Source organism: Nymphalis io, chromosome 4 (assembly GCF_905147045.1).
Source record: "Nymphalis io chromosome 4, ilAglIoxx1.1, whole genome shotgun sequence".
Classification (NCBI taxonomy): domain Eukaryota; kingdom Metazoa; phylum Arthropoda; class Insecta; order Lepidoptera; family Nymphalidae; genus Nymphalis; species Nymphalis io.
In genome coordinates this window covers 5269854-5341942 of record NC_065891.1, presented here as the reverse complement: position 1 = coordinate 5341942, position 72089 = coordinate 5269854, and the positions used below count along the sequence as shown (strand labels likewise).

At 34.5% G+C, this 72089-nt stretch overlaps 2 protein-coding genes across 4 annotated transcripts; one reads left to right on the top strand and one right to left on the bottom strand.

Moving 5' to 3' along the window:
- Positions 1-12917: 12917 nt before the first annotated feature.
- On the bottom strand, positions 12918-25433 carry LOC126781654 (uncharacterized). Of its 3 annotated transcripts, XM_050506599.1 has the most exons (16): positions 25383-25433; positions 25057-25235; positions 22974-23080; positions 22586-22730; positions 22185-22262; positions 21513-21632; positions 20763-20924; positions 19904-20056; positions 19346-19489; positions 18555-18881; positions 18010-18161; positions 17542-17738; positions 17018-17301; positions 16528-16641; positions 15705-15867; positions 12918-15443 (listed from the first exon to the last, which is right to left on the bottom strand). In XM_050506599.1, the coding sequence occupies exons 2-16, from the start codon at positions 25138-25140 to the stop codon at positions 14722-14724; spliced, it is 2952 nt and encodes a 983-aa protein (XP_050362556.1). In that variant the 5' UTR covers positions 25141-25235; positions 25383-25433; the 3' UTR covers positions 12918-14721. The 3 variants fall into 3 exon arrangements, with proteins under 3 accessions (XP_050362556.1, XP_050362558.1, XP_050362557.1); XM_050506601.1 differs by lacking the exon at positions 25383-25433 and having other exon boundaries at positions 22974-23067; positions 25057-25126; XM_050506600.1 differs by lacking the exons at positions 25057-25235; positions 25383-25433 and adding an exon at positions 23169-23292.
- Positions 25434-25726: 293 nt separating this feature from the next.
- LOC126781708 (lipoyl synthase, mitochondrial) lies at positions 25727-33037 on the top strand. The gene is made up of 8 exons (XM_050506694.1): positions 25727-25979; positions 26339-26531; positions 26821-26954; positions 27046-27202; positions 27319-27376; positions 27788-27940; positions 32045-32166; positions 32769-33037. The coding sequence occupies exons 1-8, from the start codon at positions 25938-25940 to the stop codon at positions 33002-33004; spliced, it is 1095 nt and encodes a 364-aa protein (XP_050362651.1). The 5' UTR covers positions 25727-25937; the 3' UTR covers positions 33005-33037.
- The last annotated feature ends 39052 nt before the right edge of the window (positions 33038-72089 follow it).

Genomic DNA, 72089 nt, shown 5'->3' with positions numbered 1-72089 from the left:
ATTGTCATCTTTTGTTTACACATCAAGCGTATAAAATAAAAAGAGATATTAATAAAAAAAAGGAACGGGTAGGTTGACGCTATTTCGTTATGCGACATTTTCTACCATTTCACTATATTTTATGCCGCGTAAAAGTACATTTGTTTATATAAAATATAAGTTCTTAGTATTTAAAACACATAAGTTCGTAAGTGTGTGTAAGTGTGTATTTTATATTACTGATTTGTTTTCAAGGGGAATATATCATATATTAATTTGGTTGCAAATTAATATATGATATTTATTATTTGGTTGCAACTAATGAGATCAAGAGGAGAGTGTATTAAGGTACATATACAATTATTGATATATGACTCATCGTCCAGCTTAAAAAAAGAAAAAACTACTTATTCTCTAGCGATATCCTCTTAAATCAAGAAATTACCGAATAAGAATATTATTATTAGTGGTTAAGGCGGATTTGAGAAAAGTGACTACCAAAACTTCCTTTTTAGGGTCGCAAGAAGACATTAGTTACTTTAAATGACGAAAATTATATTTCCCTCGGAAACACAAATTTCACTATTCGCGCACTCTCATAGTCCGATGTCAGCACGATAGACTTCAGGCGAAGGATCAACTGCTCAACTTGCTTTCCATTAAACCTCTTTGGCTTATTTTCAGTATAAAATTTGCTGAAAACACCCAATAACTTTTTACTCGACCTTCGACGTAATATTTATGGTACCATAGATATTAGATGGGCCGTGGACTATTTATATTTTATTTTATAAAGTGACTAGTAGCAATCATCTTAAAATTTCTTGCCAAATATATAAGGAAGAGGAAGGACCTTAAGGAGAAGGCATGGAATTTATTTTACGGTAAAATCAATAACCGACCGAGATTAATTGTACATAAAAGTTATAAAAAAATGGTGTCGTTTGTTCAACTTTTTTGAACTTTTCTATGCACGTCATATCGTCTCTTCTCATTTATGAATAATATATATTGCTAAATACGTTGTTTAAATTCGTCCATCAATTATTGAAAACTAATTCATAAAAATGTTTTACATTATAATATTGTAATTAATATTTCGATAATCCTATCGATTTATATAGTATTCGAGATTACACTACCATTAAAATATTATTAGTTGTTATATAAATTCGGTTATCAATAAAAAGGGATTCACAACATATTTCGAATAATTTGATTATTCGCTATCATAGTGTAAAAATCGACTGGAATAAATAATTGACGGAACCATGTTTTATCTTGATCATAGCACTATAAACTTTATCGTGTATGTAATAATTATAAATATAAGTAATTATAAGATATTTTTGTTTCGGGCCTCAGTTTGATCGCCCCTGGAGTAAACAATGAGACGATCTATGTCTAATGTTAGTTTTTGCCGTCCGAAATGTGTTAGTGGGTTATTCCTCCAATTGTACACGACAATTACGTAATTTTACACCTATTATCTGTGGTCATTGGTTTTTTCTGCTACTGTAATAGACGAAAGCACTTGACAATAAGAATAAGAAAAAAATTAATATATATGTATATGTAAAATATAAAAGAACAGCTTATAAAAACTCCTTATTAGTCTAGTACTAGTCTATAACTTAGAAGGCTTAAGATCGCGAGGTTCGAATCCTAAGTCATAACATTTAATAACCAGTGTTTAATCCTGTATATATAATAAAGCATCCTTCATACGAATACTTTGTAACTAAATCAACTCAATTTTGAATGCTTCATTTACAAAAAGTAAAAGAAAAATAGATTTTCAGAAGGCACGAGTTTTGTGCTGCTTTATACGGTTTTTCAACAGGATCTCAGAAAGCGTTCGCACTGACTTTGTAACTAAATTCAATTTATATATATCTAGGAACTTTTGTGTGCAAACGCCTGATTTCCCTACAGTGTGTGTAAAGTGAGGGAATAGAAAGTGCGCCTGCATTTGTGCACAATCTTGTCCTCAATAATAACTTCTCTGTCCACACATCCACATAGCACATCCTTAGGAGGGCGACCATTTGATTAGGAAGACAGTTTATTTTACAAGACACCTTATCGCCGTGCCAAAAATATCTATACATATACTGAATGAATGTAGTAGGCAGATATGTTCATTTGTCTATCCAACAATGATCTCAGTTTTTTTTTTTGTAAATACGCAATAGACGTATTGAGACTGACGTCATAAATACAACGTTACTTATTTATATTACTGTAATTGGATATGTAAATATAATGTTATTTGGTTAACAAAACATTGCGAATGAACATAGTTCTAAGAACGTTTCGTTTTGTCTTTAAATACATTTTAATATAAGCTGGTGGGTTTTCGCCTCGTGCAGGGTACGTCAATAGCTATTAAATCGTATTGTATCTTATCGTTTGACCATAAACAAGAAAATTGAGCTTAAGTGCATTCGCTATATGGCACAAACAAACAAATTAAATTAAGCAAACGTGACGTCCGGTAATTTTAAAAATAGGCGAAAAGTTAACTTTTCCCATATACTTATAGGATGTTAATTAATAAACTTTTGTTGCTATTATGTGACTTGCGAGCTTTTTTTTATATAGTATAGGAAGGCGGACGATCATATGGACCACCTTATGGTAAGTGGTCACCAACGCCCTTAGACATTGGCATTTTAAGAAATGTCAACCATCGCTTACATATCCAATGCGCCACCAACCTTGGGAACTAAGATTTTATATCCCTCGTGCCTGTAATTACACTGGCTCACTCACCCTTCAAACCGGAACACAACAATACCAAGTACTGCTGTTTTGCGGTAGAATATCTGATGAGTGGGTGGTACGTACCCAGACGAGCTTGCACAAAGCCCTACCACCAGTAAAGCTTTAGCCCTATTCACGGTGTAGCCGAATGTATGTGCATGACTTCAAATGTTTATTTTATTTTAGTTTTTTAGTTTAGTATTAGAGATTGTTACACTACCTCGTAGTACCTGGTAATATATGGGCAACCGAGCGTTTGGCCCCAGTTATTATAAGCTTAATTAATTAATTATAATTAATTTATTACAAAGTAAGTCCACTTTTCTAATATAAAAACATAATTTGTGTCAAATCGAAAATATATTCGTTTTCGAGATATACAACTTAAATTTAATTATATGTATAATGATTTCTAATAAATTAATTTACAATTACATACAGAAAAAAATGGGATTTCTTTGTCTCGCATTTCGTTTAACAAACCATTAAAAATATGACAAGTACAGAACACACATACACCCACCAGCCACTTAAAGACGTAATACTGGACGACACCCCAAAACGAAGAAATTCGTAAAACATTAAAACCAGTAAATTACCCTAAAACTAGATGATATATCTATTGAATTAGCATGTAAATTGATTGTATTGATCAAATTATATAAGTTGCTATATTCGTAAATATTCGTTAATAATTTAGTTACTAACATTGCTTTAAAAATAAAGGAGTGCAGTATAGATCATAGTATCGGCAAAATCTAGAACAACAAAATTAGAATGCATCGACTGTGTTAGCTGATTAATTTGTTTGATTCAAAAATAGCGAAATTACTATTTAATTCATGGGCACATGAGGTTTTGTGGTCAACTCTTCGAACTGTCAATATGACTGAACTTGAAAGTGTGACAATCTACTTTCATAAAAGAACTATTGCTACCACCCTTAGCCACGTGGCTCTGAATTATGGCAATTAGTCATTCTTGTTGCAAAGGTTGGCTACGGACCAAAACATGAAAAGAATACTTGAAACATCCCGCGCGTGGCAATCTATGAATAAACGTTTTTTTTTGACATCTTTTTAAAAATACCTTGTATTAGGTAGCCAATACACGGCGAACAAAAACGCTGCGATACATCATAGCGTTTTTTAGTGTAACAAGGATTCTTTGTTAATATTTTTATTTCAATCGTGGCTGCAGTTTTAACTCTAAGATATTATGACCTATCTAAAACATTCTAAGAGAGAATGCAGCTTTGCTCACGAGGTTTTTTCGTTAACCAAAATATGTAGTATAAGTATCCAAATTAAAAAGTAAGAATAAAGAAAACACACATTTATTATCTGCAATATTTTAGTATTATATTTTTTACAAACCTATAATAATGATATTCTGGGACATTATTCACACACAGCCATCTGATCCCAAATTAAGCAGAGCTTGTGCTATGGAAACCAGACAACCGATATACTACATATATTACTTTTGTTTTGTTAATACATACTTATATAGATAATTACACCCAGACTCAGGACAAACAGACAAGTTCATGCACACAAATGTCTGTCCTGGGTGGGAATCGAACCCACAACCTTCGGCTAGAAAGGCAAGTATCTACCAACCACGCCAACCGGCTCGTCAACTATGTAACAATTATATAACAAAGTATTAAAGTAATAATACATAATAAGATTGTGACTATTGTTTTATTTATAAACGGGAAGGTAGCGTTACGTTTTAATGGTGGATTTATTCCAGTTCTTTTGGCAATCGATAGTTTGAATGTGACTGATAAGCAAACGAAGCACGACTCGCTAATCTACTTGGCACAGCATGATTTAAATTTATATTTGTTGGCTACGATGCCACTGGAGCAGATGACAGACGTTTACTATTTGCAGCGGCATTACCTTAGTGTTAGCGAAATCCCAAGCCTTAATGCAATACACATAATTTGCTTGTATGAAAAATGCCTAAGAATATTTTAATACAAAAAAACATGTGAAATTCAATAACATTTCGGAATATTTCGTACGGTTTCCGGTTGAATTGACGCCAAGAATCCTAAGCGTTTCCCTTGTTCCATAACCTAAATTTTAAAATGGTTATTCACTGATCTACTAAGGACGTTACTTACTTGATTGGTGATAAATTAATAACATCTCTTGCAAAAACTTTATTAAAATAATAAATTGTGAACGTGTTTTCGGTAGCGGGTCATTTGCTCTTTTTTATCAGAATTAAACTATCTACAAGTCTACTGACACGAGGATCGATTGAATTCAAGCTAGGAAGCTGGTTTGAAAAAAATGTAAGTAATTAAAGCAGTTTTTTTTGGCTAGTATAATTTATTGGAGGTTATCCGCAGAGATGACCCATACATATTGATGTGAAATGCATAAAAACTAGATTTGGCTTTTATTAGGTCCTTAATTATATTGGCATTTTGTACGGGAGGAATATAGTCAATTTTTTTTGTAAAATATATTTATTTAATTAAAGTATGCACCGTTGTCATCTATGCTCTTTTGCCATCTCATAGAAGGGCAGATCATCTCATAGAAAAATTAGGGCAGAAATGACGTATCAGTTATTGAACAAGGTCTCAAGTTGACCTAAAACTACCATAACTCTGATAAATTAGTAAAATTACTATTGCTTCCACGATTACAAAGGTTCTTGATGAATTTAACTCGTTAATTAAAAAGTGCGCCCTAAGCATTAAGTGTACATCTTTTAGAACACCTTATTTATTTAAAATTTGTACGAAATAAATACCAATATCAAGAATTGTATAAATTTAGTCCATAACCTATAATTTAAATTAATTAAAAATAAAAAATAAGCCATCTGCTCACATTTTTTGTATTCAAAATTATTTGTGCAGTGCGTTCCACAAAGAACCTGTTTTGATCGAAGCGAGTTCAGCACCGTTGCTTTATGTGGGCGAAGTGTAAAATTATTTTTCAGTAAAGTGTATTTACACCTGATGGAATTTGTTTCTGGTTACAATGAGTAAGTACAGAAATATTTTTCGTTGGCAAAAAATGTGCCTACGTGCCGTAATTGAATTCCTGAGGGGATTTTCCGATAACATGATCTGTTTAGTTATTCAAATCTATGGGAGCGAATAATTATATATATTGAGCCAACGTAAAATAACTTTAAGTATGTTGGATTTGGGTTAGATAACAGGCTGATGAGTTTCTACGAAATGAAATAATTAATTACATTAACAATTATGGTCATGACATTTAAAAGTCAGTGTTTAATCCTGTAGATAACAAAAATAGTTGCTGTTTCACACTATATAAAAGAAAAAAATGTTAAATTACCTAATTGCTTTATTTGAAAAAAAGAAGGATTGTAAATTACAAAAGACACTTGGAAGCGTTTCTCTGTTGAAATCTATAGAACACTCTCTCAACAACAAAAGTGTAAACAGAGTGATTTAAGTGTCGAGAGTGACTGCCCTGACGGTCGGTCGCTCTGGTTATCTTATCCGGCTGCAGACTTGGGCTCGAATCCGAGGAGGAATATTTGTTTATTCTTTTCTTAAAAGTTGCCCGAAGTATGGAAGTTGACAGTTGTACACCCGTGCTTCGGAAATCTCCGAAAGCCATTCTACAACTGATGATGTCGTCTTTTCGATCGTGACGCTTTGCGGTTTCATCGGATTGTGAGGGTGAACGAAAAGAGAGATTACACTTGTCTTTGTACACACACTTGTGTACCATAATCCCTTAAAGAAATGACTAGTTATCTAAATAGACCTCCGAAGCCGAAAATCTTGTAGAAAGATATTGCTACTCATTATATCAAGAGTATTTCTGATATTATAATTATTCGAGTAAGTTCACAAGCGATCGTTTAACTCTATTTATTATTTATTGTTTTGAGAAGGAAACGAATATAGCGATTGTCCATGTCGTTTTTATAAAAAACCAAAACGTTGGAACGTGAGGATGAGAGCCTAGAAAAAGCCTCGCTTAAGCTAGATGGTCAGACCTATTAAGTAATTAGTCAAGTCATTTTTGAACTCTTTCAGTGAGAGCACTGGGATGGCCACTGAAAGAAATCGATGTAAGTAAAAAATTATATGAATCTTCACAACGATTCTCAGAAATGAAGGCAAGACTGGAGAAAGATGAAAATTATATTCGATTATGTATTCCATTTGTCACACCACGACAGTATTCATTATATGTCCTCTTGGCTGTGAGTGAACAACTTATCCTATCGACATTGAATCTGTAAGAAGTATAAACCACTTCGATGCTCTGTCAATCACGGTATGTACAATAAGAAAAATATAAGAGACCTCTTCGAGACCTACCCTAGAGAAAAGAATAAAATTGAAATCATGCAAACTGGTACAAGCCTTTTTATTTTTAGTAACTACTTATAGAATAAAATGTATATTAATGAATATTCTCGACACAAAAACATCTACATATTTAGGTCTCCTAAACAATCTTGTTAGTGAATTCGGTCTGCTTCAGTTACTTGTGAAAAATGTTAATTATTATTTCAGTGTGGTATGTACAGATGTAGTAAATACGTCAGGGATTTTGTAATCCACTTTCTAATGTTAGTATTGTAAATTAAATAATTTACTTTTTATAGCTTTATAAAAGGATTTTACTAGAAAATAATTTGACTTCTTAATATTGAAACAATCGTAATGATCTTAGTCTAAATTTTAAAATTATAGATTTTATAATCTAACCATTTTTTTTAATTTTTTAGTAGTGTAAGTAAAAAAACCCCTGAATAAGGTTTCAGCTTAAAAATTGCTTTCCTTAAAAGGAAAGGAATTATTTAGTCTTGCAGTGGGACATAAACAAAATTATTGTAAATACATAAAAATAAATAAATAACCACAAACAATAAACTCACTCAAATTAAACTTAATAAAATTCTTAATAATGCTCACTCGTATGAGTTGAAAATAACAAGTCTGCGTCTGTCAGCGAGCGTAGTGAATTTTCCCTAAATCGAACGATAGAAAATAAACGTTCGAATTCTCGGCAATGAACAAACAAACACGGCGAGCATCAATCTGCCAGGCTTGCCCACGCGCATGCGTAACCGTTCAACTGTTCCTAATTTAAACTGCTTGTTTACTTATTAAGATAATATATGTAGTTCGGGCGGACTAATTCTGGCTTTACGATCCGAAAATAATTTCACGTACGCCTCGTGTGCTGTTTAGTGACGCGCGGAAACAACTTTCATCATTTTACCATATTTGGTAATTGTATATGCAGCCTAATTTTTTAATGTTTTTTATTCATTTCATTTCGCAGTCCCAGCGTACCGTCTCCATAAAAGTTGTAATCATAGAATTACAAGTGACAACAAATAAATTATTGCCTTGAGTTCATTATTACACACACTTTGGCGTTATATACAAGATTTAAAATAGAATCTTGAATACAATCAAATCATTATTCTATTCTTGAATGTTCGTGATGCCTAAAATGACACTGTTATTTTAGATCTGACGTTCGCTATGTAATGTTTAGAACATGACATTGGTTAGACATGACGAAAACATTATGACGTTGTCTCCGTCACCATCATCCTAAAGATAAGATTGCTGAACTAATGAGCTAAGAATTTGGCTCAACAGCTATAAAACCGGCGTAAACTTGTGTGTTGTAAACAGAACTGAATCATAACCACGTGAGTCCGTTAGCTTAACGTTCTCGATGTCAGCTATGGTAGGTTTATTTACTTTTGATTTAAACTTTTTGCGATAAGCTTCTTACGTTTACAATAATTTTATGAAACATACGAAAATGCTTTTTCTTTTAAATTCCTAAAATTTTCTTTTTGACACCAACAGACATTATGAGCGCTGAAAAGGACCAGCGCTCATAATGTTGGCTGGTAGGTTTTGTATAACATAAATGTTTGTATATGTTATAGGTAGACGAATAAGCTACTGAGCCACCTGATGGCAAGTGGTCACCATTTCCCATAGATATTGGCGCTGTAAGAAATATTGAACATCGCTCACAACGCCAATGCACCACTAACCTCTGGATTTATGATTTTATATCCCTTGTGCCTGTAGTTACACTGGTGTACACACACGTTATACCGGAACACAACAATACTAAATATTGCTGTTTGGTGGTATATATATATATAAATATATGACACCAAGAGAGGCTTGTGCAAAACCCTACTTATTTATTATATAGTTAGCATTGTATATTAAAGTAAATTATTATTCTAAATTAAATTATAATTTTACCTAAAAATGTTCAGCGGTTTTTTTTACGTGTAGCCAAAAGTGTTGTCATATATAAAGAAAGAGCTAGAAAAAGCGTAGAAGTAAAGTAATTATAAAATGTATAAAAGGCTTATAAATGGTTTTGACCACCTTCAATAAGTTGAACAGACAAATAAAGAAAATAGAACTGAACAAAAAAATGGCATGACATGCATGCATATTTATATACATTATAAAATATTTTATTGAGTAACGCCTTATCTATCTATATATTTTATCATGAGATTTAAATCTAAAATCTGGGAAAGATAAAAAGTAAATTGGATAAAGTACCCATATTTTTGGGAATCACATGGCAAATTGTGATTATAATTCATCTCGTGCTTTACGGTGAAGGAAAACATCGTGAGGAAACCTGGATGTGTCTAATTTCACTGAAGTTCTGCCACATGTGAATTCTACCAACCCGCATTGGAGCAGCGTGGTGGAATAAGCTCCAAACCTTCTCCTCAAAAAGAGGAGAGGAGGCCTTTAGCCCAGCAGTGGGACATTTACAGGCTGTTACGGTTGGCAAATTGATAAGTTGTGCTTGTTTGTTTTTTCATCAAAAACTTTTATAATGTAACATTAGAAGATTACCAAACCTAATTACATTAATAGATAAGAAATAGTTTTTGTTTAAAATACGGGGATTTTTTTAATAATCTTATCTTATTAAATGAGTAATTTTTGTTTATGTAATACATTTATATATAAATTGATTTTCTGTATATCAACAACAGACCTTATGATTTGGCTTAAATTTTGGATTAAGATAAAGTTTTGCTTTTTAAAGTTATCTCTATAGGTATAATTCCTGAAAAAACGCAACTTGTCACAAAATGTGTAAAAAAAAATACAGAAAACAAAAGCCGAGCGAAGTTCGGTCGCTTAGCTCCTTGTAATAATATACAATTGGTAACGGTAATTTGGACCACCTAGTTTCTTTAGAGATATCTTAAAAAAACGTGCAGCGTGACGTGATTAGCACCTCAGTTCTATGATTCAAAAGACAGATATTTTTTCAATACATATTTATATATATGTATAGTTTTCTTTTAACAGAGACTTCGTCCAAAATAATGTCAAACACACTAAGACTTATACTTTCATTCGTCACTTGTGCTAAGTGAAAACAAAAGACGTACTATAAATCGCTCATTAATACGTGTAATAATGTATGGTCGACCACTTCTATGAGAATTTCGTATGGATTTTCGGATATAAAACTGATCAATAATCGATTGAATCGAGCGAGCTCGACTGACTATATAGGCCAATATTATTTTTCTTCGGAACTTTCTTTTCATTTACAACCCATTTTCGACACGTAAAACGTAAATGAAATATATACTTTTCGTCACCACACATAAAGGGAAGGACAAACTGAACGATGTAAACAAGCATACGATTTGTGTTCCTGACTTAAAGACAAATGTCGTCATTGGTAACATACTGTACGAATACTTTTTGTGCTGTCTGGAATTCCTCTTTTTCGCTGTTTTTTGTTTTACAAACTAAAATATTCAAATTTATAATTTTTTTTTAAATTTGGAATTTTAGAGAAAAAAATATTATAATGTTTATTTGTTTAAAATATATTGTTAGATATAGTGTATTTTTATACATTGTTTTTGTTGTTACAAAAGCGCAGTCTACGAATAATTTTTACACTCACCGTATTTAGCATCCAAAAGTGAAAACTGCTTTTATACAAAACTCGAATTGGTCTTTATAAAAATAGAACACCGAATTATATAAATTGATGTAAATTACTCACTCAATAACTCTTAACAATCCAAATAACACATTTGAACACATTCTACAAATCACAAGTCGCGCCAATAATGAATTAATTACTTTACCTTTCATTCCACCAAACAAAACAAAATGGCCGTTATAAATTAGCGCGCGTCTTTTTTTTCTAACAACGCTGTTGTATGGATCAAGGAATTTCCTAACTATTCAGGTAATTTAACATTAAAATTAAAAATAACATTAAAATTTTACAAATATAATTTAATTTTTTTTGTTCAAATTTATATTATCATAATCGCACCATATCCCATTTAGGGCTACACTACACTATGCAAGGTATTACTTGTGTGCTTATACTGAAATACGTTTCAAGTGAAGCTTCGTTAGTTAGCACGGGAAACGGTTAATATCACCGAGGCTTCAGCCTGCTTTGCTTCAGCGCCGGGCCGTAGCCTGCATGCAGGGCTCCAATCGCAAATGTAAGGGTGCCGTGGGCGAATCTAAAAAACTAGAAACCAAATAACAGTTTAGCAATTGCTAATGCAGACCTTCTCAGAGCGGTCCACAGGCCTCGTTGGTTCTCAGACGTCACTAGAAGAGTCACCGTTTAACGTCGGGCGGTGTAGGTGTCCAATGTTCATCCCTACTAGAAACAAGACAGGGATTCGCGGCCGTCCGGTGTGGTACTTGGCTATCGTAGCGAGCTATATAGTATAACAGTAACAGCCTGTGAATGTCCCTCTGCTCTCCTTTTTAGAGGAGAAGGTTTGAAGCTCATTCCACCACGCTGGTTGATTGAATACACATGTGGCAAAATTTCAGTGAAATTAGACACATGCAGGTTTCCTCGCTTTAATAATTTTAAACACAAATGACACATGAAAAATCAGTGGTGCTTGCCCGGGTATGAACCCACGATCATCGGTTAAGATTCACGTATTCTAACCACTACGCCATATCTAACAAAATATTATTAATAATGTTTCATATTCTATATATTAGTCCACAAATTCAAAGTCGCTCAGCGTGCTATGGAGCGAGCTATGCTCGGAGTATCTTTGAAGGATAAGATCAGAAATGAGATTATCCGGAAAAGAACCGGAGTCACCGACATAGCTTGCAAAATTAGCAGGCTGAAGTGGCAGTGGGCTGGTCACGTATGTCGTAGGACCGATGGCCGTTGGAGCAGACGAGTCCTAGAGTGGAGACCGCGAATCGGCAAGCGCAGCGTAGGGCGCCCTCCAGCCAGGTGGACCGACGACCTTAAGAAGGTGGCGGGCACCAACTGGATGCGGAAGGCGGAGGACAGGGAGCTTTGGCGCACCTTGGGAGAGGCCTATGTTCAGCAGTGGACAACGATTGGCTGTTGATTTGATTTGATTTGATTCTATCTATATTAATAGAAATTAATCTTAAGCGGGACTAAGGGCTCGAACAGGGTCGACAATCTACACTTGCGTTCCACAGCTTTGTGGGCGTTCACGCCGAAAAGTGTAGAGCGGGCGTAAGACGATAACGTGTAAAATGCGTGTGAACGTGTATTGAAATAGTGTCAGGCGCCAAATTAAAAATGTAATTGCTAACAGGTAGCTGTAAAATGTACTAGGCCCTGTAAATTAAATACCAATTTTATATGTTAGTTATGGTTTCTTATCATAAAATGATGGTAAGTTTAACATTCATGAAACGAAAATAATTAATGATAACAAAAATCTTAATAAAACTTTTACTAGGTAATTTTTTAAATATACAAAAACAAATATTTAACATTGAAACTTAATTTATTTTTATATATAAAAAAAATAATTAATAAATATTTACAAAGTTGGAAACGTAAAATTAAATAATATAATTGTGAATAGAACGCCGATGTTCTCAAATGGTGCCAACGTAGATATGGACGAGGAGAGTGGAAGGGGGATCAATGATTCATTTTTAATCACTGTTATTATTATTCGAGCTCTTATTAAATTTTGGTCATAAACATTTTCATTTTACATGCAGATTAAACAATATAATTTCATTCTTTGAAACTTAAAATATTGTCACTATTGAAAATATTTTCAAAGACACTTAATCTACCTAAAAATATTTGATAGTTTGATAGTTGCGGAAATGAATTATGAATAATAATTTGAAGTATTGATGTATTATATATATTTATTTGTCATTCTTCACATTTGGCATTAGTAAAATACATTGGAAGCCAACTATTTATTTAAAATATTATAAAGATAAAAAATTATCATATTAATTTTTCAACACATAGATAGTCAAAAATTGACACGAATTTAAAATATCGTATTTAAAACGAATACTAATAAATACTAATAATTATATTTTTATTCACTGACAAATAATGCTTTAGAGTTAAGGGGTCATAGAAGCCTCACCGTGTTGAAGCATTTATTTAAATCATAATTAAAATATACATTAAAATAATTTAAATTTCATTATTAAATAGTCTGAATTCATTTATATCGAAGTCTTGTCGTAAACGACGAAGACATGATTTCGACGCGGTCGCCGCGTCACGTTGAGCACCATAGCGAAGAATACAGACATACATAGAAAACTAGTTCTTAGGGGCGCGCTAGAGACAATTATTTTGCGACCAAAAAGGCCGCGTGCCCGCGATCGATCAACTGTCATGGAGAAAAGGACGCCATGATAATAAGCCTTCGAGTGGAAGCAAGAGCGAAAATGATAAGCTGCCGTCAGCGCCTTTGATCAAGAAGTAATTCATGGTACGCATATAAAATCCTTACAGACTACATTCCATCTATGTCTGTATTCTTTGACCGTCTTGTTGACGTCTTTGGTGTGACATATGTCAGTCTGAAGGACGGACGTGCAAGATTTGTTTTTGCCTGGGTTAACAAATATATAAAAAAAAACAATTGCAAAATACATGCTTTATGACATCGATATTAGACGCGACAATTTATTTAATATTATGCGACATCATTTATTTATTACGGTTTACCAATAAATGTTATTTAGCGCTGCTGTCTTCTTCTTTCAAGTGTCAAATTATTGACGTCAGAAGGAGATAAATCTATTTTAGCTAAACACCCGTTAAAAACGTTTATAAGCAAGGCCTATGTTTTTGTTCGCTATAATTTATAAGTCTTTATAACCGTTTTAAATCTAATTAAATAAAACAATATTTATATATAAATTGAAAGTGAAAAAAATTCACAAACGGTATAGAAACCTTTAATAACTTTACAGAATAATTGTTCGAGTTTAATTTATACTTAAAAATACGTTATTTGATTATGCGACTTTATTAATATACATTTAAAATTTTACTATATAAATATACTATTACGTTAAGCGGTGGTTATTCGATATATTTTTACACTATTTACATGCATATTACTTATTGTATATATGCTGGTCAAATGGTTTAGTCTTTATTTGTGCAAAATTATTTATTCATGTATGAATGACATGACATGACAAAACAATTAGGACTCAATGCTGCATAATTATAAAGGTCAGCCTATTATTAATAAAAAAATATTATTTAATAAACTTTTGTTTTATGAGAGTTAGGTTTATGGGTTGGCCCAAAATATGCGCATACTCCTCATTAAATAATGTAAAACTTCACTATGTCATGAGTCGTATTAATGTCAGTAAATTTGAATGATATCAACAACAATTATAAACTTGACATTTAGTTGTAAATTTTATATCTAATTACCGTTGGTTACTAATGTATCCAAATAATCGCTTTACACATAAGTATTTGGCCTCAATATTAAGTAACGCTATCACAGATGCATTAGGTAGCACACATACTGACATTATTAAACACCAACACACTTATAAAAACCTGATCCGGGATCATGTAATAAAACTAATAAAATTCACTAAGTGGTCCGTTCATCGACCGGTCGATAACCGGTTCTTTTCCGAAACTTTTTTCATACGGCCGGTATGTTGTAGAAGGCAGACAATTTCTCGAAAAATCCATTTTCGAGACCTTCCCCGTGTATTTCTGTTCTAGGTTCTCGGCCGACTTCTCTTTCGAGGTTCCTGATATCGCTCAAGGACACAACATTGGTAACTATCGGCCCGCTGTACTCTTTGCTCTTTTCAATCTGTGTAAAAACTTGCATCTTGCCATCCGTATTCTCTCTATTATAATTTCTCTCTTCGGTTTCGCAGATCTGTTGGCTTTTGATCGCCCTAAGAGTAGTCAGGTCTCTTTCGTCTGATCTCTCTTGTAATCTAGACGTTATTTCCGGATATTCCTTCGGGTTGGCGAATACTTCTTTAAACTTGTACGGATCCTGCCTGGTGTCGAAGATTTCGTCGTTGAACTGTCCATCTGTTCTGTTTTGTACTGTTACGTTAGGCGCTTTCTTTGGCGATTTTTTGGGATTTTTAGGGGATTTTTTATCTAGTAAACTCTTTAAAATCGGTAACCTAGTTTCTGTTTTTTTCTGATCGATTTTAGGCAGTTTTGCTTCGGCTTTTAATTCATTTACTTTGGTATTAGAGGTTTTCTTATCCTTCGCTTCTTTAACCTTTTTCTGTTCTTCGGCCTTAACACGTACTTTTTCATGGATATGCATGTGTCTTTGTAAATCGTACGAAACTCGAAAACATTTTTCGCACTGCGTACATTTATACGGCTTACTCCCTGTAATAAAGCCAAGTTTAAAAAGTATTATTTGTATAATTGGTGCGAGTATTATTTTTTTACTTATTCGATAATGAAGACAGCGCCGTCTAGTGACAAAAATTGGAATTCCACACAAATCGCAGTTCTAAAACGGTTTAAAAATATCTAACGATTGCAATTTCGGCATTAATTTTATTAATAATTCAGAGTCTGACAATAATTGCTGTTAACATACATTCTGAAATAGGTAAATTAATAAAATAAATTTTATTGTCATACCCGTGTGAGTTCGCATGTGACTCAGCCTGTAGGAAGACGCTCGGAAGGACTTGTTGCAATACTCGCACTTATAGTTCTTCTCGCCGGTGTGTATCCGTCGGTGTACGTTAAGCGAGTAGCGTCGGGCGAACTCTTTCCCGCAGAATTCGCATTTGAAGTGTTTCTGAATAAATATTACAAATAATTATCTATAAAATAAAAATTTGTAATTGTTTATTGAAAAAAAAAAAAAAAAGCCGAGATGGCCCTGTGGTAAGAACGCGTGAATCTTAACCGATGATCGTGGGTTCAAACCCGGACAAGCACCACTGAATTTTCATGTGCTTAATTTGTGATTATAATTCATCTCGTGCTTTACGGTGAAGGAAAACATCGTGAGGAAACCTGCATGTGTCTAATTTCACTGAAGTTCTGCCACATGTGAATTCTACCAACCCGCATTGGAGCAGCGTGGTGGAATAAGCTCCAAACCTTCTCCTCAAAAAGAGGAGAGGAGGCCTTTAGCCCAGCAGTGGGACATTCACAGGCTGTTACGGTTACGGTTATTGATTTTTATATTTAAGTTTGTCGTGTGATGGATTTCACAGAAACTAGTTATATGCTTATTTAGAATGGTACTATTAAAACCGTTTTAACAATTCTTAGAAATAGTAAATATTCGTTATTAGGTACTTCGTTATTTATTATTTTAATATTAATAAATTACTTGATATATGTTACTTAAAAATAAACCTGCTATTATTAAAAAAATACGGAAGCAAAAAAACAATGTAAGCGATCAAGAATAAATTAGATAAAAATAGTAAAGTTCCGAAGTTCTCACCTTGTCAGAGTGCAGCGAGGCTTTGTGATACTTGAGGTCACCCCACTGGCGGAACTCCCGCCCGCACTCGTCGCACTTGCACGGCCGGTCGTCGTTGTGCACGCGCTTGTGTATCTGTGGACCACGTACGGTTATGGAAAAGGTTTTGCACGTATAGTGCTCGATACTTTCTTCTAAGCCAACGATATAATTAGTTCAATCCACGAAGATGCGCCTCACAATGTAAGCTGCTAGAGTGCGAGTTTTTTTGATACGCTAAGAGTAGTTATGTGGGCACACGCACACAAGTTAAATGATGATTCATTAGTGGACTGGGACAATTTTATAAATTATTTTGTAATAAAAAACACAGGTCAATTATTGCATTCTGTTTGCTTACATTTTGGTTCCGCTTGATCTTACTTTAATGTCCGACACAACTACAAAAAACCCAACGACGTTGTCGACGAATGAAACCACCATGTTTATAACAAAATATAAGTCTTTATACCTTTAAAGCGTGAACGGTGTAGAAGCTCTTCCCGCACTCCCGACACACTTGCTGCTTCTCGCTATGCATCAACGTGTGATACAGTAGACTGTTACGATGCTGGAACACTCGACCGCACTGGATACATTCGAACGTCTTGTTGCTCTTCTTCTTCTCCTGCTTCAGGTCTGGCGGCGACTCGGCTTTGACGTGTGACGTGGGAGGCGGCAACTCCGGCGGGGGCGTCTGGTCCGGGAAGGCCTCCGGTGGTTCCTCGGTGTCGAAGATCGGTTGAAGCATTTCCTCTGTTAAGTAACGTTTACTAAAGTCAATTTTTGTAAATCACCTTAAACATTCGAGGTGTCCTTTTCGACTTAACTAGCTCGGGCATCGAATATAATATTAGATTCTGATAAATATATATGTTTATACTGAAATATGTCACAATAAATCAAAAAGTTATTCAATATTTAAAATTAATAAAGGTCAGTTTATGTCATCAACCTTATATACATCAACAGGAAATGAATAGTGAAATTGGTTACCGTCGTGCTTGTCGGGCGCGCGGTGCGGGTGCGGGTGCGGGTGCGGGTGCGGGTGCGGCTGCGGGTGCGCGGGCGAGGCCTGCACGGCGACGCTGGCGAGCGCGGGCGGCGGCGGCGCGCAGGCGGGGCAGTAGCCCGCGCCGCCGCACGCGCACAGCGGGGACGCGGCGCCCGCGCCCGCCCCGTTGCGCATGTACCTGCGGGCGCACTCGCGGTTAGCTCTCTGGACTTTTACCTCTGCTATACAATCTCATATGATATGATTGTCATAGATACTATATGAGATATGTGGATTCGTAGTATAATAATAATCTATAACAATCGTAATAATTTTTTAAATATCGTACTGACAAAAATGTATGTCGTCTTTCATCACACGAAAACAATTTAAAGCATACACAAACCTATCTCATGTTCGAGACAGAGGAGGTCGAGAGAGGATAGTTTGTGTGTGTGTAGCGTACTGACCAGTGCCGCACGTGCTCCTGGTGCACGTGTCCATTCTCCACGGTGAGGTGCGGCAACAGCGCCTGCTCGTACTGCTCGCCGCTCTCCTCTACCGCCACGTGTATCCCCTCCATCAGGTCCTCCGGCTCGCTGAACTCTCCCATATCTTCTAGCTGTTTTAACAGATTAGAAATTATATTATTGATGTTACTACTGCCACTGCTCAATTACAATCCAGATAAAAAAAATGAATTAGATATTGATCAGCGTTCCCGATACTTAAAGTGAGCTTTTGAATTATAATTTACATACATCTTAACTTTTATAAATACCTTATTCATGAAAGCGATAGCCACATCTTACTGTCCTTATACATAAGAGATATGGTAAGTCGCTTATTTGTAAAAAGGTCGTTATAGCGCTATATATTTTAAGGTGATGTGGCAGTGACAGGAGTGCCTTTAACCACATGATTTAATAATAGTATTAAAATAGGTTTTCTTGAGCACCAATATCAATGATTGGGAATTTATTTATTAATCATAATATTCTCATATAAGTCATACCTTTTGATTAGAATGGGCTTCTTTAATATGAGCTTCACACTGTTTCTGTTTTCGAAACGATTTATTGCACTTGGTACAGAAATACTCTAGTTTATCCAACGAGTCGTAGAGATCCGCTTTCTCGACTTCAGGTACTTCCTTATCCATGCTGGCTACGGAATACTGCAGCTTGTTGCTTGTATAATTGAGTGTTTTATCGCTTGTCGTATATAGTATATGTTTGTCTATGGATTGGTACATTGTCTTTGGCACACTTCCTTCTAGAGACAATTCGACTATAGAGTCCGGTAGGGTAGCCACGTTGTCTACGATACAAGTGTTTGTCATCTGTTCAAACAAAAAATATTGATTATTATTTTTAAATTGAGTAATTAATAATAATTATAATAATTTTGTTCGAGTCATTGAAAACGTGAGAAGTTTATTTGTTGTAGGTGAAGACTATTTTGTATTGATAAACACAGGACACTTTATCGCAAGTACGCGCTTTAATCGCATTAAATATTGGTAGTAGTTTTTTTATTTATATTATAGGTAGGTGGACAGGCAGAGTAGTCACCACCACCTTACATCACCAATACGCCACCAACGTTCGGAACTAAGACGTTATGTCTCTTGTGTCTGTTGTTGACTGGCTCACTCACCCATTCAACCGGAACACAACAATAATAACTATTGCTGTTTGGTAGTAGAACATGGGATGAGTGGGTGGTAACTACCCAGACAGCATTTCATAAAGCCCTTCCAATAAGTAATGGCATACAAGTGATAGTATATAAGTTAGGTCTTACCTTATCTATGCCTAGATCAGGTACAGGGTTCTCTATGATGATGGTGGCGTGAGGTTCGTAATGTTGTTTGAGATGTTGATAAAATTTCAATTGTTCTTCACCATAGAACTCTCCGCACAATTGACAGATGAACATCGCACGCATCTGAGAAACATAATGTCTGTAATGCGAATAGATTTTATAACCCTTACTTTTATTGATGATATTATCGTAGATAATAGACTTAAAACTGTCTTAGACTTATACATTGCTACATCTGGTAAGGGATAGTGAAATTAAGCAAAGCTGTCTGTCTATACAAATCGCAAGTAATTTACAGATGTACAAGCATTAATAATATGTACTTTTATTATGTAAAATAAGTTCACACTGGCTCACTCACCTTTCAAACCGGTATACAACTACTATATTAATAGTAACTAATATTGTTTGGCCGTAGAATTTGTGATGAGTGTGTACCTACCCAAACTGTCTTACGGGTAATGGATCTATAATGATCGACATTCAAATTTTCGGAACTAAGCTCAAGCAACTCGATGAAATAGTCAAAGTACGTACCTCATGCGTCACGTGCGGTACGTGCGTCACATGTGGCACATGCGACACGTGCGGAACGTGCGTGACGTGCGAGTGCGGCGCGACGGTTTCGAATGTGTCAGGCAAGATCTCTTCCTGCGGGGCCTCGCCTCCGCAATTTATCACCACTATGTCCTGCAATAGAAGAATAAAAGAAGATACACATTAACATCGATTAATATTCCCAAGAATACGTTCTTAGCAGATACGTTCTCTATTTATTGTATATTGCTGGTGGTTTTACTGGTATGGACATCGTCACCTGTTGGGAGGCCGAGTAGTGAGACTCAGCCGAGAAATAAGGGGGGCCCACGTGACTCATGGAGACGAACGTCCTAAGGGTGTCACTTGCAAGAACGCACCTCGGCTTAGGACGTTGTCGGGATGGCGAAGCGCGAACAGACGGCACGTCCAGCGATGAAATGTCGCAAGTCGAGGACGTCGTTTCCACCGCGGAGACGGTGTAGGGCCGACACAACAAAAACACTACAATTAATATATAGCACGAGAAACTCACGGACGCCGAATGATTAAACACGTATAAACACATACTCATGGGCACAGATAAAACACTATCGCCGAGAATGTGTGCCGGCGCCGATACGTGTCCGGGTTATACATGTGAAATAGTGTAAGGTATAATATTTTTATTCGGTACAGATACTAGTAATGTAATAAATACACATGCATCTTGTATTGTGCATGCGCTTGAAATTGTGCATACTTAGATATGTCTGAAGATAGTAAAATAAATTATATTTATCGCCAAATGTCGTACAGCGCACCAATGTTTCATTGCCCTGCGGACACTTATCTTTAATACTACCTTTAAAAAAATTACCTGTTGAGGCGTACTGCTTCCATTGGTCCGTTTCAACTTCCTGGATATCCTCTTCTTGTGTGGAAGACTTTTCTTGCTTTGTTGCTTGTTTTGCGCGGGGGAGGCTCCGGCTCCGATATCTAGAACCGGACCGTCCTGTTCGGTTAGAATCCCACTGTCGTCCTGGAAATCACAAGATAATTGTCAATTTATTATTTTGAAAACAATCTCTTTATTTGAAATATATTTCACAAGGAACAAAAATAAATAAATAATTTATGTCATCATACCCAGCAAAGCTTCTCGACTTATTTGTTATACTCTAAAGACCTTACTAATAAGCGTTATAAAGCTTAGGAATTTAAGAAGGTAAAGAGCAAAATTGGTAATCGTTTATTGAATTTTATATGCATAAGTGAAGTTCAAATTTAAAAATATAATATTATATTAAGTAATAATTTCCAGGGATAAATTTGATCAAAAACACATAAGAATAAAATATTCTGGATTGATTTCACAAACAAACAAACATCTTGTTATTTTCTTTTTTATATTCGTAAGGCTATAAGTTATTAAAAAAAATTGGTTTTGGTGATTGAACTATTCTACCATAATCAAGGGCCAACATTAGGGATGTTTTATAAATCCTCATTTTTTTTTGTTTTTATAATGATGAAAAGCTACTACATTAAGTAAACTGTTAAGTACACTGTAATCCTAGCTTTTAAAAGTTATTTAAGCTTATCAGAATGAAGCTGAATAGCCAATTACCTTTAATGTGTTTTTATTTTTATTGAACCAATCTGTGTCCGGACATCTTTTCATGTCCTGCAGTGGTGGTAAGGTCGGCAGGGGTGGTACTTGCACCACTATTGTATCTGATTGTTGATCCTATGAAGAAAACAGAAATTAATAGTCTATTAATTTATCAGACTGTACAATAATTTTAGCAGTAATGAATCCAATAAGTTTTCATATTGTATTTGCATTATGTTAAGTTTTATTCTTAAATTATTAATTAAAATAGGAAAGCAGAGCGGCAAATGGTAAGTGGTCACCACCACCCGTACACTTTGGCACTGCAAGAGATATTAACCATACTTTACCAAACATTATTTATACTTAATAAGATTACGGTTGCAAATTGGATAACATAAACAAATTCCAATAAAGCTAGTATAATAAAAGCCTCCAAGAAAACCTGTTATAAAAACTATACTAACTAAACTTATTTTGTATCCCAAAAAACGGTACAAACAGTGAAATAATAAAAAAAAAATTTAGATAGCATTTAAAACGTTTGCAAGTAATTGACCTACTTGAATTGTTATTTAATTCAATACCTACATTGTTAATGTAAATTAAGGCAGTATCGAAATTAATTATCTGTTATTGAGGTTTTTTGTTTATCTGTGTAAATTGATAAATGTAAATATATCTTACCAGTGGTTGTCCATTGAACAATCTCATTGGCGCGTCTAAAATCACAGATGGGTCCACATCACTCCTTACAGAAGGCACCTGAGAATATTTTTTGATTTTTAAGTCTAATGAAAGAACAAAATAATTACGTATTTATTTATTTCAATTATATATTATCGTGCTTTACGAGGTACAATACTATTAATTCTGAAAACCTACATTGTGTTGCCACAGTCAATATTCTGACAGAAAAATCTAATAATTATTGGCTTATTCCGGGGTTTTTAGTTTTGCAATTATTACTGCAACTATAGTGAGTTATTACAGATAATTCAAATTGTTTCAGTCATAAAACATTTGACAACAAAATATACTAAAACAGTAAATTAAATTAGAATGCAATTCAATAGAAATGTAATTACTTTATGATGATTAGGATGTGTCTGATGATGGGAAGCGCGAGAATGTTGTGCAAGGTGTGCCACTAGAGCTGCCAGTCTACCTTCAGGGTCCAAGAGTTCCTCCACCCATGGACCGTCACCAACTTGCTCACCCACTGATACTTGCCTGAGAAGAAAATTAAGTTCCATATTCATGTTTAAGTAAAGCACACATCTCCTATTTTGTAAGTATTTAAGCTATCCATTAAATATTTGACATGGATCAAAAAAGGGTTTTGCCATATATTTTATTAAACAAAATAAGATAATATAAATATAAACAAGTCTTACAGTAAAATCAATCATAGAAACAATAAAACTCCCTATGCATGAGTCTCATTTTTGTCTTTATTTAAAAAACACCACATACCTGCACATTTGTGTTGGAAAGTTCTGTGGGTGCATGACAGTAACCACTCGACCACCTCCATCATCTTGTACATTCAGAGCCAAGGAGTTGGCATCTACATGGACGGACTGTTATGTGAAAAATTTTATATCATCATTACATGAAAAAATATTAGCTAAATTATATTATATAAATAATAATAATTTATTTACACACCCAAAAAAAAAAATACATGGACACAATTTATTTGCAGTATTATCTAACTCTAAGGTTTTTATTTACATTAGCAGCACTATTGGCAGATCTTTGACTCCAAAACTAATATAAATTATACTATCAGTGTCAGTGATTCCTCGACAATTCATTGCACACTAGATTAGATTCCTAGATACCTTTAAAGGTGTAGTAATATATATATATATATATGAAAGAAAACAAGTGAAAACAAGAAGGAATATAAAACAATTAATAATAGTATGTTGTTATGCGTGCTTTTGTATGTATATCCGTGTGTGTGGTGTGTCTGTGTATGTGTTTGTGCGTGCGTACGTGTGAGTGCGTGTGTGTATTTGTGTGCATTTATAATTGTACTCAACATGCCCAAAATTACTTTTATTTATTTCAAAAGATTTTCTGTGTCTAAATAAGAAAACTTCAAGAGACAATATAAACATGACAATAAAAACCAGGTAGATGCTGCAATACAATTTTGTTTACAATTATTGGTGTTTATTACATAGGCATAACTTATTATATATTTGTGTACTCATTTATAAGTTATCTAAAATAATGTTTTTTAAAATCTTAATTATTCAACAAGAACACGAAACTGACACTTGGCAGGTTAGAACAAGATGTACCAAATATTGTCTTCTTGATTAAATGGGTAAAGTTATAGAACATTATAATGCATGTATAACTTTACCCCAAAAATCTAGTACATTTTTTATTGCAGACACAATCCTCATTTTACATACATTCATTAAACATATTTAGATATATTATTCCTAGAAAAATATTTTTGACTATAAAATACAGTTATAAAAATATAAATCATTATTATTTTCTAAAAATAAATACACAAGACATGCTTTATTTGTTTGTGATAATAATGTGTGAGTATTAATTAAAGATGCATAAGTACAACTGACTTTTCACATTTTTTTTATGATTGGTGATGAATAAAATTCTGATAAATGTATAGTTGTATATGTTGTTGTTTTTGTAGCAGCAAACTATACTTAAGCAGTATTGTGGCAGAATCTTCTAGCTTATATAATATATTTAGTCTATAACAGAAGAGCTCTTTGGAGTATATATATTATATTTACCGGCTATTACTGTCAAATGAACTTAGTAACGGCATATTGTATGATTTGATCAAATAGAAAGTTACCACTGCATTGGACTGTAGATTCTTTTGAAAAGAACCAGCAAGAAATTTATTGGTTACTCTTATTTTTCAATTTAATTACATATGCTTAACATCCATATGTAATTAAATCAGTTAATAAGAGTAACAAGTACCTCAAACTCTACCCAACAAAATAATATAAAGATATTAAAGAGTGAACATACTAATATAGAAAAATGAATATAAATAAAACATTTATTCACATTCAAGTTCCTTCAATGAATATGTATCATTATTTTAAGAGTCAGTCGAACTCAACAAAAAATTCCATTCATACTTATATACAACTTGTATAACAACATACTATATTATTAAAATATCCTACTTGAAAAAGATTAAAATAACGGATATGATGGAAGTAGTGATATTACTCTATTTTTAATAATTTTACTGTATCCATAAGTTTTATCAACAAATAGATTTTTTATGTATATCGATAAGACAATCTGATTATATATCCTTGGTTTATCTTACTTTCATAAGAAACATATTCAAACATTAATATAAAAACCTAAATACAATAAAATAAAATGTTGAGTTCAATTAATATGAATATGTAAAACAAAGAACGCTGAGTTAATTAATGAATTCACTCTAAAGTTATGTCAGTTTTGTACCTAGTTTAAATCAAAGGCAATTAGTTAATTATCATAATGAAAACAATTCGCTTAAAATTTTTTTTTTTTATACCTCCGGTGTTTGGTGTGAATTCATATAATGCGTGACCGCTTCGTCCATTTTATCCTCTAAAAGATGTGATTCCACGTTTCGCATGTTGAAATATTACATTACAAACTGTTTTCATTTCACATTTCAATAATTCACATATCACAACTTGGTTAGGTTCATTCAACACTGAACACTGACAGCTGTTGCTTGCAATCAAGGTCACTAAATGTATAATATTATGTTATTTTGATAAGCTATATTCTTAATACTAGTTCTTTTAATAGTAAATGTTAGCTCAATAGAGCGTTATTATAGAAATGTACTCCAATGAAAAATAAAGTTATTACATTATAATTAAGCTTGTGATTCCTACACAAAGCAGTAATAAAAATGTAGATTGTGTACAATGTTCATGTTGATAATATTATATCAGGCAACACACAATTACAGGATTTTGAAGGTGTTGCTATAAAATATAAGTAGAATTTCTCATGTAATTTTTAATATTAATGCCAAAAATGTCTCTAATTGGTAAATACATTTAAATAAATATTTTATGCCTAGGATAAATATAGGTTTGTTTATAAAAGTTTCTTCGTAGGACGTTTTTTTTGCACTGACTTAATTAACAGCTGATGGAGTATGACATATTTTGTACAAGAGAGTGTGACTTTATTATGACGTCTGTATTATGACGTCTATTCTAATAATATTTGACCATTATTTGATTTAGTATTGATGTTAAATTAAAGATAAAATTTGTTATGTGTTAATGACTTGTGAACTCGTGTTGTGTAGTTTTTGATTAGGTTAATCAGTCAGAATTACATTTCTTGCCTGTGAGGCCCTGGGATGTTCTTGTTATCATTGAGTTTCACTTCTTATCTAAAACACAAACTAAAATGTTAAGAAAAAGTCTAAATTTAGTACCAAAACGTCATGAGGTAATTACGATTTAAATTTTTATTTAAATGTTTTTGATTTATCACCCTTACGATTAAAATAATTAAGTACTAAACCAAAGTTTCATCATAATTGTAATCAATTAAATAAGATTTTAGGATAGGCTGTTAAAACCGTAAATACTATGTTGATTATTGACATTAAAAATAAAGTACAAAAATATATTAATAGAGAAAAGAATGCTGTTATGAATTAGAATTAGATTTGAAGGTTCATTATTATTTGACAGGAAACAAACTCTCTTTTTATCTAAAATGATCTTTTCGAATTAGAAAGTTTTATTGTAAAATAGTCACTAGCCTTAATCCTTAATAAATGTGTTATTTAAATTATATTTCAGGTCCAACAATATGCATATTCCAGTAAGCTAGACGTCATTCGAGAGAAGTTGAGAGAAGGACCTGGCTTAGGAGATTTCATATCTGAGGATAGGCCTAAGAACTGGGATGAATATGAAGGAAAATTGAAAAGAGAGAGGGGAGAGTCTGAGAGATTACGACTGCCACCTTGGTTAAAGACTTCAATACCCACAGGTTTGCAAAATCAAACAATAATTTTATCAACCTATGCTTAAGTAATATATATATTAGCCATTGCTAATTATAAAAAGAGAACTATTTATAAAAAGAAGACCTTAAACAAGAAAAAAAATAGCTGAATATTGGTTAAAAAAACTTTATTTCTCAGTAATATGAGAAACAAAATTTCTCTTCCTTTCTCAAATATAATAGAATATGATGAAAACATTAGGAAGAATTTGACTAGTGGTTTGATCTTTTAAAGCTAACATATTGATTGATTGATTGAAACTATTAATTACAGGTTCTAAATTCAGTGCTCTTAAGGAACAATTACGAAGCCTTAAACTGAGTACAGTCTGTGAAGAAGCCAGGTGTCCTAACATTGGAGAATGCTGGAGTGGTGGGAAGCATGGCACATCTACGGCAACTATTATGGTAATTTTTTTTAAACATTTCCCATTTTATTGGTATCTTTTATATTTAATATATAAATATATCTTTATTACTATGTATTTTTTTATTGTAGCTTATGGGCGACACCTGCACACGTGGCTGTATGTTTTGCTCAGTGAAAACATCTAGAGCCCCACCTCCCTTGGACCCAGATGAACCAAGAAATACTGCTAAAGCAATATATGAGTGGGGCCTTGGCTACATTGTGCTTACTTCTGTTGACAGAGATGGTGAGAAATTTTCTATTTTTAAATGGTGTAGATAATATGAACAATTTGATTATTTTTATTTTTAATCTGTTATAATAAAATTTGTTATTTTAATACTTGTTCTATATTGTTTCTAGATTTGCCTGATGGAGGTTCATCCCATATAGCTGAAACCGTTAGAGAAATTAAGAAACAGTAAGTGTTTCGTGTTATTAAATACTAAATCATTGAAGTAAAAACATTGTTTGAAAAATATGTAATTATTAAAAATAAATTGAGCGTTCAAACTTCTTACTTAATCTTAAGTCTTGATTATATAAAATGGAAGTAAACAATAATTAATCTTGATAGCACCACCTCATTTCAACCCATGGTTGTCATCAGAGCCAAGTAGGGGAAATTTTGTAAAGCACGTCTCCTACTTGAGTGTGGAGGCAGAGAATTAATCCCAAGGCCGTAAAAGTCGGACGGAAAACGGTTTTAGGCTGGATTGCCTGCCATAACTCAAATCTATTTTTGAACATATTGAAAAATAATTTGAAAAAAAGATTCTCCATATAACTAGTCCACAAGTCTAGTCTTAGTCTACAAACTTTGTTTTTTCAGAAACCAAGAAATCCTTGTAGAATGCCTCGTACCCGATTTTCGTGGTAACCGCGACAGTATAGGAACTATAGCAAATTGTGGTTTGGACGTGTTTGCTCATAACATTGAGACAGTGGAACGACTCACTCCATTTGTGAGAGACAAACGAGCTGGGTATGTAAAAATATTTTATTTCATAAATTGTAAATGGAAAAAATAATAAATAAATAAAAGTAATACTATCACTGCCGTAACAGCATGTGAATGTCCTACTGCTGGGCTAAAGGCCTCCTCTCCCTTTTTGAGGAGAAGGTTTGGAGCTTATTTCATTACGCTGCTCCAGTGCGGGTTGGTGGAATACACATGTGGCAGAATTTCAGTGAAATTGTACACATGCAGGTTTCCTCACGATGTTTTCCTTCACCGTATGACCGGTGAAGGAATACTATCACTGCCGCACTGAAAAATCGAGTTCTGCGCAATGTGGAGTCGTTGAGTTTTTTTTGGCATTTCTATGAAAGTATATTTATTCACACAATAAATAATTGACAAACGCGTTTGTACGAACGTGCGATCCAAAATTTAAGAGCCTCAATTCTTACTCTTATTAAATACATAATTTATCCTTTTTTGACAACACCATTCATTGGCTTTTGACTTGCTTGATATATTATGTTTAAAATGTATTATACAATTAGGGAATTACGTTCATTATTATTTTATAGTATTGTTTGGTTTCAAAATATGTAAATAAATAAAAAAATTTGAATTCTGCGAAAAATAAGTCATGATTAATGTCGGAGGGATCGTAGCACAATTTCAATCAATCAATCAATCAACAGCCAATCGTTGTCCACTGCTGAACATAGGCCTCTCCCAAGGTGCGCCAAAGCTCCCTGTCCTCCGCCTTCCGCACCCAGTTGGTGCCCGCCACCTTCTTAAGGTCGTCGGTCCACCTGGCTGGAGGGCGCCCTACGCTGCGCTTGCCGATTCGCGGTCTCCACTCTAGGACTCGTCTGCTCCAACGGCCATCGGTCCTACGACATACGTGACCAGCCCACTGCCACTTCAGCCTGCTAATTTTGCAAGCTATGTCGGTGACTCTGGTTCTTTTCCGGATAATCTCATTTCTGATCTTATCCTTCAAAGATACTCCGAGCATAGCTCGCTTCATAGCACGCTGAGCGACTTTGAATTTGTGGACTAGTCCCGCAGTTAGTGTCCACGTTTCGGCACCGTATGTCATGGCAGGTAAGACGCATTGGTTGAAGACTTTCGTCTTCAAACATTGCGGTATAGACGACTTGAGGACTTGACGAAGGTTGCCAAATGCTGCCCATCCCAAGCGAATTCTTCGATCGGCTTCCTTCTCGAAGTTGTTCCTACCGACTTGTATTGTCTGTCCTAGGTAGGTATATTCACTAACAACTTCGAGAGGTTTCCCCTCGACGTATATCGGTCCCGGCACGACATGCCTATTGAACATGACCTTGGTCTTGTCCAAGTTTATACCGAGACCGACACACCGGGAAGACTCGCCTAGGCTACGCAGCATTTCGGTGAGTTGTTCCAGCGACTCTGCTATGATGACGATATCGTCGGCAAATCGAAGGTGTGAGATGTACTCGCCGCTTACATTGACTCCATACCTAGTCCAATTCAGCGTTTTGAAAACGTCTTCCAACGCGTTGGTGAACAGTTTCGGGGATATTACATCCCCCTGTCTCACCCCTCTGCGCAGTGGGATCGCCTTCGTCTTACAGTCCTGGATGTGGACAGTCATTGTAGCGGCGTTGTACAGACATCTCAGTACCTCGATATATCTCCAATCGATATGACATCTCTGCAATGCGTCGAGCACAGCCCAGGTTTCGATGGAGTCGAAGGCTTTCTCGTCGTCCACAAATGCCATACACAGCGGCTGATTGTACTCTACGGTCTTCTGCTCAATCTGCCGAACAGTATGGATGTGGTCCACGGTGCTGTAGCCTGATCGAAAGCCGGCTTGCTCTGGGGGCTGGAACTCGTCAAGTCGTCTGGCGAGACGGTTCGTGACGACTCTTGAGAACAGCTTATACACGTGACTCAGGAGGGAGATTGGTCTGTAGTTTTTCAAGAAAGTTTTATCACCTTTCTTGAAAAACAGTACCACCTCACTCCCGCTCCACGTTTCCGGGGTCTTGCCATGTTGGATGACGGAATTAAAGAGGCTTGCTAGCTCTTTCAGGACCGGAGTTCCGCCTGCCTTAAGCAACTCTGTTGTGATTCCGTCATCTCCCGGAGCTTTGTTGTTTTTAAGCTGTTCGAAAGCCGCCCTAATCTCTCCTTGGCCAACGACCGGGAGCTCCTCGGAGTAATGGCGCATAAGAGGGGCGCGCTGGTCATCAATACTGATTCCCACGGGTTTATCCGATCTTGAAGAGAACAACTGCCCATAAAACCTCTCTACTTCTCCGACAATCTCAGGCCTAGATGTAACGACCCCACCATTTTCAGTTTTATGTTTTGTCAGACGCGGCCTCCCAAACTTGCGAGCGAACACTTTCGATCCCCGATTTTGCTCAATCGCAGCCTTGATGGCACGGGTATTGGAGCGTCGGAGATCGCGTCGCGTCAGCGTTTTTATTATTCGATTTAAGGCCTTATCTGACAAAAACGATGGTAGTTCTCGTCGTTTTCTCATGAGCTCGAGTGTCTCAGCAGAGAGTTTTGGTGCGTTGTCTCTTCACTGTGGCGGAAAACACTTGCGGGATGTGTTTTGCAGTATTTTGACCAGCGTGTCGGTTCTCTCATCAATGCTGCTTATGGTTTCCAACGCGGTGAATTGATTTTGAAGTTCCATTTGGAACTTTTCGGAGCCTTGAGCAGCTTGGAGCATGGTAGGTCGGAGAGTAGACCTCATCATTCTCGATCTTTCGGCTTTTAAGTTGATATTTAGAGTGCCTCGAACCAAGCGGTGATCACTTCCGGTATTAAACCTGTTGATCACTGAAACATCTCTAAATATGTGCCTTTTATTCGAAATGATAAAGTCTATCTCGTTCCTTGTCACGTTATCGGGGCTTCGCCAGGTCCACCTCCTCTGAGGCTTCTTTTGAAAGAAAGAATTCATCAAAAAAAGCCCCTGCGCTTCGAGAAAGTTTACCAGCATTTGCCCCCTGTGATTTCTGCAGCCCAAGCCGTAAGGTCCGACTTTCGATTCACCGCTATCTTGTACTCCCACTTTAGCATTAAAGTCTCCCATAACAACATTGTAGTGGGCCTTCGAGGTGTCGTTGAGGGCCTTTGCGATGTCCTCGTACATCGCTTCGACCACATCATCAGAGTATGTCGAAGTTGGCGCATATACCTGTACGACCTTCAGGGAGTACTTGTCGGAAAGTTTTAGGACAAGGTACACTACCCGGTTTGACACACTACTGATTTCCACAATGCTGCTAATGAGATCCTTTTTGACTAGAAAACCGACACCACCCTGGGAGAGGTTATCACCTTCGCGGAAGTAGAGTAAGTTACCGGACTCTAGAGTTATCGTGTCCTCCCCCTGTCTTCGGACTTCAGATAACCCCAGTATATGCCAGTTTATATGACTTAACTCTACTTCTAATTCGGCGAGGTGATCGTCCAGCCTCATCGAGCGTCCATTATACGTTGCCATGTGCAGTCGTTTTATACGGTAGCCTGCCGTGAACCGGTGATTCTTATCACCCCCTGCCCTGCCGATACCGCGACCGCTACCTTGGTCGGGCCTAGCGGGCTTGCCGGTAACTGGGGGCCTTTTTTTTGGGCGCAACTGCCATTAAGGGAGGGGTTTGCCCATACTCGCCGCGCTGGGCAGGCGTGTTGGCGAGCGCAGTAGGGGGGTAAGATGTTTATGGGAGGGGGGACGCTGCTGCCCATCCCCCCTTTTCCCCCGTCCCTCAGTCGCCTCTTACGACACCCACGGGATGGGATTGGGGAAGTACTATTCTAAGCCGGTACTCCACGGCACAAATACGTCGAGCACAATTTGGTTGAATATATTAACTACTATATAATAGTACATATTGTAATATCTGCTTATAATAAAATGTCATTATGTAGACAAAAATATCATAGGGAACACCTTCATCTTGCCTGTTCGAAGTCTGCACCGGTATCTGCTATACTAATATTTTTTTAAATATACATGCGTTATTTTAATTTATTAAATGAATGCTACATGTACAGTAGATGGGTGTACAGTTTTAAATGAATGCTCCAGTTTTCATTTTGTTGCATAATTTTTTATTATTACAGATATAGGCAGACGCTCAAAGTCTTAGAGACGGCAAAGGAGATAAACCCAGATCTGATAACGAAATCCTCCATCATGCTGGGCCTCGGCGAAACTGACCAACAAGTGGAACAAACGATGAAAGGTAACAGTTATTAAAAGATCTTTTAGTGCCGGTGTATTTTAAATATCGAATATGTATGAAAGGGGGATTTCCCTGCAATTTTGAAATTTCATATAAACACATTATGACAGTGTTTGAGTAAGAATTAAATTGATAGGTTTTTGATGTCTTGTTTGTGTCAATATATTTTTTCTTTGTTTTTATTAATTTAGATTTATCATCATATAATAGATAGAATATATTTATTCAAAATGTATAACGAAACATCCCATATATATTATAATTATCCCTTATATATTAGCTTTGAATAATTAATTGTTATTTTTAATTATTCCAGTTTCACATAAGTTATTTGCCAACAAGTCCTCGACATTTTTCAATATTTCTCCTTCAAATATTATTATACAAAATGGACTTATGAACAAAAATTAGCGCATTGGCGATGTAAAGAAAAATATGTTAACCAAACATATTTCACAGGGCCAATTGGCTCTAATAGGAGTGTATAGGTCGATACTATAAGGTAGCCCTTATGTCCGTTTACCTGTATTATAAAAAAAATCTTTAAAATTTTCAGGTTCTATCTAAAACTTCGTTAGGTACATATGTCTTATCGTTTTCAGATCTCAGGGCCGTAGGAGTAGATTGTGTTACACTCGGCCAATACATGCAACCAACGAAACGTCACCTCAAAGTGCACGAATACGTCACACCAGCCAAATTCAAGGAATGGGAGGAGCTTGGCAACAAACTGGGCTTCCTGTACACAGCCAGCGGACCACTAGTTAGGTCCTCGTATAGAGCTGGAGAGTTCTTTATCTCCAGCCTCCTAAGGGATAGAAAAGTGAAGAGTAATTGACTGGAGTATTCGATCCATAGATTGCAAATAAAATGTTTTAATAGTTTTAGATGGGGTTTTCTTTAGTATAAAGATTAACATGCTTTTAAAAATAGTTTGTTGAAATGAATATTTAGAAATTTAGCACCCTATTTATTAGGAGTAAGAAAGAAGGCAACTTTCAATTTTCAATTTTTTGTTTGAATTATCTGATGACATCGGCCCTTCTGCTCATATTTATATTGAGTTATTGAAGTATCTTACGCTGGTAATACCAAAATTTTTAGGCACTTTATAAATATTGAAAAAAATACCACCAGATTAAATATATATATATTTATAAGAAATAAGGAAGATATTACAAATATATATTTATATTAAGCATAGTAAATTGTATTTTTTTTAATTAAATATTATCTTGTGTATATTATATATTTAATATTTTCATTGATTGGCAATTTTGTTAAAAGCAATAAAATTATTATGTTTTAAAATAGTGTTTTTGTTTGAATGACCGACGACTTTGTTAAATACGAATATTCGTGTTATATAATAATGTAAGTTAGAAAAAATAAAGTTTAATGATAATATAATTCATAATAGAATGTCAACTGTGAGTTATGACTTATTGTCACTTAACTTACAATTCCTTATCCAAGTTGAAATCGAAAATCAAATATTTTGATCTCGCAAGTGAGTAATAAACATGTTACAAGGTCACTATAAAATTTGGAGAATAATTTAATCGTAAGGCAACGAACAGATTGCCAAGCCAAAGCAACACTAACATAAACAACGGGCGCGATCCGGAAAACCACAAAGCATGATCACAAGGTTCAATTCTTTCTAAACCATTGTCGTCAAATCCTGGGATTCTTGTTTTGACACAATCTTCAACATACCTTTAGAAAATAAATGAATAAATGACGATCCATTCGATCCACAAATCAGTTGTCGCAAATAAAGTTGGATAGGCCATACTGCTCTGGATCGGAATTTGCGGGGCCGGTGTACGGTTGGCTGCCCCAAATGGACCTGGCAGCGTTTGCTCGTAGTAAAGGCGATAAAATCAGCATGACCTGGAGCGAGCTAGAGCGGAATGGCAAATAGTTGTATCTGCCCCGATGTTAATGCTTACCAATTTTCGTGTTTATAAAGTACGTGAATAGACGGATGGGATTCATGTCTTCAATTTATAAGAAAATTGCAAATACCTAAAAAAAGTGCGGAGAAACTTTTTTAGTCATTGGGGATCCATTATAATTAGTTCAATCCACAAAGACGGTCCCCACTATTACAGCTTACATTGCACACTTGCATTGTAATCATTGAAAAAAAAACCCAGCGTGGTTTGAACCATCTATATATAATGTATGTATGTGTAAACAATATTACACAAATGAAAATTTTATAAAATTCAGAATTATAATCTATTTTTCACATACTCCTTCTATGTAATATGCTTTTTGCATAAAATACCTTAAATTTATTAGAATTTTGCTGAAATATCTTTTACTTGCCTACGTAAGACGGCATTATTTTTTATCTATAACAAGATCGTATGTTTTCAAACATCGTTAAGTCTGCCAGGAATAGTCTCCGTGATGACCTTACGCTGAACTTGCAATGATGATCTGATGTCAGAAAATCTAGTTAACTTTTCCCCTAAAGCGAGTTGGATCGAGTGTATAGTAAATTAAAAGGTTTCTAAAAATAAAACCTTTGTCAAGAATCTGTAAGCGGCAGCGTTGTTTGCTTAACTTGAGTGAACGCGTGCTAATTAGGTTGGTACTTGTAGTTTTGTAAACTATATAGAAAAGTACTATTCATTTACTAACTACTGGCAACACTATGGTTGCGCTAGTGGTAATGCGCACGACTGCGCTTTTAACGGGAGCGAAATAACCAACACCCTGTCTTGAATACCTAAAATGCATTAATTCACCTCGTGACTTGTATTGTAACTGATATACGTTATATTTATTTTGGATGTGGCAACTTTTTATTTTATAAAAGATTTTTAATTTGTTATTTCGAAAGTTTCGTAATTGCACCGATTTTCGGTAATTCAAAGTTTGGCGAATCTCCACATCTAGAGGTCCTGTGTTTTTAGAAGGATATTTCTGTTTATCACAAAATAAGCTCAATAAAGATGTATTTGTTTTACATGAGATATATATTGTAATATTTATAAAATATTTTTCGGATATTTATGGGCTATTAAAATAATCGGTGAATGTTATCGGTTGTAACACATACTAGCACCTACTACAATTTACTTTTATAATATTAGCTTGACGTTCTACTTAGCAATATTTACTCGAGGAAAACTAATTTGTTTAATAACTTTGGTTCAAAAGTAACACGGAAATGAATATACGGTTTCACTTATTTGCCTGTTATTTTGAAATCATTTTTTTATAAATAATCAAGTTACACCCAGACTCAAGTCAAACAGACATGTTCATACACACAAATGTCTGTCCTGGGTGGCAATCGTACCCACAACCTTCGGCGTGAAAGGCCAATCCACCAATCACGCCAACCGGCTCGTCTATATAAATAAAACTATAACAAAATGCCAGTACGATTGTATAAATTGACTACCGCATCCGTTTTGTTATGCTGACTGTATTTTATCTCTATGTGAAGATGCACGTATGGTCAGCAAACGGCGTGTGTTAGTTTTTCGTGCGGGCTTTTTGCGCGTCCGTGCGTAAATATCGCGAGGCTAAGATTACTGACTTTATAGATACGGAATGATAATATATAGAATGCTATAAAATGGTTTGTGGAATATACGGTTACCATAAATTGTATATAAGAGTAAAGTGACTGTCCCACTGCTGGGCTAAGATCTCCTCTCCCTTTGAGAAATACATGTGTATTCATACACCAAACTGTATGAATACACATGTAGCAGAATCCTGAAAAATTCTAATTATAAAGTTGTAGTTTTTACTGAAACATGGTTGAACTCCACAATCTCCAGAAATGAGCTGTTTGATTCGCACTATATAGCATATAGGAAGGATCGTTTTTGTTCGGAACTCTCAAAAAAAGAAGGAGGAGGCGTATTAATTGCTATATCTAAAGATATTTTTTCTTGCCGAGTATGTCATTGGGAGACTGACAATGAAATGATGTGGGTTATATTAGACATAACCAGTGATTATTCGGTTAAAAAAGTCGGTCTTTGTGTTGTATACCTACCATCTCCGGTAAAAGTAGAAAATGCTAAAAATTTTTTTGAAAATATAGATGTTGTTAGTAATCAAATTGATGGTGTAATAGTAATAGGCGATGATTGTACGTATATGATTCCATCAAATTATCATAACTTGTTAATTGATTTCATGTCTGCTAACGACTTGCACCAGTACAACAATATTAAGAATTGTGATGACAGAGTCTTAGACTTGGTAATTAGTAATATGGTTAATGTAACGGTGGCTAAGCCTCTTGACTTATTAAGTATACTAGATCAGTATCATCCTAATCTGTTAATAAGTGTCTCGTACCCTCATATATCATACATCCGACCCAAAGTCTGTATACGACACAATTTTTATAAGGCTGATTATGCAGAGATTGGTAACGAATTAAATAATATAGTAGATTGGTACTAAAAAATTTCAAATTGCAATAACGTTAATGCCATGACAGAGATACTTTACAGCACTCTGTATGAAATAATAGAGCGATTAGTACCTAAGCGAAAATTACGGATATCTAAGTATCCTAAATGGTTCAAACACAACGTTACTAAGTTACTCAAGGAGAAAGAGAAACTCCGTACCAAACATCGTAAATATGGTAACCCTAGGGATAAACTTGAATTTCAAATATTGCGTAGTCATGCCATGATTTATTTGATAGTTGTTATAATAACCACAAAAGAAATGTCGAATATAATATTCACAAGAATCCGACTTACTATTAAAGCAAACGTAACGTAAATTTTTTACCTGCATCTATGTCGTTGGGTGGCATTAGCACTAGTTCCGGAGTAGAAACAGCCAACCTTTTCGCAAGCCACTTTTCTTCTGTTTATCCTAATGAATCTATACACACGATAATGTACATTACACTTCACACACATATAACTCACATTACAACATTACAACACTTACTAAAATAACATTTAATGAAGCAAAGGTTTTAAGAAAAATTAAATCATTAGATCCTCAAGAAGGTGCGGGTTCAGACGGAATTCCACCTATTTTCATAAAATTGATGCGGCTCTGCTCTAGCTTTTCCATTGACGTTAATTTTTAATAATTCTATTAAAAACGGTATTTTCCCCGAGGAAAAGGAAAGAAAAAAGCTCGAATAGTACCAGTTTATAAAAAAGGAGACCGATCGGACATTAAGAACTACCGTCCAATCTCCATCATTTTCTGTCTTTCTAAGCTGTTTGAGAGCATTGTGTATCCCTTGCTTAATAAACATTTTAAAAACATCATCACACATTCGCAACACGGTTTTAGAGACGGGTTATCAGTTCAAACTAATCTAACACTTTTTACTTCAAACTTGGCATTAGCGATGGACAGGGGGGACATAGATAGGTGGGAGAGATATATATATATATATATATATATATATATATATATATATGCTGATAGATATACTGATTTCAGCAACGCATTTGACAAAGTAAACCATCAAATACTTCTTAAAAAATTACATCAGTATGGCCTTGGAACTACTCTACTTAGATGGTTTCAGTCATATTTGACACAAAGATCTCTTACAGTTGCCGTAATTGGGTTCGAATCTCAGATATATTTTGCTAAAAGTGGGGTTTCACAGGGCTAACATTTGGGTTCTCTCTTTTTTCTTGTTTTTATTAACGATATAACTGAGAATATAAAGTATTGTAAGTGTTCATTGTTTGCAGACGATCTCAAAATATACATAGCAGAAAAACCAATTCAGACATAGTTTTAATACAATACGACCTCAATAATATTATTGCATGGTGTCATCTCAACAATATGACTCTTAATGGAGGCAAATGTTTTCATATAAAATTTTAGTCGTAAGAAAAAACCGCTTGTTTCTAGTTACTCAATTGAAAATAAAATATTACAAACGTTATCGCAAATTAAAGACTTACGAGTCACTATTGACTGGCGTCTAACTTTTGTAACTCATGTTGATAATATAGTTGTTAAAGCTGCTCAAAATCTTGGTTTCATCAAGCGGAACACTCAAGGCTTTTTAGGGAAAACTAAATTACTCTTTTACAATTCATTAGTGCGTAGCTGTCTTGAGTATGCCTGTGTTATATGGAATCCACTTTATAGCGTACACTCTCAGCGTATTGAGAGTATTCAACGAGCCTTTACGAAACATCTTGCTTTTGATGAAAAGGATTTTTCGCACAGACAGTTATACAAAGAACGTTTGGCAAAATTTAATATGATTTCTCTTCGGAGTAGGCGCGAATTGTTAGAACTTCAATTCCTACACAGTATTATTAACTATAAGTTAACCAACTCAGAATTAATTGAAAGAATACTGATAACAGTTCCGTCTAGGGCACACAGAAGTACTCACACCCACAAAATATTTCATACTCCTTGCGTAAAGTCTCATATTGGTAAACAAGCTCCCTTAGTATGGTTGTGTAATAAATATAACGATATCGTTAATCAATTCCGGACATTGACATTTTTTGTGACTTTCCCTTAATCTTTAGAAATAAGTTACTTAATTATTATAAAATGCATGATTAATTTTAATTAATACTTTTAATAATATTTAATTATGATTTCGCCGAATAATATTTTATTATAATAATGATATTATTTATTATTTAATTTTGACATTTTTTTTAAATTACTGATGAGTTTTTGTTACTTTTAATTTGAATTTGATTAAATGAATCTGGAAGTGCTATGTACACTTGTAATTGACATGCATATTAGATAATACTATTATTGTTTTATAAATTAGTCTTTTCAATGTATATGTATGTTGTAAGTGTGCTATTATAAATAAATAAATAAATTAGACACATGCAGGTTTCGTCACAATGTTTGCTTTCACCGCCGAGCACGAGATGACTTAAAAACACAAATTAAGTACATGAAAATTCGCTATATGAATTATATTTTTAATAGTATTTATAAAATAGTGAATGTCTTTAACTTCGTTATTGATATAATATGTAACGAGGTCTTCTGTAAGAAATTATACATAATCTTATCTTGATATATACCTAATCTTTAACAAAAAATAAATATAATAATTATTTACAAACAACTTTATGGAACGAGTGAAGTATAAATATAAATTAAAAAGTTTCTAGCAGAGTTACTGCTTGCTCTTGCAAGTTTAATTAAAACATATTCGTACTCGCATCTTTGTTCGCATGCATGTTAATATGTAAGTTTAAATGTGTGACTGATATTTATAGAATATTCTCGAAGATAAATCACTTATATATTTTATATGCTGACGGCCCCGTTGCTGTTTTTAATTATAAAATGAATTTGTTGACTGCTTAGTTATTACGTTAAATAAAATTCATTGTTAACCACAGTTATCCTAGTATCAAAAGGATTAGTAGTATGTTATTATGGCAATAAAAATCGTAAATGAAACCTTATCATATAATAAAACATTTCAAAACGTTTCATTTTTAAATCGGTTACATTTAAAGCAATCTACTCGTAGAACCCAACGCTCATGGCGAGGTTCCCACGCGTCATCAAGTATGCTGATGCGGAGTATTCGCGACATGGATCTAAACCTTGCTATGATGAAATTTTACCAAATAGTTTGTCACAAATAAGGTTGCTATGTGACATGTATTACATACTAATCTTAGATTTAAAAATAATTATAATTATTACAATTTTGCTGAAATGTATGAAATGGTCATTTTTTTCTTAAGTTTTGTATATAATTAAAATTGAAGTTGACCGATTATATAATATCAGTAAATCAATCAATCAATCAATCAATCAATCAACAGCCAATCGTTGTCCACTGCTGAACATAGGCCTCTCCCAAGGTGCGCCAAAGCTCCCTGTCCTCCGCCTTCCGCATCCAGTTGGTGCCCGCCACCTTCTTAAGGTTGTCGGTCCACCTGGCTGGAGGGCGCCCTACGCTGCGCTTGCCGATTCGCGGTCTCCACTCTAGGACTCGTCTGCTCCAACGGCCATCGGTCCTACGACATACGTGACCAGCCCACTGCCACTTCAGCCTGCTAATTTTGCAAGCTATGTCGGTGACTCCGGTTCTTTTCCGGATAATCTCATTTCTGATCTTATCCTTCAAAGATACTCCGAGCATAGCTCGCTCCATAGCACGCTGAGCGACTTTGAATTTGTGGACTAGTCCCGCAGTTAGTGTCCACGTTTCGGCACCGTATGTCATGGCAGGTAAGACGCATTGGTTGAAGACTTTCGTCTTCAAACATTGCGGTATAGACGACTTGAGGACTTGACGAAGGTTGCCAAATGCTGCCCATCCCAAGCGAATTCTTCGATCGGCTTCCTTCTCGAAGTTGTTCCTACCGACTTGTATTATCTGTCCTAGGTAGGTATATTCACTAACAACTTCGAGAGGTTTCCCCTCGACGTATATCGGTCCCGGCACGACATGCCTATTGAACATGACCTTGGTCTTGTCCAAGTTCATACCGAGACCGACACACCGGGAAGACTCGCCTAGGCTACGCAGCATTTCGGTGAGTTGTTCCAGCGACTCTGCTATGATGACGATATCGTCGGCAAATCGAAGGTGTGAGATGGACTCGCCGTTAACATTGACTCCATACCTAGTCCAATCCAGCGTTTTGAAAACGTCTTCCAACGCGTTGGTGAACAGTTTCGGGGATATTACATCCCCCTGTCTCACCCCTCTGCGCAGTTGGATCGCCTTCGTCTTACAGTCCTGGATGTGGACAGTCATTGTAGCGGCGTTGTACAGACATCTCAGTACCTCGATATATCTCCAATCGATATGACATCTCTGCAATGAGTCGAGCACTGCCCAGGTTTCGATGGAGTCGAAGGCTTTCTCGTAGTCCACAAATGCCATACACAGCGGCTGATTGTACTCTTCGGTCTTCTGCACAATCTGCCGAACAGTATGGATGTGGTCCACGGTGCTGTAGCCTGATCGAAAGCCGGCTTGCTCTGGGGGCTGGAACTCGTCAAGTCGTCTGGCGAGACGGTTCGTGACGACTCTTGAGAACAGCTTATACACGTGACTCAGGAGGGAGATTGGTCTGTAGTTTTTCAAGAGGGTTTTATCACCTTTCTTGAAAAACAGTACCACCCCACTCCCGCTCCACGTTTCCGGGGTCTTGCCATGTTGGATGACGGAATTGAAGAGGCTTGCTAGCTCTTTCAGGACCGGAGTCCCGCCTGCCTTAAGCAACTCTGTTGTGATTCCGTCATCTCCCGGAGCTTTGTTGTTTTTAAGCTGTTCTAGAGCCGCCCTAATCTCTCCTTGGTCAACGACCGGGAGCTCCTCGGAGTAATGGCGCATAAGAGGGGCGCGCTGGTCATCAATACTGATTCCCACGGGTTTATCCGATCTTGAAGAGAACAACTGCCCATAGAACCTCTCTACTTCTCCGATAATCTCAGGCCTAGAGGTAACGACCCCACCATTTTCAGTTTTAAGTTTTGTCAGACGCGGCCTCCCAAACTTGCGAGCGAACACTTTCGATCCCCGATTTTGCTCAATCGCAGCCTTGATGGCACGGGTATTGGAGCGTCGGAGATCGCGTCGCGTCAGCGTTTTTATTGTTCGGTTTAAGGCCTTATCTGACAAAAACGATGGTAGTTCTCGTCGTTTTCTCATGAGCTCGAGTGTCTCAGCAGAGAGTTTTGGTGCGTTGTCTCTTCTCTGTGGCGGAAAACACTTGCGGGATGTGTTTTGCAGTATTTTGACCAGCGTGTCGGTTCTCTCATCAATGCTGCTTATGGTTTCCAACGCGGTGAATTGATTTTTAAGTTCCATTTGGAACTTTTCGGAGCCTTGAGCAGCTTGGAGCATGGTAGGTCGGAGAGTAGACCTCATCATTCTCCATCTTTCGGCTTTTAAGTTGATATTTAGAGTGCCTCGAACCAAGCGGTGATCACTTCCGGTATTAAACCTGTTGATCACTGAAACATCTCTAAATATGTGCCTTTTATTCGAAATGATAAAGTCTATCTCGTTCCTTGTCACGTTATCGGGGCTTCGCCAGGTCCACCTCCTCTGAGGCTTCTTTTGAAAGAAAGAATTCATCAAAAAAAGCCCCTGCGCTTCGAGAAAGTTTACCAGCATTTGCCCCCTGTGATTTCTGCAGCCCAAGCCGTAAGGTCCGACTTTCGATTCACCGCTATCTTGTACTCCCACTTTAGCATTAAAGTCTCCCATAACAACATTGTAGTGGGCCCTCGAGGTGTCGTTGAGGGCCTTTGCGATGTCCTCGTACATCGCTTCGACCACATCATCAGAGTATGTCGAAGTTGGCGCATATACCTGTACGACCTTCAGGGAGTACCTGTCGGAAAGTTTTAGGACAAGGTACGCTACCCGGTTCGACACACTACTGATTTCCACAATGCTGCTAATGAGATCCTTTTTGACTAGAAAACCGACACCACCCTGGGAGAGGTTATCACCTTCGCGGAAGTAGAGTAAGTTACCGGACTCTAGAGTTATCGTGTCCTCCCTCTGTCTTCGGACTTCAGATAACCCCAGTATATGCCAGTTTATATGACTTAACTCTACTTCTAATTCGGCGAGGTGATGGTCCAGCCTCATCGAGCGTCCATTATACGTTGCCATTTTCAGTCGCTTTATACGGTAGCCTGCCGTGAACCGGTGATTCTTAGCACCCCCTGCCCTGCCGATACCGCGACCGCTACCTTGGTCGGGCCTAGCGGGCTTGCCGGTAACTGGGGGCCTTTTTTTGAGCGCATCTGCCATTAAGGGAGGGGTTTGCCCATACTCGCCGCGCTGGGCAGGCGTGTTGGCGAGCGCAGTAGGGGGTAAGATGTTTATGGGAGGGGGGACGCTGCTGCCCATCCCCCCTTTTCCCCGTCCCTCAGTCGCCTCTTACGACACCCACGGGATGAGATTGGGGGAGTACTATTCTAAGCCGGTACTCCACGGCTACATCAGTAAAGTATTTACCGAAATATAAGTGAACATCCATTTATCTGGATTATGGGAACTAACTATTAAACTCATGCATGACATGAGTCTGAAAAAAAAATAAAAATATTAATAACGCATAATAATTATATACATATACAATACATTACAAGAAATGTAAGCATAATACGCAACAAGTAAATACAGCAAGATAATTTCAATAATATAGATACAAATGTCATCCGCTCCCAATTTTTATTACGGTAGATCATCCCTAACAAAATTCCAGTAAACATTTGAATTTTACAAGAGATTCGATGTGAATCCAAAAATTCGAATACGTCCACACTCTGCTTCCCAACATACTGTATTCATAAATGCAAAATACAAAACGATGTATTGAAAATCTTAAAATCTCTTAGAACGGATCAGTTTGTAATGTAAATCGTTGTTCAGTTTTTTATTTTTTAGTACCTCAAAATATGTTAAATACGATGTTAAATACAAATAATTTAAGATAAAAATTCATATCGCTGTTAGTGGTGTAATTTAAACCTCAACATTCAATACAAATAATTTCAGCATTTCTAAAAATGTTATGCAGTTGCATGATTTAATTACGACTTCGTTAATGAATATAATTTTTACACTCACCTTACTAAAGAATTTTTAATTGCATTTCCTTCTTGGTGAGTATTTTTTTTCAGTCTTCCATTTGCTGGGGCGAAACTGAAATCTATTTTAAAATATAATACGCTTTTATTTTTGGAAAATTCCGCGAGTGGCTCTGGGGAGAGAAAGCTAATTTCAATTTCATTTAGTTCTGGCGCGATTCCATGCACCGGTCAAAGAATATGTTTGATAAATTTAAACAGAACTGAATAAAGTGTATTACACTGAGAATGATCCTTATATAAAACACTTTTTCTTTTATTTATTTTTGAAAAATTGTTTTGGTGATGATTATTGTGTTCTGACCGATTCCAAAAAGGCGGCTTTTTCGATTGAAGTTAAACATTTTAGTTAAAATGAAATATTTTAGGTCAAAAGAATATGCGAAAAAACTTTTGTAGATATATTCAATTTATTTACTCTCATAGCTCTAATAGGATGGCAAAGTGACAAACAATGAAGTGATTAAACACAACTTTAATGCGCTTGCCGCCTGAGTTTATAACTGCTAGCATCCTCAGAAAGAGTTATTAGCGAGATTTTTTTACATATTTTGGTAATTACCCGGTTTCGGAAGATGGGCGAACAGATTAACCAAATTAATGATAAAAATATGATTTCGTTACTATCTCATAAAAAAATATTTCTTTTATATTGTCTTTTATATTGTCTGTCCCAGGATATTATTATATTATTATTATTATTATTATGGGGAGAACACATATAATCAAAAATTTACAAATAATAAAAGCATTTCATTTATATCGTTTTTAAAACATAATTAATGCAATTGGCAGAGTATTGGTGGAGCGCTGTAATTTAGTCTATGACTAGTGAGTACCGCTGGCGCTACTCTTGGGAGCGTTTGGGTTCTGTAGGCAGGCAGATTACACCCTGTCTGAGCTGCACTACGCAATTCCATTCGAAAGGATTCCGCATTTTTATCGCTCTCTCTCGATGCCTTCACTATAAAATTGGCTTTAAATCGACCAAAGGATTTATGTCACAATCGTTTCATTACTCGTCTCCGTCTCTGCTTTAAGCGTTCAGTCTTAACATGTAGAATACGCTATGTTTGAAGATTAAATTCGTTTATAGGTATAAAATTAGTATAGTCGTCGAAAATAAAAGTCATAATAAAACCTGAAATAAGATCAATTAAAAATCGTAATCGACTTTGAAATACGTAAAGCGTGTATCTAATTTAATGATTCTTTAAATATGTATAATAACTGGGTATGACGAACTTTTAACCTATAATAACGTCAAATACGTATAGACCTTGCAATTGAAAAACTTTTATTTCTTCGCCTTCAAATGTTTTATACATAAAAATAATAATAATAAAAGTTTTATCCACTATTTTTTCGCTCTCAGGTGAGGTATTTTTTCTTTAAATTTAAATGAGACCAAACGGGAATACCACATACAAAAAATCAAAATCATTTCGTAAACGACGGTGTTATCAAATAACAAACGTAAAAAAAAATTATATCCGAATTGACAACGACATTCTGCTCATTAATTAAATGTTATCGATTTAAAGCTCATTCAGTAATTGCTATTATAGAAATATATAGCCTTTGTCTGATTAAAAAAATATTCCGCAATGAAATGTACATTTTTATGATGATTCCAAAAATTAAATTTATGAACAGGAAATACGTAGTACAAAGTAATTGAAATGTATTTTAAATTCTAAGCGAGTATAATTGCTTCTAAAATTGACTATACCGAAAGATTTAATTATAATCAAACTTTGTTTTCGAATAACATTCTAGCTGTCAAATATTTCCCACTTTTAAGAATTGCTTTCGTAAGTCCGATTACGGTGCAAGTGCAAATAAATTTAAGGTGAATGTACATTTTTATATTTAAATAAAATAGCTATTGAAGTAAATAAGATTAACACTAAATTAAGTTTTGATGAACACAGCAAGTAAATAACGTAAATAAAAATGTGATCAAACAATAGATTTAAAAAACGAATACAGGAAAAGTCATTGATGTTATTTTGTAACGAATAATGAATTCTGAGTAAATTTGTATATTTAATAAATTAACCAGAGAATATTATTTTCAAATAAGAGTACATTCTTTTCTTTGTTATTTTTAATCTTTGTTTGTATCGTTAAGGTATGCATATTTTGATTCCTGAGCTCTTACAATACAAAAGAAAAAAAAATGCATAAAGTCAGCATAATCGTTCGTCGTTTGAAAAATTTGACACGACCAAAATTAAAGGACAGCTTATAAAATTATAATATTGATTGCGTTATATATGTGATAATGATCACAAACATACAAAAATAAGATCATAAACAGTATCACGATATTTTTATTAAGTAATTAATTTATTGGATGTCTTTGTTTATCGGTTATTTTTTACTCTGTTCATCTTGTCGTGATTAGTTCTAGATCGTCTAGTAGTTCTTAAACGTTTGTGTAGGTTCCTTTATTTTTTACCCACCTCGTTAGAACTTGATTAGACAGCGACAACAACGCGGCTCGGAGCCAAACTTCTGATTATCCGCTTATAGGAGCGCAACTTTTTAAAGTAACGCCGTGGAATTAGTTATATCGGGCGATAACGCGGCGAAACGAGCTTTCGCGGATTGCGAAGCAAATTGAGAATCTCTGCTGACTGTCAACATTTTTATTGTGAATTATGGTGCTTTTAGATTCTTAAATTGCGCTTACTTTTCTTAGCGGCTTTTGCTAGCGTGAAGTTTGTACAGTTTCTTCGATGGTTTTGGTTTCAAATGTAATGATACATCAAATTATTTTCATAAGAACCGAAGAATTCAATTGCATCGAAATCTGCAGCCGTACAAACTATCCGCTAAAATAACAAGACAAAAGAACGAATAATTCTATGGTATCTACTAATACCAAAATGAGAAAGTTAAGCTGTTGGTTTGTTTGTTAGGTAATTATCATACATGTAATTTATCATACAGGTTGTCGGGGGTGCAAAAAAGGACATACGTACCTTACATGTGCCCCCTCCCCTTTAAACGCGAACAAATCTGCGGACGAAAACTACTAATAAATTAACATTTTTCATCACGTTGCCATATTTATTTTCTGTTAAAGATTAAATATTTTTTATAAATTTTCTTACCATTATTATATGGCCAATAAAAATACGAATGAAACGAGCAAAATTTTACTTTAAATAGCTATCTATGGCACTATGGCAGTGCAATCACAAATACATTAGTGTCGCGGTGCAGTGGCCAGTATGCAAACCCAATCGAACCCGCGCCGTCTCAAGTGATTCCGTAATGCTCGAATATTTGACTAGTGACCAAGTCTGTAGCTCATGCTATATAAATTTCAAGCAACGCAATAGTTTTAACGTAAACGATAACTACTTTCTTACAAAAATTGCTTTAGCAAGGTCATGAGTTTTTTATTAATAAAAAAGTGTTTAAATAAATAAATTAGTATTACATAAAGGATCAGTACATAATATATTATATGAGTGAGTATGCCAAATGACATTAGAATTGGATCAGACTTTGTCCAAGTCATTGGTAAGAAGCATTTATATCATTTAACAATGACAGTGCAATGGCTAAATACTGTCGTTATTGTAATTCAAAAAGTAATTGAATATCAATAAACGTTTATACTGCTTGATGTCAACTATCAAGAGAAATAGAAATAAAAATCTAAATACACCTAGTATTTGCCAAAATTTCCATCTATATTCACTGGAAAATTGTTGCTTGTATTCTGTATCGAATTTGATTTAGCGTCTTTTGATAAATAAATATAGCATTAGCTTTTAGAGTATAGCGCTGAATATTCAGTGGAAAGTTATCTTTGGTTGAATATTTGACTAGAGTCGCCGCTGAAACGCGAGCTCGTCTTGAGTACTTTAATAGCTTACTAGAGTCATCTGGGAGCGTCGAGTTATAAGTTCCGATTTATCTATATCAGTTAAATTTGAATGGCTTTCAACTCTGCAAATAGCCATGTATACTTTATTAATGTTAATTAAATACTCATTTCTGCCCGTAGCATGGCACGCGTGATACGTGATCTGTTTTTAAGATGTGAAAGCGTAACAAATGAAAGAAAAAAATTTTCAATATTAGTACCCAAAGTATTAAACTTTATATGTATTTCTATGTATTTTTTCTCTGTGATTATTTTGTTTTCATTGTCCATTTCTTATCGAACGTTCAGTTAATGAGTTAATCAAGATCCAATAGTTGTAAAGAGGTATCTTCTTATACTCTGTTACCAAATAAAGACTAATATCCTCTGGTTAATAGCTTGAGGGATCAACTAATTCGTTTAAAGGCTGGGTAATGGGATATCGGGAAACAGAACGTGAATTCAACTGCCGTAAATTTTTATTAATTATATAAAATCTTCTTTGCTTGAACTCCAACGATTTTGGTTTTAATTAAAACGAAGTCAATGTTTTAAAAATTACAGATTATAATTATTACACTTTACACTCTTTGATAGATTATATATATATATATATATATATATATATATATATATATATATTATAGTTTTTTGTTATTATTAATAAAATGTTTGTACAAATATTAAGGTCTCTTTATCCGAATGTAGGTAGTTAGGAAAATACGGAGTTTACTAATTAAGTCAAGGAACAGCATACGACTGTTGTGCTTAAGTATATTCTTAATTATTTGAGCTTTAAAAGATAATTGGTTGATTTTTATACACAAATTAAAATATTTGTTTAATCTATGTTTTTAGTTGGTGATAGTGCTTTGTGCAAGCCCGCGTTAATAGGTTCGACTCATCAGATATTATACCGCCAAATCGCAACATTTAGTGTTGTTGTGTTCGGGTTGAAAAGCTGTGTGAGCCAGTGTAAATATAGACACAAGTTGGTGGCGCATTGTCTATGTAAGGTATGATTAGTATTTCTTAATTCTAATTAATTTAATTTATAATTACAATCTAATATACCGTGATTTTATGTACGTTTTGTAGTAATGTAAATAAATTGCTACTAAGCGATAAGACTGTTTTATTGTACAAATATGTATTTTTTGTTCAGTCGTCTACGGTGTCCTAAGAGGTTCGCTTACACAGGAGGTGCCCTTAGGACACGCGTACTCTGAGCCCTTAAGTGGGCTCCCAACTTTCTGAGTATCTTAAAGATACGTCCACCACCCGGTGACGCTGTCAAGGCCATGTAGGGCAAACGGAAAGCAATTAAAAAAAAAGTATTTAATGATAAGTTTTTATGTATTTCTTTTATACGTGTGTGATGTACAATAACATAGTATCTATCTATCTATTGTACGTTTTTAAATTACTTCTTTAAGTTTGAACCAGTAGTAGGTTTGACATTCGTAATAATCGAGTAAACGGTAAAGTTGTCCGGTTTGGCGCGAATGACACTCAAGCGCTGTGCGCGGTGGCGCGTGAAATTGCCCAGTGTCGGGGCTTCGAGCGAGGCGCCTCAGTCATAAAATATATGCGACAGCTAATAATATATGGGACAATACTGCACGTCCGATTTTCTGTAGGCTCTAAGTTATATGCATGGTGGGTTTATCGTATCTTAGTATATTTACGGTAAATAATTTCTCTTAATGATTTTTTATGGGTATGCGTCGTATACGAAATAATTCGATTATTCTTTGTGACGAAATGTTGATTGACTGAAACTTATTTGATGTTGGCGTACAACGTCATTTTCTATAATGTATCAATTTGTATAGTAAAATAAAAATTAAATATTGCCTATATATAATATCCTTTACATGTTTATCTGATTCGTCAAATTTGTTATCAAATATTAGTTTCTTATGTTATTAAATCGCACTAACTACTGTTAGTATATTTCTAATAGTAGCAGCTATACTACTGGTACAGCTGCTGTTATTAGAAATATAAAAACGTCACGCATACACCATAAGTAGAAGAGTAGTAACCACAAATGTCACGTGTCATTAAGTAATTAGATGCATTCGGTTATGTACTCATCATATACTTAAGTCATGTGTATATAATCAAAATTTAACGTGGATGAAAGTATAGCGCACAGTAATTGATCTACATATATAATAAAGCTGGAGTATTCTGTTAGGAATTACCAATCCAATTTAAAAAAGTATCAATAATTAAAGCTATACGCTATTTATTTAAAAAAAAAGTATGACGTTGTCTGACTGATAGAAAACGAATATCCTAAGTCGTCTTCGTCGGCGTCTAGAAGAATGAAATAGAAAATAGGAAATGTTACACAGGAGTATCCTTAATGACGTTAATGAGCATTAATGGAGGGTTTTTCAAATTCTTCTCCTAAAGGAGTTAGATAGAGAGGGAATATTAGTATAGTTGTTAATCATTTTTGATTTTTAAAGTATAAAAATAAGGGTTTATGGTTTTGTTAATATACTGAAAGTCTTATTAGAGTTTTATTAGGTTCTTAAAGAAAGTTTTATTTATTAATATATTTGTGTTCAAATTATATTATTTATTCACAATCAAACTCTTCTCAGGAACTCAGTACGTATTTTTTCAAAATGAAATGAATCAAAATATAGAAGAAGTTTAAATAATGAAATTTAACTTTAACACTTGAGTTGATGTATATATAGTTGAGGCACAAGTCCTCTTCACGCTCCCGCTCTGCGACAAACTCAAACATACCTGAGTTATATTACACAAAATAGATTTAACCATACTTTTCCATATTCATATAAAACAATCACAGCAGGGTTAGCAGAAAGATAGTGTATATAATGATCAAAACTTTCCGAACATCCAACGAACTGTAGACAATTTATAAAAAGGGTTCCTATCAAAGTTAAGGAAAGATTTAACGGCGATTGCCTCATTCACTTCAAAACTTGCTTCGTTTCCATTTTATTACATTTTAATTTTATTACCGGTGGCTAATTAAGTTTTTCTTTTTATTGTATTAAATAGGCAGACTGACAATTGGAGCTGCTGGGAAGTAATGTTTTTCGCTCAAAGACATTGGCATTGTAAGATATATTAAGCATCCCTTATATCGCCAATGTGCCACTAACTTCGATAACCAAGATAATTTCCCTTGTGTCTGTAGTTATACTGGCTCGCTCACCCTTCAAACCAAAAGATAATAATGTTTCTATTTAATTGTTTTAAAACGGTTTCACTCCCTAAACTACTAATACAAACCTTTAAACATACACAACATATGCTCCATTCTGTGTTACATAAAAGTTAAAATACTAAAGTTTTATTTTCGTTTATCCTCTGACAAAGCTCCGAGGCCTTGTTCATTATCACAAAGAACATTAATATTGCATAAAATCTCAACTCGAAAACAGAACCGAGTCACAGACGATATATGTAATCGGCCCACGTTTTATGACGTAAAGTCGTACCATACCCGTTATTTGCATATTATTCCTTTATTACTCTCCCAGAATTCATATGCTAATGTTACGCGATATTTTTGGCCCACGGGAGCCATGGACCTTGCGGCCCAAAAGGTTTGCACTGTTTCTATCTACAGCGTGTTCTCATTTGAATATCAACGGTTTTATTACTTTGAATTTAGTTAATCCTAAGTTTTTCAATCGATATATCTCTGACATTATAAAATTAGGTTAAAACATTTTAATATAAATCAAAACCGCTTTTATTTTTATTTTGTGGGTAGTTGCATTCATATATCATAAAAATCATAAAATACGAAAACAATGTTCGGGAGTCAAGATTTTTTTATTTGATGACATTTCATCTTCCGACACTTTTAAAAATTACTTTTACTACATTTAATTGGGCAAAGACTCCATTCGAGAAGACCCATGGAAGTTAAGAAGAAATCTAAAAAATAAATCGTATCTCTACCGAGCTTATCATCTATCTCCACCGCGAGTTAAACAGTTACGTGTCTTTGAATTATTTCATTGTACTTGATGTTGTAATTCACCATCGAGTCCAAGATACATCAAGTACTTTTTAATGTTAAGTAATTAAAAGTAATAACATATCCGCTTCATCGCATTAATTTCATCTGACACTTGCAGATTTTCTCACGACGTATCCTGTAATTGCTTAAAGATGTTTAAATAGGCATGGCATTAAATGTGAGCATTAACTAATAAATACATTAATTATAGGATTAGCTAACTTGTATTTTATGATAAGAATACATAGCTTTGACAGTAACATAAACAAACTTGAAATAAATATACACTTTACTACGTACTTTATAGCCTTGGTCGTTTCTAAAAGATAGCCTGTATTTTTGATTGTGAAATGTAAGTTTAATGTAAAGTCAACAGTATTGTTGAAAAAGTTAGGTTTAAGCTTGATTGCAATGCTTTTCATATTACTTCTTATTTTTTTTAAATATTAAACCAACATTTTAGAAATTTTAGTTTAAATTTAATACAAGACACACTAATTTTATCCTCAAAACTTTTGCAGTGAAGAATAAAATTGTGATATTACATATAAAAAAAGTGATTCGCATTTCAACGTAGCCGTTCGCGTAATTTCAGAAGCTACTAACAATTAGGGGATTTAAATTTAAATAATGAAAATGTCGCATTGTTGGCGAATTAAGCTGCCTGAATTATCCTGACCGTCCAGCTAATGTATCGTGCTATATATATTTATATATATTATGAAAATGAACAAAGTGACAAGTGAAATATGTTTTAAAAATTAAGTCCAATACTGTGAACCGTACCCTAACCTTAACAACCTGTGAATGCCCACTACTGGGCTAAAGGCCTCCTCTCCCTTTTTTTTTTGAGAAGAAGGTTTGGAGCTTATTCCACCACGCTGCTCCAGTGCGGGGTGGTAGAATACACATGTGGCAGAATTTCAGTGAAATTAGACACATGACGTTTTCCTCACGATGTTTTCCTTCACCGTAAAGCACGAGATGAATTATTATAACAAATTAAGCACATGAAAATTCCGTGTTGCTTGCTCGGGTTTGAACCCACGATTATCTGGGCCATCTCGGTTTATTAGACAGTTATGGGCCTCGATGCCTGAATAATAAAGTTATTATTATTATTATTATTAGATCTTTCATAATGTGAACACTTGAACGTTATTATAATGATTTGTTGAGTGAGACGAAACATTTGAATAATTGAAAAAGTATAAGTAAATATCTGATTGTATTTATTATATTATCTTTCTAAGCAAGTAAATAGTTATTTCAACCACCATAGCTATAGTCGTCAGTAATACAAGATTTTTCATTTACCAAAAAATAAATATATAATAAATTAAATAGAAATATTGAAATTGATATAATTTATTAATAAAAAACTATAAATAAATTTGTACTAATTATTATTATTATTACATATAGCAACATATATTATATATAATGTATAGGCTTTGTCCAAGCTCGTTTGGGTACCACCCAGTCATCAGATATTCTACCGCAAAAGAGCAGTTCTTGGTATTGTTGTGTTCCGGTTTGAAGGGCCAGCGTAATTATAGGCACAAGGGACATATCATCTTCCCAAAGTTGGTGGCGCATTGGCGATGTGAGAGATGGTTAACATTTCTTATACTGCCAATGTCATATAATGCCAATGCCAATGTATATGGGCGTTGGTGACCACTTACCATTACAGTATTGCTTGCCATTTGCTCGTCCGCTTACCTATACTAAAAAAAAAACAAAATAAATAAGTAAGCGTAACTAGTATACGCGATACGCACACACAAAGGAGCAGTAGAGTAAGAGTAGTGAGCGGCGGTAAGAATTGGGGGGTATCCCCAATTACCGTCTATAAATCTTTTATCTAAAAATTAATAAATTAATGGAAGTAAAATAAATTTAAGCAAAAATGTGCTATAAGTTCATTAATTGTCATACTCATTAATAGACGTATTAATTCAATAGTTTAATAGCATTACTAGAAACGTATATTTGTTAATGATTTACGTATTTCAATGTAATTGCGCTGTGTAGTGCTATACAATTGGTAGATAGCCAGATTTAAATAGGCAGAGTTACGTATTTCTGGATGCGCGTAAAACCATTACACGCCTCCGCGAGCCCGTTTCCATGGGAAACTTTGTCGTTCGCCACGTGTAGTCTCTTTAAATTATTTAATTGATGATGAATATTCTGATCCTGTACGTTTCAGCTTGGATTGAAATTTATTTATGTATGTCTCGATTACTATGTAAATGAAAAACGGATTTTATTCATACTATACGCGATCCCACTAATGATAAACATTACTGGTGGTAGGGCTTTGTGAAAGCTCGTCTGGGTAGGTACCACCCACTCATCAGATATTCTACCGCAAAACAGCAGTACTTGGTATTGTTGTGTTTCGGTTTGAAGGGTGAGTGAGCCAGTGTAATTACAGGCACAAGGGACATAAAATCTTAGTTCCCAAGGTTGGTGGCACATTGGATATGTAAGCGATGGTTGACATTTCTTACAATGCAATGTCTAAGGGCGTTGGTGACCACTTACCATCAGGTTGTCCATATGCTCGTCCGCCTTCCTATTCTATAAAAAAAAAAAATGAAACTACATCACTACTCAGCAGACGTCATATTTTCATCAAACATCTGGTTATTAATAATGATTTATAAGTAATGATTTTACACTATTGATGTGCGCTAAATATTGAAATAATAATTAATACTAAATCCCAGTTAATAACGCAATAAATACGAAAGTCGACTATACTCATAGTTATAAGTTCTAAAACTAATATGTTTGGATTAAAAAAAATGAAATGTGGTATTCCACTTGTAATATATTTACGTGACTACCTTAAAAACCACATAAAGACCGGCTGATATCAATTTTGATTTCTTGTTCTTACATTACAGGTACTATAAGTAAGTGTTCCTAATAGAATCAGTTAATTGAAAAAATATAATAAAATGATACAAAATTACTAGATAATTTCTGTACAAAAAGTAATGACATCCCATTAAAAACATAAATGTGAAATGAGAGCCAAGTTCAATATTATGGTATATATTATGGTATCGTAAGAGCCGAATAAATTAAGTTTTGGTAATGAAATCTCAAGAGAGATTAGCCAACTACACAGGAGATATTATAGTGCACAAATGTGTGCGCAAACACAGGTGCACTCTCTATTCCCTAACTCTCATAATCCGATGGCACGGATATCCGACGCGCTCGCGTTTAGGCGCAGGACCAATGTCTTTACGTGCTTTACGAGGCACGGGAGTGTACACACTTCTAACTTCCAGAATCCGGAGTGCTACTGAGAATTTTCTGACAGAAAAACCCAATAACCTTTTATTGGCCCGACCTGGAAATTGAACCCAGGACCTCCGGGTCTGCAGCCTCACATCAAGTCACTTTTTTTTTCTCGCAATGGAAACCTTCAGAAAGGTACCCGGGTCCTAAGGGGGTGGAACCGGGTTATGTGGGATTCTTACCTACTAAAACCACTGCGATGGCCGTCCTCAGCACGGATCGGAGAGGCTGCGGGATCGTGTTGATATAACGCGTCCGCGGCCTCTCCCGTGCTTTGCTCCACTCGTGGCTCGGCGGAACTCTCATCAGGGGGCGAATTTCGCCCCTCCGCACTCCTCGCTAGTGCGTACGGCAGCGCGAGGCCATCACGGCTGCCGTCCTCCACAGGGCCGTCTGAAATAGGACACGTAAGGCCCCCATCTCACACATCCACGGCCCCAGGGTTACGCCCTATCTTTTAAGCCCCGGGCGTCTGGGCTATGGGAGGGCCGAGACGACGCCGTCGTCGTCTCCGCCGAGCAGGATCGGCCCTTTCCCGTTCCCGCTCCACCGTCTCCTTCTGAACCATGACGGTCTCACAGAAGGAGGCTACGGCCCTCCACGCCGATTCCCTGCGAAGCATCGCCGACACAATTGCTCGCAGGGACAGGTCTTGTCCGACTTCACGGACCAGGATCTCCCTCTTCGCACTCCACGCGGGGCACACCTCCAACGTATCCTGAGCGGTGTCCCGGTCCGCGCCACAGTGGTGACACATCGCCGTCGATTCGCGTCCGATCTTACACAGGTATTCTCCAAAACAACCGTGACCGGTCACATCAGGTCAGTTGGCACGATAAGTTTTGGTAATCGTATTCTCAATCTAGCTTGTAAGCGCCTCAGTATAAACTTTACCATAAGAACAGGCGAATGAAAATTATTGTAGACAAAATAGGAAAGATAACAGAGACATAATACAATCAAAACAGATAGATTATCTATCTTTATATAAATATGACACTTATATGACACTTCCATATTCTAATCTCTAATCTCTTGTTTTTATTGGCAACTCAGAAATCACTGCATTTCAATAAGTAAAATTATTAATGATATGTTTATAAATTGCATTATTTCGACTGTACATCATCATTATAATATCAAAGAAGTTATCAAAAATTGTTACATATAAATAACCCGTAATAATTATTCCCAATACTGAAATAACAATTGCAAAAGCCAAACAGAAATATCAAATTATATCAAAAATTGAAACCGATCAACGTAACAGTTATTTCGTAATAATAGAAACTCCATATGACATGTGCCTGCAATTTATATAACTGTTTTCAGTTACGGTTAAATGAACCGTAGTTTGATCGCGCCGTATTTATTGGGAGCTTTTAATCTCCATACGTGGAATTAAAAGCTTTGGCTGCAAATTGTACCGCTTAACGTAAAGGCTATCGTAACGGGCACGTCTGATGCGCCTTAATGTTTTGATTTTCATTACAGTGTTTATGGATCAATTGGATCGGTTTTCCGAATTCCGGGTTTTCGCAATATAATAATTTTATATTAAGTAAATAATTATTTGTTAAATACATAAATTAGACTAGGATTTATAAACGTTATGTTCCGTAATCTTTTTAGATTATTAATAACACAGTAACATAACGTTGTTTATTTTTTTAAGCTGGTTATTAGAATCTATTTAAATGAAAATTAAGTTGAGATCATGCCTCTTGGTCTTGAAGATAAAAATGGTTGTTGGTATATCTGCTTGTAGATTCCCGTCCCATTGTAGGATCCCATCCAAGGGATGTCTTTGATACCTTGTATTAAAAACAAAATACAATTATTATATATTTAGATCAGAATCATAGATCATCCAACAGTGATACTAATTTTATATAAACCTCGAATTGGTCTTTATAAAAAAAAGACTACCAAATCATACAAATAGATGTAAGTTACACAATCAATTATTTTTAAAAATTCAAATAACACATTGGAACGCATTCAATAAATTGCAAGTCGCGTTATCGTTATGCTATCGTCGTATCACAAATTACATCTTTGATTTACATTGCCCTACAGGTTCTGATCAGATTCTGCAGTTTTTAGTAAAAAAAACCCCGGAGTTAGGCGGCTGGGCCTTATTGGCCAAATAAAAATAATTTAGATTTTTCAAGTCTTTTTCATAAAATTTAGATTTTTCAAAAGTAGTAGCTCGGTGTCTAGATGTTTGAAGTATGAACACTCCCTTGCCCCAAAGTACACGTAAAACCGTTAGTCCTGAACCAGAATTCTTTTCGATTGTGTCAGATTTGCTGTTTCATCGGATTATTGGAATTAGAGAATAGTGAATAAAATTGTGTTTGCGTATACACTTGTGACAAATAATATGTCCCGCACAAATGGCTAATCCTATCAGAAACCTAAGAGAATGGCCACCGCGGCCCAAATCAGTCAGATGGAGATAACTTTTTTAGTATACACTATGTTATAACTTATACTAACACTAATATACCGCCATGTTGAAACTCATTAAGTCACTCAGATGAATTAAGTTCCAATACCTGACTTCCATAAATTAAGAAAAAGTCAAAACCTTTTCAAAACGCGCGCTTGAACAATTTCACTAGAAAACGCTATCATATCTTCGCTTACCGTTTCCAATAAAAAGTCCTATTATATAAGGCATGGAATGGTTGGTAAGTTAGTCAATAAGTCGTTATATTTATATGATTATTTAAATCTTTTCGATGCTGAATCGTGAGTTATATTGAAGGTAATTCAATGCAAAGCGCTACTACGCTGGCGAGCAGTTGCTACAGTTCGAGTGTTTCCATCTGTATCACACACGGAGACGGTTATAAAATAGAAACATTTAAAGTCGCGTTTTGTATTTAGTCGATTAAAGCTATAAATAATGCTTATATTCAATGAAACTAAATCAAACAAACCCATTTATTGTACTTCAGTTTAAATAAAATCAAATAAAAAATATATTATGAAGGAACGTAAACCAATTCATTAATATAAACAAAGGAGAGATTTTTTAAAACGAAAAATTTAATAATTATCATAACAATAAATTGGCCATGCAACGTATTATGTATTATTATGGACATATGTAAATATTTAATCTATCTGTTAGATCGTATGTAAAGTATCGAGCTTTAATGGCTTTATTAGATAAAAGTCGAGATGGCCCAGTGGTAAGAACGCGTGAATCTTAACCGATGAACGTGGGTTCAAACCCGGGCAAGCACCTCTGAATTTACATGTGCTTAATTTCTGTTTATAATTCATCTCGTGCTTTTCGGTGAAGGAAAACATCGTGAGGAAACCTGCATGTGTCTAATTTCATCGAAATTCTGCCACATGTGTACTCTACCAACCCGCACTGGAGTAGCGTGGTGGAATAAGCTCCAAACCTTCTCCTCAAAAAAGGGAGAGGAGGCCTTAGCCCAGCAGTGGGATATTTACAGACTGTTACTGTAGATAAATGCTTAGTTTTCATACTCTTAGATTATATCACAAACCGACACATTATGCATGCTATATAGTTTATTAATACATATGCTACTTATTCGTATAAATGTTTTTATTGATTTTTCCAGTCAATTTAATACAAACTTACGTGTTTATAATATATGGTTAAGAGGCCTTATATCATATTATGGTATTTTTTTATCCATATATTCATATCTAGTCAGCTGATCTTTAATAAAACGGTATAGTGCAGTAAACCTTCGTATAAACAATAAAAAAACATTTAAAGAAATTTTAAAAGCCATAACCTGCAGCATCCCAATATAACCAGCCTGATCTCGAGTACCGGTACCGTTACTGCAAACGAGAGGCGCGTAATTGGTTGGAAAATTCAGAAGCCGCGCGATACCGTGTTGCTGAACTCACGCTCACTCGCTGGCCCCATTAATGTTAACTATTTGGAAATATGTACTTGTACGTGTTTTGATATTTCATTAAATTATTAAGAAATTTAATAATTCCGAGCCAGAAATTTCATCTGGTTCAGTTCTTGCAAAAGAAAAATGCATTCATATGGAAACCTCGATAGCTAAACTGCATACTTATTTCGATCTTTATCCTTAAGGGAAAAGAAGAATATAAGTAAAAAGTACACTAAAATATATATATGTGATACATAACAATAAGGTTACATAACAACCCACCTTTGTTGGTTATTCACGCATTATCAATTCAATAATTTTTACCCTAAACTATTATAACCTTAATATTACAGGATTCGCGTTAAGTTGGACTAAACTAACAAGTACTTAAATTGGACTAAAGTTACAAATATTATAGTACATTTAATATGAAAATAATATACAAAAGTAATAAATACGAGCGTTGCTTACGTCCTTTTTTATTTGGCTTACATTATTTAATTTACAAAAAAACACGTCTTATATTATTATTATTTCAATGCAGTAAAGACAGTGGAAGAACATTTTCCATTTCCAAAGACTTGTATCGTAAGAACGAATAACATTACTCGTAATCTTTATACAGCGGCACGCGTACTAGTCAGAATTCGTTCGCGTTAAAAAGGAAACCGGTATAAAATTAAGTCAACAAGTTCCAACGAAAAATTATTCATAGAGATCCTTGGAGGTGTGAAGTGGGTAAGAGAATAAGGAACTTCTATATATGTGAGGGAGACAGCAGTATGGATAACTGCCTTCATGAATTGGAAATGCAATTTCGTCGGGTATATGTGGGCAATTGTTTTCTCGAAGTTACCGATTTCGGTGATAGACGCGCAACGTAAAGTTGCTCGCCGTGGACAGTTAACTGTTTTTTATATTAGTTGACTTACCCTTCGTATTAAAAGGTACTTCATCTTACCAAATGCTTATAAAACGGGCACGACCTTTTTTATTTTGTTTATTAGTATTTTATTCATACAATTTACCAAATTGCAATATTTTTCATACTTTTTGGGAAAAATACGAAGGATATATTATATTTTTTAAGAATCTTTAATGTGTGAAATATGTCAAGAATGTTTTCATATAACATTTACTAATCATATATTCTACACTTTCTTAGTATTTTTGTGACCCGCCTTGAAGGGTGAGTGAGCCAATTATAAGTAAGAATACTTAAATAATAATAATATTAAAATTTGCTAATATTACACAAATATTGAATAATGAAATCCTTCTGAAACATTTAAATGACAACATAGATTTTAAATATTTACATGCACTAATTTACTCAGCAGCTTATATAGCAGCAAAACCGACATGGCAGAGAAGAATTGAAAAAAAAATTTAAAAGTATAGACTAGAAATCGGAAGATTAACCCAATATATTGCAGGTAATAGAAACCAGAGAGTAATCAAAACCGTAGTAGATATTACAGTATAAAACCCACAGTCAATACAATAGATAAAAAAGAAAATTTTCTTGATACATTAAAACAAAAATTAAATGCCGCATCTAAAAGGCTTAAACGATACTTAACATGTACACATAGGAAACAACAAAATTTGACATTCACAAATAATGAAAGAAAATTTTACAGAAATTTAGGAACACATAATCAAAACACTTTAACTCAAAACACTGAATACACCACACCACAAAAACTTCACGAATTTTGCAAACGCCAACTGGCTTCAGAACATCGGAGATAATACGCATATAGAGCAAATGAATTTTAAAGACATACCAACAGAAACGTTCACTCAAATTATTAAACGCACACATAACTGGAAAGCTCCTGGTACTGATAACATACATAATTTTTGGCTTAAGAAAGTCACTTGCATCCATCCATACATACATAATCACATATGTCAATTCATCAAATCACCAGAAACTATACCAAAGTTTTTAACAACTGGAATTACATACATGCTCCCTAAAGATTCAGATCTTAAAAATCCTGCAAATTATAGACCAATCACATGTTTACAAACAATATATAAAATAATTACAGGATGTATTAGCGAAATCATTTATCAGCACATAGAAGCATATAAAATTTTAGCAGAACAACAAAAAGGTTGTAGGAAAAATAGTCAAGGATGTAAAGAACAATTGGTTATAGATATAATTATAAGAAGGCGTTTGATTCGGTACCTCACAGATGGCTTCTACATGTACTTCAATTTTATAAGATCGACCCGGTACTTATAAATTATTTTAGATGTATAATGCCTCAGTGGCAAGCCACACTTAAAGTTTATCAGAATAACGCATCTATCATACTGATCCGATTAAAATACAAAGAGGAATATTTCAAGGAGATGTACTTAGTCCGTTATGGTTTTGTATGGCACTCAACCCCCTTTCCAATTTACTTAATAATACTAACGCTGGTTTCAAGCTAAAACATAATAGCACATATTGTCTTATTTCCCATTTAATGTACATGGACGATATAAAATCTATGGAACTACTAAAGCCGAACTTATAAAACTAACAGACGTCACACAATCTTTTTCTACGGACATACAAATGCACTTTGGGGTTGATAAATGTAAATGCATTCAATAAATAGAGGGAAAACGGAAACAAATACATATATGCTAGAAACGGGAGAACAAATAGAAGCAATGGATGAAATGAGCACTTATAAGTATTTAGGATTTCAGCAGTCTAAGCAAATAAAACATAAACAAATAAAAAAAGAATTGATACAGAAGTTTAAAATAAGGTTAAATCAAATATTAATAACACATTTAAATTCACGCAACAGCACAAAAGTATTTTTAAGTAATTTAAAGCAGTTTATTATTTAAGTAATTTAAAGCAGTTCAGAAACGATTTAACACATAACCGGCGCTTGCAAGTCAATCGTCCAAACTGATTATAAGCAAAGGCATGACCAAGTAGCAGCAATAATTCACCAAAACTTAGCCCATCAATATAAATTCATAACAAATAAACTAGCTTACTGTAAATACCAACCCTGTAAAGTTCTAGAAAATAATTATTATAAAATCTACTGGGATCGAACGATCATCACCAACCAAACCATACATTATAATAGACCGGATATAACAGTGGTGGTAAAACAACAAAATAGTTTATATAGTCGATATTGCAGTATGTAACACACACAACCTACTCAGCACACACAATGAAAAAGTAATAAAATACATAGAATTGGCTAATGAAATTAAAAAACAATGGTCAATAAACACAGTGAAAATTTTACCAATCATTCTCTCTAGTACAGGCGTTATCCCAAAAACACTCAAGACTAATCTCAATATTCTCCAAATGTCGAAGTCCACTCTCGCACTTTTACAAAAAGCAGTCATACTGAACACCACACGTCTTACACGAAAGTTCCTCACATCACCATTGTCAATTTAATATTTAACAAACCTATCACGCTTGGTCATGGCCCGCGTGATAGTTAAGCTACCCCTGTTAAAAGGGAAATATAAAAAAGTTAAAAATAATACTAATGATAATAATATTATTGTTATCTATTACATTCATATTATAAAAAGTATGAAACTATAGGCATAAGGGATATAACATATTAGTTCACAAGGTTGATAGCGTATTGGCGTTGTAAGAGACGGTTAATATTTCCCACAGTGCCAATGTGACCACTAATACTAGCTGATTATCCATTTGCTAGTCAGCTTACCTCTAATAAATAAATAAAAAACTATAAATTACGACACCTTCAAACATCGACAAGAAAATACTTTTTTGACTAGATTAAATTGAACAAAAAAAATAAGAGTCACTTTAGATACCTGATGAGCTGGTTGGCGTGGTTGGTAGAACACAGGTTGCCTTTCACGCCGAAGGTTGTGGGTTCGATTCCCACCCAGGACAGACATTTGTGTGCATGAACATGTATGTTTGTCCTGAGTCTGGGTGTAATTATCTATATAAGTATGTATTTACAAAAAAAAAAAGTAGTATATGTAGTATATCAGTTGTCTGGTTTCCATAGCACAAGCTTTGTATAAGCTTAATTTGGGATCAGATGGCCGTGTGTGAAAAATGTCCCAGGATATTATTATTATTATATTATTAGATACCGCATCAGTCCTAAACCAATAGGATCTTATTTTCTAACTAATATATTAAATAAAGTATATATAAGATTTTAGTTTTTTGTGAGATACAAAGAAGGCGTTACTCTAAGAGTTTGCTTTTGCTCCTGTTATTCATCACATAAATAAAAGCGAGCTTATAAATGCATATTTATTTTTAGTTTTTCATTTAAGTTTTGTGTAACTGTTTTTACAAATTTTATATGTAATGGTATAATTTTTCTCATTCATTTCTAATTATAGAGGACGAATCGGTGAAAATCCTTTAAATTAAAACAATGTTTTGATACGATCTATTTGTAAGATAATGAAGTTCACGGCTGCTGCATAAGATCGTGTTTATATGACGTTATAAAATATATAAATATTTCGATTATTATTTTTTTTCCAAAATTTCGATAAAACGAATTATCTTCGATTTAATCCTATGGGTGTGATTTTAAACGCTAGTCTTCATGTTTATATAAAAGCACCGTAAAAGTAATCCCTTAAATAAACTCTATGCTTCAGATATTTTTTTATTTATGTAAATACTTTTTTGAAGAAAATGTAGTATTATAGTTGGTATAAAATACGGATTCGACCAGTCAACCTTTAGGTAAATCGGAATCAATGTCGAGACACATTTTGATATAATATTTGCTTACAGCATATGAAGTGTGTAGTCAATCCATAATACATAAACAATGTACACATAACTAAAACATACATCGTCATTATCATCATGATATTAGTGATTTTGACTGCCTCGTTGATCTAGTGGCTAGATATAAGGCCGTTGACCCGGAGGTCCAAGGTTAATTACCAGGTCGGGCCAATAAAAAGTTATTGGGTTTTTCTGTCAGAAAATTCTCAGTAGCAGCCCGGGGTCTGGAAGTTGGAAGTGTGTACACTCCCGTGCCTCGGAAAGTACGTAAAGCTGTTGGTTCTGCGCCTGTCCGGTCGTGTCGGATTGCCGTTCCATCGGATTTTGAGAGCTAGGGAATACCCTAGCTCTAGAGTGTACCTGTGTTTGCGCACACACTTGTGCACTATAATATGTCCTGCGCAGTTGGCTAATCTCTCTTGAGATTGACCGCCGTGGCCGAAATCGGTCTGGAGGACCTTATTTAGTGGTAAATAGCATTTGTATTGGTTATTATTATGGTATATTTAAATTCGGTAACTTTTAAAATAAGATAAAATCTTAAATGATGATTGAAGTACACAATAGGCACCTTAAATTAATCAATAAAATAATTCTGATTGTTATTTATAAGCACTTAAACGGCTTCACGGTACAATAAGAAGCACTTGTAAAGACCAAGACTTGATGCCGACAAAAAAAGAAAAAAAATAATTATATATTTAAATGAATTTGTTTCTTCATAATAAGTCTATATTAAGATGGCTCTTGTTGTTACTAGTCATTTTATATAAAAGGTAAAAAAAGTTTCTTTAATGATATTTAGAAAGAATTCAAGTACTAAAAATTCAGTATTGCTAGACGAGCAATAGTTTTTTCCTGAAGAAACTCGAAACTCACCATAGAAAACGGTTGTAATATGATAGAAAGTGATACGTGATATTGACTATAATAATCATAATATTTCAAGAATCAATTCAAGGTTCAAATCAAGAAGAAGAAACACGCATCAAAGTAATAAGTCGGTTGTCAACATTTCACGGGTGAGTATCGCAATGAGTACTCAGAGAATAGCGCTTCTGCTTGCCGAGCACCGCTTACTCGACAAGGTTTTGAAAGAAATCAGCACAACATTACATTACAAAGTTCCGTAAGAACTCTGTCCTTAAGAACGATGTAACGTATCATGTTCGATGCATACGTTACGTTAAAATAGTATTTCAGTTTAGTCACCAGCTTAAAGTTTCGAAATTGCTTTTGAGGTTACTTAAATAAAAGATAGTTTTAAATATGGCTGCAAGTAACAAGACTCTATGCGCAGAATATCTGAGACCCGTCGTCGTCTCGTAAAAAATGTGTTTTACCGAATTATTATACAACGATCTCACGGACGGCTCCCTCCGTCGAATCTAAATTGGTGAGAATTTTACGATAACTATTTAACAAAAGGCGGTCTCATTTACGGTCCCACTTTAACATACAATTTCTTTTGTTAGAACAGTTTGCATAAAATAGAATGCAGTGTTCTAACTTGGATAATCTTGGCTGAACTTCGAAGATTAAATTCGAGAGAGTATACAAAAGTACAATTGTGAATATTGCTGCAATGCTATTTGTATGAAAAGTAAAAAGTAGTTCAATGTTTTTAATCAATTTTTTGATACTTATAAATCAAGTATTATCATGTTCTTAGACTGTTTTATCGACTTCTAAAACAAAGAATAATAAAAAATTCGCTCACGGAGGTCATCATCAATCTGAAGGGACACTAGCCAACTGCGCAGGGGATATTATAGTGCACAAGGGTGTGCGAAAACTCAGATGTACCGTCTATTCTCTCACTCTCATAATCCGATGGCAATCCGATACGACCAGAAACAGTTCAGATGCAGGACCAACGGTTTTACGTGATTTCCGAGACAAGGGATTGTACACACTCCACATTGATTGTACACTTTCAGACTCTGGGCAGCTTATGATAATTTATCGACAGAAAAACCCAATTACTATTTTATCTGCTCGACTTGGTGTATGAATCCAGGGCTCGGGATCTACAGCTTTATATCTAGCAACATTTGGAATAATAATTATATACGAATAATAAATCTAATGCCTGTTGGATTCATGTAAGTGTACCGAGCTTACACGATATATGGGATATCAATAGTGATATCACATCTGTGTTTTAGCTAACCTATACCCACTAGCTTCATTTTATTACTTTTTGATGAAATGAATAAATATGAGTATATAAGCGTTTTTTTTTGTTAGAAATTCGTCCGTCACGTACAATTTATTTTTATTACAAAGCAAAACTTTCGAATATAAAAATCTACGCTAAACACGTGATCTTCGGTTAACCACCTTCACCCACTGATCCTTCATATAAATAGTGTTGGTATATAGACCCTTACCATAATGCGGTAGTCAGGTAAAACAAAGGAAGTCAGTTTCACATGTATAGCTTTTTATACACACTAACGGGATTTGAACCTACGATTAGATCAATTCATCCCGGTCCCTAGAGAGCTGTTGGTGATAGATAAAGTGCCGTTGAGTATTCTCTGAGAAGACCACGCGTACACCTTTGACCAATTTGTTATATACACAGAGTATAATTGTATTTCTATAACGATATAATCGAAGCTGTACTTTATTCAAGATAAGTAGTTTATTTTACAAGATTTGTGCAATATGTAATAAATTATATATTATACTTAGTTTTTAACTATAATATGCTTACTTTTGTACCTCTGTACTAATCGTGGTATTTGTAATGTGGGGGGACATTACATTCAGCATTTGAAAATATTTTTAATTTATTTCATTTCATAAACACTGACATTTTACATCATTATATAATAAAAGTTTTTAATTTAAAAACTCGCACGCTCAAGCTAAGTATTAAATATATTTTCCCTCACTTGAAAATCATGAGGAGCTTGTACCAGTATAATTTAATTAAAAGATAGATTTGAAAGAGGGGAAAGTGAAAGTAGATTTTTTATAGGATACATTATGCAATGTATATAAAACTATATAATGAACTAAATAAAATAAAGTGAACCAAATAATATTGCAATGAAGTGTAAATTTGTAAGCAGACGTGTGCTCTTGAATCAGGTAATTCTGTCTTTAATTAAAGTTCAAGATGCCGTGAAAAAAGTAGTTCCAATGTAAATATACGTTTTAAGTTAAATAAAGTGTTTGTTTTCGATTAACTATAGATGTAAGACTATTGCTATCGTTTATTTCCAGCAAAAAGTAACATTTTTTATAATTAATTATCATTACTTGTACTGCAATTAAAAATAATTAAGTAAAATTACTTGGCAATTCTTAAAGGTAGAATCTACATTCCGAAGCTTTTCGATTAGTTTATTTTAATTGAAAGTGTATTGTTAGGACATACTTCAGTTATCATTATATCAATAATGTCTAAAACAAATGTCAGAATACAATTTTATTATAATCGGCTAATAGATTATAAGATTAATTTTTAAAATTATTCTTATTTAAATATTTAGAATATTTAATCAGTTATTTTTGCAGATATAACTTCAAATTATTATCTATGAACATCACTAATAATAAAGGACTTAAATGTGACCCATGTGATGGTGAACAGCTGGTTTTTTACTTCAAGCTAAATGGCTTGAAGTAAAAAACACAATTCTTTAAATTATTACAGAAAGACAAAAAAGGCAAAACGTCTTAATAATTACCGCAACAATGTAACATTATATATTTTATTAAAGGCTTCACTTAAATTGCTGTAAATAGCAGCACCATTTATTACCAGATTTAAAATGACATTGTAATGTTAAATAATATTCCGTTTTAATGACGCATGTAGAAGGAAACGGAAGGTGGATCAGAAAAAAATATTATTAGGAAATTGATGCAATTATTCAATAAAAATATTTGCTTTACTCTCACTATAGCAGTCTTTATCTACTTTTATATATTACATACAGAAGTATTAAAATGGATTCATATAATCAGGCGAGCAAACAGACAGTCTGTAATCAGACGGCGGTTAGACGTTATTTGATCTGTTAATCACCTTAGATGTCGATTATTCAGTGATAGATGTTCTAACATTTTCAGGTAAATATAATGCCCTTAAGCCTGAAGATAATTATTTCTTTTGAGAGTTATATTAATACCTTTTTTACAGACACGAAATGTGATTATGATGTAATAACTATAATAATACCTACAAGTTTCGACTTGCAGTCAATAGTGGATGACGCATATATCATAATCGATTCCACAAAAATATTCCAAAAAAATATATACAATGTAAAAATGTTTCGTAGAGTTGTGCTATCCAACTTAAACCTTATAGTTAGAACTATTATACTCGAACCATAAAAATTTTTGTTAATTTAATTCGACTAATAAGAATATCTGAAGGATATTTTCTTTTGAAAAACATTTAAATATTGTAAAGTATATTATATTTATCAAGTATGCGTCAGTTACACACAGTATGTGTTATTTACAAGATATCTTACATAAGTTAATTTAAGTGAAATCGAATAACCCAGTTACAATAGGATCAAGATTCTCGCAATATACCCATTCGAGCGCTAACATTTGTTCCACGGCCATTCAATCTAGGATTGCTCATTTCTTAATAGCCGGTAGTTATGTGGGTTGTGTAACAAATCTCACGGGTTCAGTATCCTTTTATAAGTTACATTTTACAAGTCAAAAAATTTAAGTAAAAAAGCAATGATTGAATTTAGTCGAGATATAATTTGTATATGGTGTTGAATATTTAAGTAATATGTCAACATTTTAAACAATAAACATAAAAACAAATTTGAAAACTTGACAATTCGAGTTTAGGGAAAGTTTTGAGACTTATTCCAACACGTTGCTCTAATGCCGATCAGATATGTATTATAAACACAAATAAAGCGCAAATCTTATTGTATCTTGGCACTAGAAAAAGAGTGTGCTCTTTCTTTGTTTCTTAATAATATATCCTGGGACTTTATTCACACAAGGCCATCTGATCCCAAATTAAGCAGAGCTTGTGTCATGGAAACCAGACTACTGATATACTACATATACTACTTTTCTTTTGTAAATACATACTTTTATAGATAATTACACCCAGACTCAGGACAAACAGACATGTTCATGCACACAAATGTCTGTCCTGGGTGGGAATCGAACCCACAACCTTCGGCGTGAAAGGCAGGTACCTACCAAACACGCCAAACGGCTCGTCAACGGCCATTCAATCTTAAAATATTTTATTGTCAATTCTAGTATTGATTACTTAATATTTTTAATTTTTTCATCGAGCTGATACTTCTCATCGAAAAGATATCCACTATATTGGCGTAGTAGCCATTATAGGGGCGGACTTCAAAACTGACTTTCTACCGTTACCTGGTTACGTTCATACTCTCTGTTTCTACTACAGCTAACGAGCAATTCTTTACCGTTTGACAAGTTTAAATATAAAAGAGTGAATTGATTTAATTACAAGTATAAGGAATTTAATAACTTAATATTTATAAGTATTGCTTATATAATTGCCAGAAAAATAAAAAGTCATTGTATCAGAAAAGTTAATAGACGATAGTAGCAGTCACTGAAATGATTTTTGAACTCGAAAACATTAATTAGGGAACTAGATAGTTTTAATAATTAACGACCAAAGTTTTGAAAATCAATATTTTGAAATAGATATAAGAGTGTTAAGTATTTTATACTCATGGTTCTTTTTTGTATAGGTAGGCGGACGAACATATGGGCCACCTGATGGTAAATGGGTACCCACGCCCACAGACATTGGCATTGTAAGAAATGTTAACCATCGTTTATATCGCCCATGCACTACCAACCTTCGGAACTAAGATGTCTCTGTAATTTCACTGGCTCACTCACCCTTCAAACCGGAACACAACAACTTGGTAGAACTGCTGTTTTGCGGTAGAATATCTAATGAATGGGTGGCACCTACCCAGACGAGCTTGCACAAAGCCCTACTACCAGTTAAATTTTGTTTTATTTTGTGTAAATTATATTATACAAAATAATAAGTAAAGTGGAAATCATTTCTGCGAATCCCTGATAAAGACTAATAACGCTAAAATGGTTCAATACACACACAGAACAGGAATATTATGGATGTGGCTTCAGGAGGTCATTTCTTTCTTAATGTAAGATAAATTATATAATATGTTATAATCGATAGTTATTATATTTATAAAAACATATTAAAATTATTTCTCCAGGCAGGTATTGAAACATCATTCAAACATCTTTCACCATGGGGATAGATTGAATCGTATGCCGTAACGTCAAACGGCTTGACGCTTTCTTATGCCGTCGTACCCCCTCCCCGACACCGCTGTGTCGTGTGCGTGGAAGGGTGCGTGCCTTGTGATTGCGTTGCTCTTATAATATTTCTTTGCTACATATTGTTATAATAAGCGAAAACGATGTTTATATAATTAGATTATATGTTGTTATTTATTTATTACATATTTAATTACAGGCACAAGGGACATAAAATCTTAGTTCCCAAGGTTGTTGGCGCATTGGCTATAAGCGATGGTTGACATTTCTTACAATGCCAATGTCTAAGGGCGTTTGGTGACCACTTACCATCAGGTGGCCCATATGCTCGTCCACCTTCCTATTCTATAAAAAAAAACTAGTTATCTTTAATAATAAAATACTTTAATAACTTCTTTACGGTCCCATTTTTTATTTTATTTCATGGCATTCTAATGCATTTACTCTTCTGAGATTATAGCTCTTTGATGCTCACGTGTTTACGCTCGTTATTAGCTAATTACACTCGTCAATGAAGCCTGTTCGATTCTCGTTTGTGTTGATGTTTTATAGGATTTGTTGATTGGAACGACTAAGCGCTCCTATTAGAAAAGTCAATATTGTATTTTCAATGTATTCGAATGTAACAATTTAAAAGTCAGTTTCGTATTATTAACATTTTTGACAACGCTTAAAATTATTTATTTGATATTACTTTCGTTTTTGTTTGTCTGTATTCTTTAAATTTACTAGATTTTTTTTTATTATTATCATAATTTTTATTTTCCTAGTATGACCTGCTCAGCAGGCGAGTCGGAGACACTTGATCGTTTTATTCGTTTATTTTTATTTAATATCATTTCAATCCAGTTTACGAGATATAGAAATCTACTGGTGGTAGGGCTTTGTGCAAGCTCGTCTGGGTAGGTACCACCCACTCATCAGATATTCTACCGCAAAACAGCAATATTTGATATTGTTGTGTTCCGGTTTGAAGGGTGAGTGAGCCAGTGTAATTAGAGGCACAAGGGACATAAAATCTTAGTTCCCAAGGTTGGTGGCGCATTGGCTGTAAGCGATGGTTGACATTTCTTACAATGCCAATGTCTAAGGGCGTTTGGTGACTACTTACCATCAGGTGGCCCATATGCTCGTCCACCTTCCTATTCTATAAAAAAAAAAGAAGATATTTCTTTACTGTTGGAGGTCACCTGCCTACCTAGGCACCACATATGAATCAATAAACATTTTGGAAATCGTCATAAGTTGTAATGCTGTGTTCCGAATGTAGGACGAGGATAATTACAGGCATAAAGGATAAAAGAACTTGGATATTAGATTTGATTAGTATATACTGCTTGTAGTGTTAGTGTATATTAGTTAGTACGCTTGCTCATTTGCATTATTGAAATAAAAAAAAAATCAAAGTGATACTTTTACTTATGTAAATATTAACTGTAATTTTTTTTCTTATTAAAATATCTTATTATCATTAGATAATGAATAAAACGTTCCTTAAAACGAGAAAATTTTGTGAACATTCGAATTGCAATACATTTCAAATTGAAATTTAAAAATATAACAACTATATGAAATGCATAGTAACTTATTTTATAAAACCTCGTTTGAATATAATAAGTATTCCTGCAAACATCAATAAAGTAGCCCGTTTGGAACTTGAAAAGGCTATATAGTTACCAGTATCTGAATACATTCAAGTTAAACCTTAGTGCCATAGTGCACCTGGCTGAACCTAGGTCTAGCCTATGTGGCTATGTAATCTGCCATTCCTATGCAAATTCGCTCGCTGAACCAACTATGACTTTATATAAAAGAGAGTAGTCCCGTTTAAGTCTTCATGTTAAGTCCGTTTGGTATAAACTTTTTCATTCAATCAACAGCCAATCGTTGTCCACTGCTGAACATAGGCCTCTCCCAAGGTGAGCCAAAGCTCCCTGTCCTCCGCCTTCCGCATCCAGTTGGTGCCCGCCACCTTCTTTATTATTTATCAACTTTTTCATTACAGCAAAATATATTTACCATAATAAAAAAGTAGAATATTCGAGCCGAATTGTTTTCCCCTTTTTTAATTATTTTTGTTTATATTTTTATAAG

Bases quoted from the DNA above. Each gene is read 5' to 3' on its own strand.
- LOC126781654 (XM_050506599.1), bottom strand. From the start codon at position 25,140: ATGCGAAACGTGGAATCACATCTTTTAGAGGATAAAATGGACGAAGCG. The intron at 21,633-22,184 runs GTAAGATATATT...TTTTCTTCATAG, and splicing joins TGTTCAATGGACAACCACTG to GATCAACAATCAGATACAAT. The intron at 20,057-20,762 runs GTAATTTTTTTA...CTTCTATTGCAG, and splicing joins GAAGCAGTACGCCTCAACAG to GACATAGTGGTGATAAATTG.
- LOC126781708 (XM_050506694.1), top strand. From the start codon at position 25,938: ATGTTAAGAAAAAGTCTAAATTTAGTACCAAAACGTCATGAG. The intron at 26,532-26,820 runs GTTTGCAAAATC...TATTAATTACAG, and splicing joins AAAGACTTCAATACCCACAG to GTTCTAAATTCAGTGCTCTT. The intron at 26,955-27,045 runs GTAATTTTTTTT...TTTTTATTGTAG, and splicing joins CATCTACGGCAACTATTATG to CTTATGGGCGACACCTGCAC.